The 72089-nt window shown below is 38.6% G+C and overlaps 1 long non-coding RNA gene across 1 annotated transcript; it reads right to left on the bottom strand.

The window, feature by feature from the left end:
• Positions 1-14733: 14733 nt before the first annotated feature.
• On the bottom strand, positions 14734-52275 carry LOC311515573. The gene is made up of 3 exons (XR_014710181.1): positions 52191-52275; positions 15436-15468; positions 14734-15300 (listed from the first exon to the last, which is right to left on the bottom strand). It is a non-coding gene; the product is annotated as an uncharacterized lncRNA (long non-coding RNA).
• Positions 52276-72089: the final 19814 nt, after the last annotated feature.

Here is a 72089-nt window from a genome sequence, read left to right as displayed (position 1 = left end):
AGGCATCCCTAAGGTCCTTTGGGATTCTAACCCTCTGTCCCTTAGCCCCACATCTGTAAAATGGGGTTAATAGTACTTCTCTACCTCAGAGGGATGTTGTGAGGATAAATACATTAAAGATTGTGTGGTGCTCAGATACTATGGTGATCGGGCCATACAAAAGTGCAGGGGACTGGACTAGATGACCTCTTGAGGTCCCTTCCAGTTCTATGATTCTATGTTTCTATGAAAAGTACCTTAGACAGAACTTGATGACTAATTTATCTTGCTCTATACCAAGCCTGCCTCTGTCACCACCTAGACCAGGCAATCCCCCACCCTCCAAAATGTGATAAAAACCCCCAGCAGACAGTGCAAAAGAAAAGAAAATTACCATGAATGACCCCCCCAATGTGAGCCAGTAAAAAGAAGTGAGGCATACAGGTGAAGTTGAGTCCCACAAAAATTTATACATTTATTTTGTCAAGCTGGTGCATATTAAAATTTAAGCCAAGTGCCTAAATTTAAGCACATGAGTAGTCCCATTGACTACAGTGAAACTAGTCACATGCTTAAATTTACACACAGTCTTAATTACCTTGCTGAACTGGGGCCCAAAAGAAGTCTTAAATATGCTAAGAAATTATTCCAATTAGCTAAATCTCAGTTATCTGGAATTCTTTGTAATCCAAAACAGAGTCATCATTAAAAGTGGTATAAGTGAGAAAAAAAAGTGGGCCTGATATGTCTTTATTCCAGTCAATGAAATATCTATGGTAGCCCCAGGGCCCAGAATCAAAGGTAGTCTGTATTTAATGCTCTGAGCTTAGAGCAACATGCTCTATTTATAACTCCTGGCTGGCACTTCACGCTGCAGGCAGTGTATGTTCTGGATGAATTGTTGTCCTTTTTCTGGATCCTGCAAGGCAATGAGCACCTTTTGAGAGGTGCAAAGTGCCCCCCCTCCAATTGGTATCTCTCAGGATGGAATCTTCAATGGGAAGAAAAGACACTCATCAGCATCTTCCAGGTTTTTTCTTCTTTGCACTCCTATGCTACTCAGGGAAGGATTCTGTTTCATTAGATCACTGATGTCTTTCCCTTCCTTTCAATGGCTAACATAGTCACTGTCAGACATTCTCTCCTGGGATATGTTGGAATGACCCCGGATTTCATGACTTTGGAAACAAACCACAAACCCCATCTATTTACATTTTCTTTCCCACACAGACAAAGAAGAAATGGCAAAGACAGTTACCACACTCACTAAGTAAAAGATGAAAAAAGAAAAAAATCATTTTGTTTAGTCGTAAATCCCAAATTTTTGCTTCAGTTTTTAGATTTCAGGTTTTGGGTCCCTCCTCCTCGCTTTTTTTACTTTTCCTGATCCTCCCAGTGGTGGTTGGGGACAGAAGGGAGGTGAAGAGGAGATTTTTCAACCTTACCTGTGAAATAGGGGAACCCAGAAAAAAAAAAGTTATTTTTTTGAAAACTTAAATAAAATAAAAATGTTATATTAATCAAAAAATCCACAACAAATTGATAGGAAACAAAAAGTATTTCCTTTGACATTTGTCTTGGAAATTATTTTTTAATTTTCAACCAGCTGTAGCAATAAATGATGTCTTCATCTTTTTGGTTTATTAACCAGGGAATAAGGCCACATTATGTTTCACGGGTGTATATTAATCTTCCACTTTAAAAAGGACTGATCCAGCTCCCATTAAAGTCTATGAAAAGACTCATTGTGCATTCAGCCCTTAAATTACTTCAAGTGAGTGGAACTACAGTTCATGCCTAGAAGAAATTTGTATGAGTCCATAATAAATATGGTTTACTTTCTCCCCTTCAGCGATACTTTCACCTGATGCTCACAATGCATGTCTGCATGGAGTAGTTCTTTGCATGTATTATTATTATTATTATTAATAATAATAATAATAAAAACAATATTTTCCTTATGCTGTGATACAAGGATGTAGAAGTGCAACAGCCAGGTAATAGATAAGGGTAGCCTGTCTTGGGAAATCCAGAAGGGTTGCATCAAATATTATGGAATATTATGGAATAAGGTGCTGTAAACCAGTGGTTCTCAACCAGGGGTACATCTACCCTTGAGAGTACGCAGAGGTCTTCCAAGGAGTACATCAACTCATCTAGATATTTGCCTAGTTTTACAACAAGCTACAAAAAAAAAGCACTAGCGAAGTCAGTACAAACTAAAATTTTGTACAGCCAATGACTTGTTTATACTACTCTATATACTGTACACTGAAATGTAAGTACAATATTTATATTCCAATTGATTTTTTAGTAATTATATGGTAAAATGAGAAAGTAAGCAAATTTGAAGTAATAGTGTGGCTGTGACACTTGTATTTTTATGTCTGATTTTGTAATTTTATGTCTGATTTTGTAAGCAACTAGTTTTTAAGTGAGGTGAAATTTGGGGGTATGCAACACAAACCAGACTCCTGAAAGGGGTATAGTAGTCTGAAAAGGTTGAGAGCCACTGCTGTAGACCAACAGTATCTAGGATAAGGAAAATTCTGATTCCAAACAGCAGAAAAAGCACACTTGTCCTCTTCAGGCAAGTTTGTATAGGAGAACTCTGATTTCTCTAACCAGAGGAATAAAGACAACCCAGGGAATTACAGACCAGACAGTTTAACATCAGTGCCAAGAAAGACAATGGAACAAATAAATGGAAGTGCTCATGGATTTGGGATAATAACTGAACATATTACATACAATGCGAGCTGTAAAGTTAGAACCCTGTTCTCTCTAGGCCAGAATGAGCTAAAAGCAGAGTTGTTTGGGAAGCTACAAGTTTCCCTTACTGACATGCAGGAGATACGTTGGCTAGGTATAGAAATTTGACAGTTGAAAATTACACGTTTCTTTATTTCAGACATTCAAGCAGACAAGTGAAGCATAGAGATGGGTTGCTAAAGAGGTGGACAAGAGAAGAGTTATTTTAATGAACAATGGGAAACCACTGTCTAAGCAGGTTGCCATACCAAGGTTTACTACTACTTACACTATGCATAACTGTGATTTGCTGTTATGCATCAGTGGAAGCAGTAGAAGAGGAAGAGAAGGAAAGATTTTATCAACAGCTGGATAGCATCATAGATGAGATTTCTGAACCTGGTCCTGATAATAGGAGATATGAATGCAAAGGTTGGTAATGGACATGGTAAGCAAATGAATAATGTTGGACTCCTTAGCATTGGGACTGCAAACAATAATAGGGAAAGAATTTGCTGTGAGAGGCACAATCTGGTTATTGGTAGTACTTGGTTTCATTACAAAGACATGCATAAAGTTGCAAGGAATTCACCAGGCAGTCAAACTAAACCCCTTATTGAGCACATTGTTATAATTAAAAGGCATAGATAGTTACTGTTGCATGTCCGAATCTATAGAAGTGCCAAGTGTGGCAGTGATCATGAATTACTAATGGAAAAGATTAAATTTAAGGTCAAGAAAAAGGTGGGTGTAACTAGAGTCAAAAGTGATATTGATAGGTTAAAATATAGCTCTGTGAGGAAAACATACAAGGTGGCATTTGGAGGAAGATTCAGGCCTTTAATTTGTGATTATGAAGAAAACTCATTACAGACCGATGGAGAATATTCAAGAAAGCAAAACACAATGGACAAAGTTATTTGAAGGTGTAAGCAAACAGACAAAAGCTGGACAAGCAACTAAACAAGACTATTACAGGAAAAGTGTAAACAAGCTAAGACTGGGGGGAAAGTTGAAGAATCATAGAAATGTAGGGCTAGAAGGCAACTTGAGATGTCATCAAGCCCAGCCCTTTGCACTGAGGCAGGACCAAGTAAACCTAGACCATCAGTGGCAGGTATTTGTCCATCCTGTTCTTAAAAACCTCCCCTGATGGGGATTCCACAACCTCCTTGGACATCTGTTCCAGGGAATACCTACCCTTATAGCTGGAGTTTGACCTAGTATCTAACCTAAATCTCCCTTGCTGCAGATTGTGCCAATTCCTTCTTGTCCTACCTTAAGTGCACATGGAGAACAATTCATCATCATCCTCTTTATAACAGCCCCTATTATATTTGAAGACTGTTATCTGGTCCCCACTCAGTCTTCTTTTCTTAAGACTCAACATGCCTCATTTTTTTAACCTTTCCTTATAGGTCAGATTTTCTAAACCTGTTATAATTTTTGTTGCTGTCCTCTGGACTCTCTCCAATTTATCCACATCTTTCCTAAAGTGTGACACCCAGAACTGGACTGCTGAATACAGAAGGATAATTACCTCCTGTATCTTACATATGACACTCCTTCAACTCTACCCATGAATGATATTAGCCTTTTTTCACAATTGCATCACATTGTTAACTCCCAGTTTAACTCCCATTGTTAAGTTCCAGTCAACCATTGATAAGTAGTCTCTGAGTACTGTCTTTCAAACAGTTGTGCATGCACCTGATAGTAATTTCATGTTGTCCACATTTTCCTAGTTTGCTTATGAGACTGTCATGAGGAACTGTGTGAAAAGCCTTACTAAAATCAAGGTATATCATGTCAACTTCTTCCCCACATCCATTAGGCCAATAACCATTTCAAAGAAGTAAAAGCACTGCAAAAAGCAGTGAAGAAATCACAAAGAGTAGACAAACAAAAGTTTTGGAAAGGAAATGCTCAGCGACTAGAAGAGGTGTCAATCAAACAAGATATGAAAACAATATGCAAAAAGGTTAAGTCATATGAAACCACAATCAGGCCAATAAAGGAAGCAGTGAGAAAGGCTACTGGTGAACTGAAAACAAAAGCTGAAGACATGTTGAAAGTACGGAAAGAGCATTTTAACAAAATGATTAACCCTGTAGTTTGTCCAGACACAAGCATTCTAGACATGCTAGATTAATAGAGCAGCTTGCAAGGCAGAATGTATATCAGCACTGAAACACCATCAGAATAACATATAGAAAGAGCAATGAAGCAGTTAAAAAAGGGAAAGCTGTAAAAATAGGCAATATAACAGCTGAGCTGCTAAAAACTGGAAGGATTCATGCTCTCAAAGCATTAGAAAAATACACAAGAAGGTATGGGAGCAGATTTCTAGCTAAAGGCTATAGCTATACCAATCTTGACAAAAGGAGATCCTGCTGATCAGAATAATGATAGAGGTATAAGCTTATTGTCAGTACTTGGAAAAAACCATTATGAAAGTAATTGTTAACAGATTAAGGCCAATTTTTGAGTAAGTAGCAGGTGAAGACCAGTGTGGCTTTAAACCAGGCCAAAGTTGCATTGGTCAGATATTCATGTTCCAACAATTGATGGAAAAAAGTAAAAATGGTGTTTAAAGATGTTTGCTGTTTTCAGCGACTTCAAAGAGGCATTTGATTCAAGTTGAAGTCTGGTGTAAGACGAGGAGTGTCGGACTCACCATCATTTTTCATCATAGTTTTAAACTGGACATTAAGAATTGTAGACAAATTGGAGGGTGTAACATTGGTTGATCTAGAGTTAAGCTCCTTAGTTAATGCAGATGACATTGTACAATTGGCAAGCACATTTTAATTAATTATGATATTTTTCACTACCATGGAAAATTTGTGTAGTTGACTTTGATTTACAGAAAATGCCAAGAATATGAAGGCACAGGAATGGCGCTGGAAGGGGGGAGCCCTGCTGAAGGAGCCCAGGTTGTGGTGTATGGCACCGACACTAAGTTTGAAGTGCACATCTAGGGATGGGGAGTAAAGGGAACATACTGTTGGCAGTATTAACTTTTGATTTCCTTGCTTTTTAGGAGTTGTGTTAGGTATGAGAGAGAGCAACAGGATCTGACATAGCTCCATGTTTGTATGTTCGTTTGCTGGGGAACTAAGGTTGTTGCGTTTTTAAATTGACTAAATTACTAAGTAACAATTTACACCCAGACCAAGATCCCACAGAACGCAGCTGGCTTGGAAGAAGATGAACAAAGCTGGTGTCAAAAATTGTTTTCTAAACATGAACTTCTTTCTGAACAAGTTCTCAACAGGATTTTTTGGAAGGAGAGAGTTTTTCCACACATGAAAAATGTTTTTTCAAAAACACCTGCCTTTCAGCTGATTCGAGAATAGAACTCTTAAGCCATTCAATGGCTCGATGAGAGCACAGAAAATTAGATAAATAAAAAAAGCATTCTTCGGTGTAACAAAATTACGTAATCCAGGCAAGCACTGAACTTGCACTGGTCAGTCCCTTTACTTTCTATAGTGTGTAGTTTAGCCAAAGGAGCTTGGGAAAAAATGAAAACTAAGCTGTGAGGTTAATTTTTATTCAATGGAACTGAGAAGCCAATAGGCTTCTTGAAACTCTTCAGAAAATTCAAGAGTTAGCCCCAAGTATTGGTGCACTTGCAGTGAGTTTTTCTACTAAAAACTACACACTCACAGCGGAGCAACTCCCCTTGAGTGTGCAAAACAGTATGGAGCTTTAACGACACCATCCCACTGGCTCTACCAGAATTTCTGTCACTTAAAGAGACTCTTGACTTTTTCATCCTCTTCAAACAGATGTGTTTCTGTTCCTCCAATCACTTGTCAACTCTGGACCCCTTTTATTTTTTATCCTTTAGATAGTGGCATAGAGAATATACTTATAAAGTTTGCAGATGATACCAAGCTGGGAGGGGTTGCAAGTGCTTTGGACGATAGGATTAAAATTCAAAATGATCTGGACGAACTGGAGAAATGGTCTGAAGTCAATAGATTGAAATTCAATACGGACAAATGCAAGATTTTGTACTTAGGAAGTAACAATCAGTTGCAGACATACAAAATGGGAAATGACTGCCTCGCAAAAAGTACTGGGGAAATGGATCTGGGGGTCACAGAGGACCACAAGCTAAATATGAGTCAGCAGTGTAACACTGTTGCAAAAAAGCGAACATAATTCTGGGATGTATTAGCAGGAACGTTGTAAGCAAGACATGAGAAGTAATTCTTCCACTCTACTCCACGATAATTAGGTCTCAACTGGAGTATTGTAACCAGTTCTGGGTGCCACATTTCAGGAAAGATGTGGACAAATTGGAGAAAGTCCATACAAGAGCAACAAAAATTATTCAAGGTCTAGAAAACATGAGCTATGAGGGAATATTGAAAAAATTGGGTTTGTTTAGTCTGGAGAAGAGAAGACTGAGAGAGGACATGGTAACAGTTTTGAAGTACATATAAGGTTGTTACAAGGAGGAGGGAGAAAAATTGTTCTTAACCTCTGAGGGTAGGACAAGAAGCAATGGGTTTAAATTGCTTCAAGGGAGGTTTAGGTTGGCATTAGAAAAAACCACCCTGACGGGGAGGAAGTTAAGCACTGTAATAAATTGCCTAGGGAGGTTGTGGAATCTCCATCATTGGAGGTTTTTAAGAGCAGGTTAGACAAACACCCGTCAGAGATGGTCTAGCTCAGGGGTTCTCAAACTGGGGGTTGGGGGATCAAGGGGGTCACAAGGTTATTACATGGGGGACCGTGAGCTGTCAACCTCCACCCCAAGCCCCGCTTAGCCTCCAGCAGTTACAATTGTGTTAAATATATTAAAAAGTGTTTTTAATTTATAGGGGGGGGTTGCACTATGTGAAATGGGTCACCAGTACAAAAGTTTGAGAACCACTGGTCTAGCTAATACTTAGTCCTGCCATGCATGCAGAGGATGGGACTAGATGACCTCTCGAGGTCTCTTCCAGTCTTATGAGTTGATGGGGTGACTAGATTTGAATACTGTAACCCAGGTGAGGGCAGACCATGGATTTTATAACACCTCAGTATTTCCTATTCCATTCTTTACACATCTGAATGTCGTTTTTGATTGCTGCTGCACACTGAGCAGAGGTGCTGATAGAACAATGAGTAATGATCTCAAGTTGCAGTGGGGGAGGTTTAGGTTGGATATTAGGAAAAACTTTTTCACTAGGAGGGTGGTGAAGCACTGGAATGGGTTACCTAGGGAGGTGGTGGAATCTCTTTCCTTAAAGGTTTTTAAGGTCAGGCTTGACAAAGCCCTGGCTGGGATGATTTAGTTGGGGATTAGGTCCTGCTTTGAGCAGGGGGTTGGACAAAATGACCTCCTGAGGTCCCTTCCAATCTTATATTCTATGATCCTATGATCTATAAGTTGTTGCTTCTTGAAAAAGGGCCAATAGATAAAGAGTTGAAATGCAGCAGTGGTGAAGTCATAGAACAAGTAGCATCTTTTGTGACCCCAGGAAGCTTGATCAGTGCAGATGGCTCTGTCAAGGATGAGATGAAAAGGAGATGTGCCTTAGCTACTAGTATTTCACAAAAAGAAAAGGAGTACTTGTGGCACCTTAGAGACTAACAAATGTATCTGAGCATAAGCTTTTGTGAGTTACAGCTCACTTCATTGGGTGCATTCAGTGGAAAATACAGTGGGGAGAGTTATATACACAGAGAACATGAAACAATGGGTGTTACCATACACACTGTAACGAGAGTGATCAGGTAAGGTGAGCTATTACCAGCAGGAGAGCAGGGGAGAAAAACCTTTTGTAGTGATAATCAAGGTGGGCCATTTCCAGCAGTTGACAAGAACGTCTGAGGAACAGTGGAGGGGAGGGGAATAAACATGGAGAAATAGTTTTACTTTGTGTAATGACCCATCCACTCCCAGTCTTTATTCAAACCTAAGCTACTGTATTTTCAAGCCACGGTATTTTCCACTGAATGTATCCGATGAAATGAGCTGTAGCTCACGAAAGCTTATGCTCAAATAAATTTGTTAGTCTCTAAGGTGCCACAAGTATTCCTCGTTCTTTTTAATAAATTGTTTGTTGATCTCCAGGTTACATGAAAAGGGAGGTAAATGGTATAGAGTGAAAGTGGCTACACCTTTAACTGAAGAACCAACAGACACAAATCAGATTAATCTAATCCAGCTCGGACGTCCTGGCCAAAATGGACCCTCATAACCTGATGTTTCTGTAGGCTTTACTGTCAGAGTAAACTTGTCTCAGACTTGCATCAAGCTCCTCACTGGCTCACTAATCTGGACTTGGTTATTTGAGTGTTATTAATCACCTCTCTTGACATATGAAAGAAAAAGAGAGGTAAACAGGGGGGATTTCCAGCACTTTACAAGAACAGCAGGAGGGGAAATAAACAAGGGGAAATAGTTTTACTTTGTGTAATGACACATTCACTCCCAGTCTTTATTCAAGCCTAAGTTAATTGTATACAGTTTGCAAATTAATTCCAGTTCAGCAGTCTCTCGTTGGAGTCTGTTTTTGAAGTTTTTTTGTTGAAGAATTGCCACTTTTAGGTCTGTAATCGAGTGACCAAAAAGACTGAAGTGTTCTCCAACTGGTTTTTGAATGTTACAATTCTTGACATCTGATTTTTGTCCATTTAGTAAAATGCTGGAAATGGTCCACCACGACAAAAGGTTCGTCCCCCCCACACCCCGCTCTCCTTCTGGTAATAGCTCACCTTTCCTGATCACTCTTGTTACAGTCTGTATGGTAACACCCATTGTTTCATGTTCTCTGTGTATATAAAATCTCCCCACTATATTTTCCACTGTATGCATCCGATGAAGTGAGCTGTAGCTCATGAAAGCTTATGCTCAAATAAATTTGTTAGTCTCTAAGGTGCCCCAAGTACTCTTTTCTTTTTATGGATACAGACTAACACGACTGCTACTCTGAAACCTAATTTAAACAAACTACTCATTATCTCAAAATATTTCTAGTATTCCTAGTCATAACAAGAAAATGTCAGGGGAACTTAAAACCCAGGTTGCTATTCACTCACTCTCTTCCACAACTGTCTATCCCATCCTCCCTTCAGATTAACAAACTGCAAGTATGCAGCTGTCTGACCTTGCCTCACAAAGGCCTAAGATTTTCCTAGCTAGCTAGTTATGTCAGCTGACAGTGGTTGAAGATACAAAATGGCTGTCTGCAGCACTGTCAAGTTCTGAGGCACATGCAGGAGTGTCAAATTCTGTGGTAACAGTACTGCTTCCTGTGCTTACAAAGATGCTCTGTGATGAATGAGAGATTATTTTATTTGTATTATCGCAGCGTATTGTGGTAGGTGCTGTACAAATGAAGAACAAAAAGTAATTCTTGGTCAGTTCTGGTCACTCCATCTCAAGAAAAATATATTAGAATTGGAAAATGTACACAGACGGGCAACAACATGATTAAGGGTATGGAACAGCTTCCATATGAGGAGAGATTAAAAAGACTGTGACTTTTCAGCTTGGAAAATAAATGACTAAGAGATTATATGATAGAGGTCGATAAAATCATGACTGGTGGGGAGAAAGTGAATAGGGAAGTGTTATTTATTCCTTCAGATAACACAAGAACTAGGGGTCACTGAAATTGATAGGCAACAGGTTTAAAACAAAAAAAGGAAGTACTTCTTCACACAGTGCACAATCAAGCTGTGGAATTTATTGTCGGGGATATTGTGAAGGCCAAAACTATAACAGGGTTCAAAAAAGAATGAGAGAAATTCATAAGTTGGTCAGTAATGCAAGCCCATGCTCTGAGTGTCTCTAGCCTCTGATTCCCAGAAGCTGGGATGGATGACAGCAGATGGATCACTGAATAGTTACCTGTCTGTTCATTCCCTCTGAAACACCTGGCATTTGGTCACTGTCAGAAGACAGGATACTGGGCTAGATGGACCACTGGTCTGAGCCAGTATGGCCATTCGTATGTTCTTATAATCCCTTCCCCCAAACCGTTTACAATTTAATATCATAATCATGGCATCCACCACATTTTTGACACTATTGGGCCCTGCCTCATCTCAATTACAAGTACACAGTAAAAGAAACACTATATATATAGTATGTGGGTGGATGTAGTTTGATTGCACTTTTTTCCAGGACATCACTTAATCAAAGGAACTACTTTAAGTGAAAAACTGTTTCTTTAACTGTATAATGCTACCTTCATAAACCATAAATTGAAGTGAGAATCTCTAAAGTCTGAAACCTTAATGTAATGATTTATCAGAAACCCATTATACAATATAAATGTGATCACTGCAAGCAAAACCATTGTGAGGAGTGTTCAATCATTCCTGTGAAGACCTGATGCTTATACTTTAATAATTGGTTGAGGGCAACATAACATCCTTGAGATATAACTTAACACATTACTTCCAGTGTTGTAGTTGCATTTGACCCTATACAAATACTGATAATGGTTCTGTTTACTCGGATTTATTGCTTCCAGAGACAGAGTGCAAGAAGTAGGTAAAATATGTAACCTCAAGTCACATAAGAAGATGACACATTGAAATAATTAAAATGCAGATGAGGATTAAACTGAAGATTGATTTCATGAATTGATTGTTATAAGGGTACACAATAGCTCTTAAAATAACCTCAATATTATTTAATATTTATATAGTGTGTTTCATAGATGCATTCAACAAGGCAAAGAGACAAATGAATATTTTTCTAGTTATTCAGAGTTGTAGACCAGTGTTGTTATAAAATATATAAAATGATCCCTCTTCTAATAATTTTCACTGTTATCATTTAGAGCCAATGTTATAAATCAGCCTCAGCCTGGGCGTGGCTATAGTCTCTTTGAGTCTCTTGCCCCTGGGTTCGCTATGGAACCTCCCACTCTTGGGAAATCTCTCTGTTCTCAGTGGAGTTCAGCTCAATCTTGGGGTCCTTTCTGAGTCCAATTACTTCTAGTCCGTGGTCCCACCACAGGTTGGTCCCACCACAGGTTGCTGGCTGGAAGCAACCCTGCAGGGTCCCTCACCTAAATAAGCTTGTAGTGTCAGTCTGTCCCCAAACAAGTGGGGGAAAGGAAGGGCTCATCACTGCCTCAGGCTGGGCTCCTCTTGTTACTGGAACTCACTGGCAGTCCGTAGAAGTCTCTCCTCCTGAGTAAACTTCCCCCATTCTCTGGGGCATGTTTCACCTCTTTAAGCTCCTCTTCTCTAGATGGTGCATGTTCTGCAGGGGCATCTAATTGGCACTGCCTGAGCGCAGGAATGTTTGTTAGCCCATCAGTGGGATGGGGGCATGTCCCATCACAGTCACTCGTGCTGACATGTTAGATAACAACATTGTGGTTAACCTTTCCTGTTAAGAACAAGACTGTAAAGCTTCTATGGCCACTGGAACTTTGCTGGCACTAAAACAGATCTTGGTTATTGCTAAAGGCAGTTAACTTAACAAAGTTTAATTGGAAATATGTGGAAGAATAACAAGATTCCAGAAAGGAAGACATCTTTTAAAGATGCTTCACAGTAAGTATTGTGCTCTAAAGAGTTTTGCATCTTATGGGATTCTGCACCACCACTCCCATATTTTTCTTTCATTTCGCAGTGTTATTAAATAAAAAGTGAGGCTCAACAATTTATCTTTGCAGAGGATTTTTTTCTGCACAGCAACCTGTTAAATTGAATTTAAATTTAAAAAGCACAATAAATGTAAAGCTTTTTATCAAATCAGCCAGTAAGATTAAAACTCCTATGTTTTGCAGTGGCCTACAGAATATTTGGCTGTTTTTCTAAGAAGGACATTTTTTCCCTGCATTGTTTACTGTTGCATAACTTTTCTTAACATAAAAGTGAGAACTGAATATACCAAAATATAAAAACAACAACAAATAATCTATACACTTTGTTCACAAGACAACCAATATGCTCTATATATTCTCAGCACATTGAATTGAATAACATTTCTTCAATTAATGACATAAAGTCATATGGTACTGTTTTTTCCTCCTTACTCTTTAGTCTTCTGTAAGGCCAGATATATAAAAGGGTAAGTATGTATGACTAAAGTGTTTAGAAACCCACCAACAGCCATGATCTCATTTAGTACTGGGTTGGTTAAAGAGACACTGAATATCACTATTTCAGATTCACATAACTGAATGTAAAATGTCTTTTGTAAAACAAGAATAGGTTGATACATATCAGATAACTCTCTGAACAACAAAAGCAAAAACATTGTCATTCAATGTGCACAATTATCAACACAATAAATATAAAAGTAATAATCATGGAAAAATAAGCAAAGGATTTTCTGCGACTATTTCTTTGACTTTTTAAATGAATTTTGTTCTGCCACATATGCATTCTTTTTGTGTTCCGTGTCACATACATTAAAGTGATGTGCTCTGCTGAATATGTTTATTTTTTAAAGCAAATTTCAAAAAGTTGTGAACATTTGTGGAAACTGAATTTCAAATGTAAAAGTGCAAACATTTTGCCCCAGAAATGCTTGCACACTCATCCATCCAATCAGGAAAAGGAATAAGGCACTTTAGTTATATGACCTATCACAGCTAAGCCACAAAGCTTTACAATCATCACACACAGTAAAACATTTAAAATATTTAATATATTCACAGAATAAATGCAAGGAAATTATGTTCTGCTCACTGATATCCATGAAAACAAAGAAAGAGGCTAAAGTTATTGAAAAAGTGATTAACCAGGAATAATTTATCTCTTTTTTTAAAGGCCAAACTATAGGTTGTTAGATTTAACAACTATTACTTTTAGCATATTTATCTATTGTATAGATAATAGTTCTTCATGAAAAAATAGAAAGCATTCTCTTAAATGGACACAGAGAAAAAGAAAATTTCTCAGGCTTCTTTTCTTTTGCTTTGCTTTCTTTTGCTGCTTCTTGCTTTTAATGTTTTTCCAGAAGTCAATAAATCATGTTGTCCTAGAAAATATATGATTTGTCTTTATACCTCACCTGTTGTTTGGCTGAGAACAATATTATCACGGTAACAGTTTCTTCTCAAAAAGCTTTTATAAACACCACAAGATCTCTTTTTTGTTGTTATTTTTTATTTTGGTACAATAAGACTGAAATTTGTATGAAAACAACATCAGTTGAGAGCTTTTAAACATTTCTTTCTTTTTTCTTTCTTATTTTATTGAGAATTTTCTCTCAGTCCTGAAGATCATAAAGAACTGAAATGGTGGGAAGGTATGTCACAGTTTCAAGGAAAGTCTGTACAACAGTATTCACTTCCTTATATTAAAAAGTTCCAGGGGAAGTTCCAAAAGACTGGAAGAAAGCAGATGTGACACTATTTAGAAAGGGTATATGGGATGACCTATGTAATTATAGGCCTATGCGTCTGACATTGATCCCAGGCAAGATAATGGAATGGCTGATACGGGACTCAATTAACAAAGAATAAAAGGAGGGAAATAGAATTGGTATCAATCAACATTGGTCTATTGCAGTGGTTCTCAAACTTTTGTACCGGTGACCCCTTTCACATAACAAGACGCTGAGTGTGACCCCCCTTATAAATTAAAAACACTTTTAAATATATTTAACACCAATATAAATGCTGGAGGCAAAGCGGGGTTTTGGGTGGAGGCTGACAGCTGTAAACCTCTCATGTATTAACCTCGCAACCCCCTGAGGGGTCCCGACCCCCAGTTTGAGAACCCCTGGTCTATTGAAAATAGATCCTGTCAAATTAGATTTCTATTTTTTTGTTCATGAGACTACAGGTTTCATTGATAAAGGTAATAGCATTGATGTAATATACTTAGACCTCTGTAAAGCATTTGCTTTAGTACCACATGACATTTTCATTAAAAAAATTGGAACATTATAAAATTAACATGGCACACATTACATGGATTAAAAGCCATCTAACTGATAGGTCTCAAAATGTAATTGTAAACAGGGAATCATCAACAAATAGGTGTATTTCTAGTAGGGTCTTGAAGGGATTGGTTCTTAGCCCCAGTCTACTTAATATTTGTATTAATGACCTGGAAGAAAACAAAATCATAAGAAATAAAGATTGCAGATAACACAAAAATTGTAGGAATGGCTGTTAGTAACCAGGACATGTGTGGTTGTACCAGGTGGTTGGATCTGGAGAAAGGTATAGTGGTCAGAGCAGAAGTCGAGAGTCAGGTGTCAGAACCAAGGGTCACAGCCAGAATCAGGTACCGGAAGTTGGAGCCCAGAGTAAGAACTGAAGTCAGACGTCATTGCCAAAGTCAGTGCCAAAGTCAGAACTGGGTTACCTGGAGTGAGGAAAGATGGAAGCAGGTCAGGGCCTAAGGCAGGAGCAGGACAGAAGCAAGTCTGGAAACAAGGACTTACAGGAGTTATTGCTGACATGGATAAATACTTTGAGCAACCAGTGCCCTACTTCTGATCTTCAGAGCAGATCTGCTAACCGCCTCAGCCAATAGGTTGGTTTGGCCAATTAGGCATCTCAAATGGGGCCCAGCTGCACTTATAAGACTTCCTGGGGTTAAGTCAGCAGGTAAGCAGGTTGATGCAGGTCCTTAAATCTGATAGTGGTAAATAATAAAGGGAACAAACATCACTGATACAGAGTGATCAGAATCACTTGGTAAACAATATGTTTTAATATGGCTAAATGTAAATATATAGATATAGAAACAAAGAATGTAGGCCATACTTACAGTTTGAGGGACTCTATCCTGGGAAGCACTGTCCTGAAAAAGATTTTAGGTCATGATGGATAATCAGCATCACATGAGCTCCCTGTGCAATGCTGTGGCCACAAGGACTAATGTGATCCTTGGACTATTAAACAGAGGAATATAAAGTAGGAGTAAGTTAGTTGACGTCTATATGTGGCACTGGTGTGATTGCTGCTGGAATACTGTATCTAGTTCTGGTGTCCATCATTAAAGAAGGATGTTGAGAAATTAAAGAGGTTCAGAGAAGAGCTAAGAGAATGATTAGAAAACATGCCTTATGGTGAAAAATGTAAGGAGCTTAATCTATTTAGCTGAACAAAGGGAAAGTTTTAAGGGGTGACTTGATTATAGTCTATAAGTACCTATATGGAGAACAAATATGTAATAAAAAAAATCAATGTAGTTGAGAAAGGTATAACACAATCCAATGTCTGGAAATTGAAGCTAAACAAATTCAGACTGTAAATAAAGCATAACATTTTTAAGAGAGAGTAATTAACTGTTGGAACAACTTACCAAGGTTTATGGTGGATTCTTCATCAATGACAATTTTAATTAATGTTTGGATGTTTTCCTAAAATATATGCATTAGGAATTATTTTGGGGAAGTTCTATGGCCTGTTTTATGCAGAGGTCAGTCTAGATCAGGGGTCAGCAACCTTTGGCATGCGGCCCATCAGGGTAATCTGCTGGTGGGCTGTGAGACATTTTGTTTACATTGACGTGCCTATGGATGGTAAATGTAAACAAAATGTCTCGCGGCCTGCCAGCTGATTTCCCTGATGGGCTGCATGCCGAAAGTTGCAGACCCCGGTCTAGATGATCACAATGGTCCCTTCTGGCCTTGGAATCTACTAATCTATAAAAATCAACAGAAAGGATTACTTTCTTTTACTTACTTTTAATAGTTACTTCAGAATATTTCAAAGCAGTTATTTCTCCACTGAAACAGATCATTACTTGGGATATACACTCATGGAAAGATTTATAAAAAGAGGTTATTTACTTAAGTGTCTTAATTATGTGTCTTATAGAGAGGCAATGACTTGCTACTTTGAACTCTGAATTCCTAAAACCAAGACCAATACTAATGACATACTTATTTTTAGGCCACTGCAGCTGGAAGAATTAATTACTCTAGTAATACTTAGAAGTGTCATTTTCTTGCTTCCACAGAAGCAAATTTGCCCTGAATCCCTTTAATCTCTCTTCCAGATGTTATAACTGGATACATTTCTCCAAATTTATCTCTCCCATCTGTGCATTCCCACTGACTTGAAATTCTTTGGGCCTCATCCAAAGCCCCTTGAAATGAATGAGAAGACTTCCATTAACTCCAATGTAATAGGATCAGGTCTACTTCAAATTTTTAGGACTGAATGCAACTGGGACTTGAATTCACTCATATAAAGTATATTGTTAATTATTATATTGATGTTTATTTTATTGAGGAGACTATATACTATTCCATATGCATTCATGATACTGGAGTCAAGTGTTTTTTTTTTTTTCAACTTTCATAAATATGCATGGTAAGTTAATGGCTTTATATGGTGTTTGCTTTGATGTCTATACCCACATCCCAGAGAGATTTTATCTTTTTGTCCTTAAATTACATGAAAAATTACTTGAAGTCTTTAAGTCATGATATGAGGACTTCAATAATTCAGCCACAGGTTATGGGTCTATCACAGGAGGGGATGGATGAGATTTTGTGGCCCGTGATATGCAGGAGGTCAGGCTAGATGATTGTGATGTTCCCTTCTGGCCTTAAAGTCCATGAGTCTGAGACTAAAGTAGTTGCCCTTCATAGTTTTGGTAGCCAAAGCACCCATATCCATTACTCCATTACCACTCAATTTGTGTAATCATCAGGTTCACATAATCTGATTTCACAAAGGCTTCATCTCTGTATCTCTGACACTTTCAGTCTACTGGTATAAAAGAAAATCAATCATCCCAAATAACAGTATATTTCTCTTTTATATAGAGATGGGACAAAAGAAAAGCCCTGGATCCCAACATCCTGAAAATGTATGGCTGTTCAAAATTCAGTCTCCTCTCTTGAATATTGTGGCTGATGCTCACCCTTTATTTTCACTGGTAGTTACTAGTGTTTACCTGACTTCTCTGGGGGTCAGCGCTTACCTCCCAAAAGTGACTGGCACATCCCTCTGGCAGTGGCTTTTAGGTGAGGGACCCAGGGGTTCTCCACGTGCTGCTGCCCACAGCCCCTTGCCCCCCGCCCCCTGCAGCTCCCATTGGCTGCAGTTCCCAGTGAATGGGAACTGCAGAGTTGTCACTGGGGGTGGGGTCAATGAGTGCAGACCCCCTGCCCTGGGACATAGGGCCGTTCCAGCCGCTTCTGGGAGTGGTGCGGAGTGAGGGCGGGCAGGAAACCTGCCTTAGCTCTGCTGCACTGCTGGCGATGGTGGGTGGGGGCCCCCGAGACCTTTTAAATCACCTGGACAATTGCCCCTTTTACCCGGCCCCCATTGGCTGGCATGGCTCAAAGGATATAGATTTTTACATGGATCCTCCACATGGTCATTCAAATCAGGGGAATGGGGTTTTCAAGGGGGAAACCAACTGATGTGTTTGTGTTTTTTTAATAAAAAAGGTAGACAACTCCAGCAGCTGAAGATCACCCCAGTGCATCACACTGCCTTTTTGCAGGTTCTTAGAAGGAATAAGGAGCAAACAAGATTTCAGAAATAGAAGTATGGCATTTTTAGCTGCCAGTAGGTTTGCTTTTCTGACTTTTACTAACTCCATGACTGTATCAAACACACACACACACACACACATATATTTCATCGTCAGATCTGGTACATTCTTTACAGTTTTATCTAGTTAAGCCAGATCTGCCAAATTGTGAAAGACCATTCCCTACGAAACCATTAATGTTAAGCACAAGTAAATGCCATTGCTTTTTATACTGAACCACAGGCATACTAACTACTGTTAACTACAGTTTTTTAATGTTACATAATTTTTTCCTATTGTTAAATTACCAAATCTTCATTCTACATTTCTTCTCAAATTATAGACACTGCACCATCTATCTACATTATTTATATTTATGTTAGCCCAATATGGAGAAGGTGTGTCAAAGTTATCCTGAAGTAGAAACCATTCTGAGAAGTTTCAGAGTAACAGCCGTGTTAGTCTGTATCCGCAAAAAGAAAAGGAAGACTTGTGGCACCTTAGAGACTAACACATTTATTAGAGCATAAGCTTTCGTGGGCTACAGCTCACTTCATCGGATGCATTGAATGTTCCATTATTATATGTTCCATCCCAATGAAGTGAGCTGTAGCCCACAAAAGCTTATGCTCTAATAAATTTGTTAGTCTCTAAGGTGCCACAAGTACTCCTCTTCTTTTTATTGAAATAAGGTGCTCTGGTTGATATGATCCCCTCTAGCTTGCTGGTGTCTTTGTGGCCACAGAGATTCTTGTCATTGTTCTTGCCTTCATGTGACAGGTAGGCAGAGAAACTCCTCAAAATGTAGGTTGTGTCTATTGGTATAGTCAAATATCAGTGTGATTTCCACCTCTTCTTCCAGGTATAAGTTTTAGCATGAGGTACAAGTATGCTACACTATAAAACAGTATCTCACTGTATGTTCCCAATGTTTTAAAATCAGTCCCAGTGACATAATGATCATAGGAATTGCCACAGAATTGGCCCCTTGCCAAATATCTAACATTACAAGGCAGAAGCAGTGGAATCAAGCTGATTAGTGCTGCAGATATTGGACCACAACATCTCCTGATGGAGACTGAATTAGGAATTCAAAGGAGGAGCCAGTAGTGTAGGAGTAGCTGGGACAAATGTATCCCTCGTGTGAATTAAGTTCAATTGAACTGATGTCAGAGATCAATCTAGCCTACCAAATAAGTGAAGTGATTTAGTAATCTGTCCCATCCCGAATCAGGAGACCTCCATGAAGTTGCAGGGAAGGAGAAGTTGAGGGAGGAGAAAGTGAGGAAATTACATGTGCTTTTCTCACACTATGGGATGTGAGAGGAAATGAATATATATTTTAATCTCTCATTAAAGGTATTGTATTAGATCACAGAAATATTAGGGCTGTCAAGTGATTAAAAAACTAATCATGATTAATCATGTGATTAATTGCAATGTTAACAATAGAATACCATTTAAATATTTTTTGATGTTTTCTACATTTTCAAATATATTTATCTCAATTACAGCATAGAATGCAAAGTGTACAGTGCTCACTTTTTATTTATTTTTGATTACAGATATTTGCACTGTAAAAAACAAAAGAAATCGTATTTTTCAATTTACCTAATACAAGTACTGTAGTGCTATCTCTTTGTCATGAAAGCTGAACTTACAAATGTAGAATTATGTACAAAAAACCTCTGCATTCAAAAATAAAACAATGTAAAACTTTAGAGCCTACTGTCCTATTTCTTGTTCAGCCAATTGCTCAGACAAACAAGTTTGTTTACATTTTCAGGAGATAATGCTACCCGCACCTTGTTCACAATGTGACCTCAAAGTGAGAACAGGCATTCACATGGCATTGTTATAGCTGGCATCGCAAGATATTTACATGCCAGATGTGCTAAACATTCATACGTCCCTTCATGCTTCAACCATCATTCCAGAGGACATACATCTATGCTGCTGACAGGTCCTGCTTGATAATGATCCAAAGCAGTGCAGACTGATGCATGTCATTTTCATCATCTGAGTCAGATACCACTAGCAGAAGGTTGATTTTCTTTTTTTGGTGATTCGGTTTCAGTAGTTTCCGCATCAGAGTGTTGCTCTTTTAAGACTTCTGAAAGCATGCTCAACACCTAGTCCCTCACAGATTTTGGAAGGTACTTCAGATTCTTAAACCTTGGGTCAAGTGCTGTAACTATCTTTAGAAATCTCACATTGGTACCTTCTTTGCATTTTGTCAAATCTGCAGCGAAAGTGTTCTTAAAATGAACAACATTTGCTGAGGCATCATCCGAGACTACTATAATATGATATATGGCAGAAAGAGGGTAAAACAGAGCTGGAGACATACAATTCTCCCCCAAGGAGTTCAGTCACAAATTTAATTAATGCATTATTTTTTTAACGAGCGTCATTAGCATGGAAGCATGTCCTCTGGAATAGTGGCCAAAGCATGAAGGGACATACAAATGTTTAGCATATCTGGCACATAAATACCTTACAATGCCAGCTACAAAAGTGCCATGTGAATGCCTGTTCTCACTTTCAGGTGACATAGTAAATAAGAAGTGGGCAAAATTATCTCCCATAAATGTAAACAAACTTGTTTGTCTTAGCAATTTGCTGAACAAGAAGTAGGACTGAGTGGACTTGTAGGCTCTAAAGTTTTACATTGTTTTGTTTTTGAGAGCAGCTATGTAACATGAGTTAATTGTGATTAACCAACAGCCCTAAAAATATTATAGAGTACAAATTGTGAAAAAGTCAAAAATGCCAACCTTTACCTCAATAGCTCCTATTTTAGGTATTGAGAAAAACTATTATAATTTCAGATACCATTGTACAGTAACAGATGAAAACACTTTAATGGCAACCACTGTGGTTGGGCATTTACCAGACATCTTGCCTGTAGCCCTGTGACTTTGATATGTACACAATACAATTTTCATAGCATTATAGCCAAGGAAATATAGACGGGTCATAGGCATTTACACCCTTTCAAAAGGAAATCCAACAAACATGAATACTCAGGTAGATTTTCCACATCCAGTGCATAAATAGTGAAAATAGATCTCACATTCCGGCTTCTTTTCATTGGCCAGTAGTCACAAGATGATTCACAATAACTGCTTTCAGATACTACAAGTATTAATTTAATTTTTTCATTCATATTCTGGATCAGAATGTTCATATACTCAGAGGTTTCTTTTTGTAAGCTAATAGACTTCTTGTGATTTGAACTCTGATAAAAAGCAAGATTTCTTTCTTTCTTCTCTCTTGTAATTTTTTTATATAAATGTTTTTCCATATGTCCTGGTACTCTGTGATTGAATGTTTGACTTTTGCAAAGAAGTGATATAGAATTTCTTGCTATCAAGGTAACACTTGTACACTTGGTGAAGGCTATGTCAAAAATGTTTATATTGGCAGCCAGTATAAGAGAAACAATGTTTTGTAACTGGTGTGAATACTGTAGGCTAATATTATTTTATTTTGAGAAGCAAGTATTTTAAGAAAAATCTCTTTTGCAATCTTCAAAGGAAGTAGACTTTATGGAAATTTAAAAAATAGAACTGAATCCATATTCTATAATTATTCATTATGTGCTCCACCAGAACAATATTTAACAGAACAAAGAACAGAACAATCGCTCATGAAAATGAGTAGTTGCTTATGATCCCTGCACTGATCTCTCCCTTTTCATTTAATTTATTAGACAATAGAGGACAATGGCCTAGGCCTGGGGCCTAATTCTCCATTTCCCTGGACTATGTGCTATAATTTACATCAGTACAATGTGGGTGTAAAGCGCCACTGATGCAGTGGTTTTCAGCCACTTTTTACCAGTGTAAATAACTATACAAAGTACAGGGCAATAGAGATTCTGACCCCTAAATTGTTCATGAGGAAGATTCCCATGAGTCATGCTCCACTTACACATGCAAAGTGGGCCATTTCCAGCACAAATCCAGGTTTTCTCTCCCCCCCCCGACCTCAAACCACTCTCCTGTTGGTAATAGCTTATCTAAAGTGATCACTCTCCTTACAATGTGACTCCAACGAGAGACTGCTGAATTGGAATTAATTTGCAAATTGGATACAATTAACTTAGGCTTGAATAGAGACTGGGAATGGTTGATTCATTATAAAAAAGTAACCTATTTCCCCTTGTTTATTCCTCCCCCCCCCCACTGTTCCTCAGACGTTCTTGTTAAACCCTGGATTTGTGCTGGAAATGGCCCACCTTGATTATCATACACATTGTAAGGAGAGTGATCACTTTAGATAAGCTATTACCAGCAGGAGAGTGGGGTGGAGGGAGAGAAAACCTTTTGTAGTGATAAACACCCATTTTTTCATGGTCTGTGTGTATAAAAACATCTTCTGTATTTTCCACAGTATGCATCCGATGAAGTGAGCTGAAGCTCATGAAAGCTTATGCTCAAATAAATTGGTTGGTCCCTAAGGTGCCACAGGTACTCCTTTTCTTTTTGCGAATACAGATTAACACGGCTGTTACTCTGAAACCTGTCATATATGTTAGACTGTACATAATAATCTTGGGTGCCTCTATGTCCATAGAATTCCAGATAGTCTGGGAAACCATTCCCTTAACATATATAATGCCTACATAAGCATATATAAACCTGGGAAACTGATAAGGGATAATTGTCATAGTAGCTAGAGAAGAATAATTAGGGGGAAGAAAGACCCATTTAAATATATTATCTTGTGAGTCCTCTCAGATGTAAATAATCATACCTTCATACATAAATCAGGTAAACTGAGAATGTATAGAAATAATGTCAGAACACATGTTTCTTTTGACAAAAGACATGTTCTTTGTTTGCAAACCCTATCTAATGACATTGGTGTGGGAAATTAGTTGGGAATAAATCTGCCCCATCCCTCCAGATGCAGTAAAGAAGAGACACAGAGCTAAGTCTTGCTCTGATAACAGAGGGTGGTAATGTCTCTATTCTCTTTCAAAAGAAAAGGAGTACTTGTGGCACCTTATAGACTAACAAATTTATTTGAGCATAAGCTTTCGTGAGTTACAGCTCACTACATCGGATGCATGCAGTGGAAAATACAGTGGGGAGATTTTATATACATAGAGAACATGAAACAATGGGTGTTACCATGCACACTGTAATGAGAGTGATCAGGTAAGGTGAGCTATTACCAGCAGGAAAGAAAAAAACGTTTGTAGTGATAATCAAGGTGGGCCATTTCCAGCAGTTGACAAAAACATCAGAGGAACAGTAGGGCTGGGGGGGGGGGGGATAAACATGGGGAAATAGTTTTACTTTGTGTAATGGCACATCCACTCTCAGTCTTTATTCAAGCCTAATGTATTGGTGTCCAGTTTGCAAATTAATTCCAATTCAACAGTCTCTTGTTGGAGTCTGTTTTTGAAGGTTTTTTTTTAAGAATTGCCACTTTTAGGTTTGTAATCGAGTGACCAAAGAGATTGAAGTGTTCTCTGACTGGTTGTTGAATGTTATAATTCTTGATGTCTGATTTGTGTCCATTTACTCTTTTACGTAGAGACTGTCCAGTCTGGCCAATGTACATGGCAGAGGGGCATTGCTGGCACATGATGGCATATATCACATTGGTAGATGTGCAGGTGAACGAGCCTCTGATAGTGTGGCTGATGTGATTAGGCCCTATGATGGTGTCCCCTGAATAGATATGTGGACACAGTTGGCAACGGGCTTTGTTGCAAGAATAGGTTCCTGGGTTAGTGTTTTTGTTGTGTGGTCCAGGTAATTTTGAATTCTAATCCTATCCTCCAAAGTGCTTGCAACCACTCCCAATTTAGTATCATCTGCAAATTTTATAAGCATATTCTACACTCTATTTTCCAAGTCATCACTGAAAATATTGAAGTACTGGATCCAGGATAGACCTCTGCAGGACCCCATTAGGTAAATCCTTCCAGTTTGACAGTGAACCATTGAAAACTACTCTTTGTGTATGGTTTGTCAGCCGGTTATACACTTATTTTAGAGTTATTTCTTCTAGACCACAATTTCCTATTTTGCCTATGAGAATATCATGTGGAACTGTGTTAAAAGCCTTACAAAACTTAAGCTATATCACATCTACAGCTTCCTCCCAACCCTAGGCCAGTAATCATATAAAAGAAGGAAATTAGGTTAGTTTGCCATGATTTGGTCTTGACAAATCCCTGTTGGCTGTTATTTATTATCATCTTATGCTCTAAATGCTTAAAAATTGATTGTTTATAATTTGTTCCAGTATTTCTCCAGGTTCTGAAGTTAGGCAGACTGGTCTATAATTCTCTGTGTCCACTTTGTTTCACCTTTTAAAGATAGGTATTATGTTCACCATGCTACAGTCCTCTTGGACCTCACCTGTCCATGAGTTTTCAGAAATAATTGCTAATGGTTCTGAGATTGCTTCAGCTAATTCCATAAATACCCTAAGATTAATTTCATTAGGCCCTGCTGACTTGAATACATCTAATTTAGTTAAATATTATTTAACCTGTTCTTTCCCTATTTTGGCTTATGTTCCTTCTTCCTTCTTGTTAATATTATCTGTGTTAAGTGTCTGGTCACAATTAACATTTTTAGTGAAGAGTGAAGCAAAACACCTCAGCTTTCTTGATGTCATCTGTTATCAGCTCCTCTACCCCGTCAAGTAGCAGACATACATTGGTCTTTCTCTCCCTCCTAATATATTTATAGAATCTTTTCTTACTGCCTTTTCTGTCCCTTTCTAGGTCTAACCATTTTGTGCCTTAGCCTTTCTGATTTTGTCCCTGTGTGCTTATAATGTCACCATCCGCATAGTACACTTTCCTCTAACCTGGAGAACAGTTACTCCAGCTGTGCTCCCACTCACTGTACAGACAGGTGACAAGGCCAGATGGCACCCTCAGCAAATGGTCCTAAATCTCTTATCTCCCATTTAGTGCATAGCCCTAAAGTGAACCATACAAGAATAGGGATATTCACAAAAAAGTTAAGCAGAATCTGGCCTTGTGTTGGTAAATTGGAAGTTTAAGGACAGCTACAATATTTGTCATACATGAAAATAGCTTTTAATAATTTTATGTTTTATTTTACCATCTTATAGAAATACGGGACAAATCTTGTTCTCCTTACTCTCAGAGTAACTACACACCTGAGTAAGGTAACAAGGACATAGTCCTATTCAGTCTATCTATAAGCCCCCTTTTCAAAATGTTATCAGAATCTACAAGTTTAAAAAACATTCAGTTGCCTACTCATCAGTGTAATGATTTCCAATATTTGATCCTAAAGTCCTGGTTCATTTCATGCGTTATAGCCCATGGGAACTGTTAATATGAGTTGACGGGGATGTGCCGCTGTGTACCTTGGGGGAACACCCTACACCCCCATGTTTATCTTTATAAAATGATTGTGTGGTATCCAATGCAAAGTTTGTCATGTTGGGTGTCTTTGGAAGGCTCATAATGCACTGGGCATGGTTGTTATAGTGATGTTTTAGTAATTGTTACAGTAATGTTATAGATTATAATTTAATGTATATAGCTATGAGGCTGAAAATGTATCCTCGTGGCTTAAAGCAAGCCCAGGTAAAAACTCTCCAAGAGCAGACAGGCAGTTCACACCTCATTAGGGCATGGATGGGACAGACCCAGCCCAGCCTCACAGGAACAATGAACATTGGTTTAGTCAGCAACAAAATAATCTGTTAGACCCTCCAGGGAGTCACGCCCCTTCCTTTGGCCATTTTGGAACTGCCATGAGGTAATGCTAACCTGACTCTGAAGGGGGGAGGAGGGGGAGGGGCAAAGCCAAGAGGAAAGAAAGGACATGATAAAAGGGAGAGACATTTTGCAATGCTCTCTCTCTTCCACCTACATTTACAGACACCACCACCACCAAGCAGCTTAACTACTGATTAAAGGGCAGAGCCTGGCTGAAGAGCCAGCCTGTGGTGAGGAGCATCTAAGTTTGTAAGGACACTGAAAGTGTTAAGTTCAGCTTAGAATGATTTTTGCTTTTATTTCGTCTGACCAAGTCTGACTTGTTATGCTTTGACTTATAATCACTTAAATCTACCTTTATAGTTAATAAATCTGTTTGTTTATTCTACCTGAAGCAGTGCATTTGATTTACAGTGTGTCAGAGACTCCCCTTGGGAGAACAAGCCTGGTACATATCAATTTCTTTGTTAAATTGACGAACTTATATAAGCTTGTAGTGCGCAGCAGGCATAACTGGACACTGCAAGATGGAGGTTCCTAGGCTTGCGTCTAGGACTGGAGATATTGGCTAGTGTAATTTGCTTGCAAGTAGCTGGGAGCAACTTACATGCCAGAGGCTGTGCGTAAACAGCCCAGGATTGGGGGTTCTCACAGCAGAACAGGGTAAGGCTGGTTCCCAGAGTCAGGGATTGCAGTGGTCTAGCAGATCACCAATCCAGATACCACCAGAGGGGAACATCACAGGGGATGTATCTGGTTTTCATATTACCATAAACGTTTCCTGATTCATGATGAAACTCTAATGACAATAAAAGCTGCATGGACAGACAGATTCAAGGCAATATGTGGAGTTAGACTGGATGACCGTTGTGTTCCTGTCTAACCCTACGGTTCTGTGATGCCATGTTACAAAATTAGTTTTAATTACCATATTAGAAACTAATATCTATCCCACTTAGACTGGCAGCTCACAAGAGCTCCTAAAATATGTCAATGAAGTTTGTTAACTTTGTTACAATGGCTGTTACTATTTGCTACTGTTTTGGTCTTTTGACAGTTAATTTTTCTGAGTTTAATAAAGCATAAAACTACATCTGCAAGGATGGCAAACAAATCCAATTTAATTTTGGTTAGAGGTAAATAATAATCTAAAATTTATTAAAATATAATTGAATAATAATTTAAAAGATGTATGGAAGAGCTTTCCTATTTAGTATAATTATAAGATATATTAGCATATCTGAAGTTTCTTGGCTATCTGCAAATCTGGGCGAAATTTTGGTTTCATTTACTACTGCTACAGCAATTTAGCTTGCGTTTGCTTTCCATATTCTTATATTCTAAGATCTGCCCTTAGATTTGTGAGATTCTGAACATGTAAACCTATAAATCTTCCGGGGTTCTTGAATTCCCAACTTTGTACAACTTTCTGGGTTGGGCTCCTTTTAGACGTTTTAGTCTCCTTGTAAATATTGGCTTTCAAAAACATTCTTGTGGTTTTGTGGAACCACAAAAATTCTCTGGATTTCCCATCAGTAATCCATACTTGTGAGTAGTTCCGCTCTCAGTGTTGTGCAAAAGAGGAAACACTGAACTTACTAAGTCCCCAAAAGTGGTTATCTGAAGAACATTATAGTTTAGTGGTAAATGTCTTCCTGTTTCTAAAAACATATATATAAAAGTATAATCCTATTTCATTAAGAAATAACTTTTTAAAAAGAACCGTGAGCATGTTTATATGAGCCATCAAACCCCATGATCTCTCCCCCTTTTTGGCATGCCCTTCATTAACATTCACTAACATTCATCTCAAAGCTGTGTGCATTCCTTTGACTATTTTTGATATTGCTAATGTATAGGCAAAAGTGTAAACAAAAGGAAGCTGGGTTGGTTTCTGCTTCATTAGAAATACAGGGAGAAAAGAAATCAATGTTAGCTAAATGGAGGACAAAACCACTAAGGGAAAATACATCCGGAAGTTTCTCAGTGGGTGTTACTAAAAGAAAAACTATGCACAAATGGTTGCCAATTAAAGTGAAGCCTACCCCATAACTTAAACAGTATGGTATAACTGCACATAAAACTTATTGAAAATCACTGTTTTCCTACAGACAATATAAAAAAGGATATTTTAGTGCTGATGTGACATACATCAATGTTAATAAGTGTGCCACTCAGATTTACCAGGGTGAGGCTTTAGCAGGACCAGCCGTGGAAGAGAAGACCTGCTTCATGACCTGATCCCACTCTGTCCCTGTGGTACCCTGCCATGGGAATTGGCCATTTCAAAGGCCAGCAGGTGCTTCCATTGAGACTTTCCCCTCCTTATTCTGATAGTTGATGATGAGTATAATTGTTCAATGGGACCAGAAGCACCATTATGTCTAGATGATTATAAGATATCTTAATATGTCTGAAGAAGGAAAAGGGGTAACCCCTGAGGATCAGAAAGAAAATTTATCCCCACTGACAAATGACATAGATAGCTGGGTTTTTTAGAGCTGGCCAGAAAACGGAATTCAAGTTCCATGAGAAATTTTGGGTCAAAAAGCCAAAAACTTGAATTTTCTGGCATAAGTTGAAAGCTGCAATATTTTGTTCAAGGCATTAGGAATGGTTTGGTGGTCCACAAGAAAATATGCTCCCTGGGATCCCCGTCTGTCCACTCAGTAGTGCTGTGGGGAGCCTGAAAACCCTTTTTCTCCCAAGCTCCTCAGCAGCTCACCTGTTGGGGAGCTAGAGAAACGGCCAACCTGGCAGGTTTCCATCATAAAGCTGCCTTGTTTCTGTCCTGAAGAATAGATCAATTTTCATGAACCAGCATTTTCCAAATGTCCTGCTGGAAAATTTCTGACCAGCTCTAGGTTTTTTGTTTGTTTGTTTTAGTTTCTCTGAAGAATTTGTTAGGCTTGCCTAGAAATAACACTAGTGAGGAAAGTATGGGAATCACTATACGTGGTAACTGCTAGAAAGTTCAGACTTTTTAATATTGACTTTAAAGAAGATTTGCCAGCCCATAGCAAAATATCTCCAAAATAGTTCTCCCCATTTTCTGCATTGCAGTGCAAATTAGATCCACAGAGGATGTTTTCAAGATAGCCTCTCTGTTCAAAAAAGCATATTTTTGAAATGGTGTGTTTTCCTTAGACAATAAGTAGGATCTTCCTCAAATTCATGACCAAGTTTGTATTCCCTTAGAGTCTAGATACTGAGCTTGTGTGAATCAGTGAATCTACAGCAGCTCTGGAACTGGCTCATGTTGTCTAGGTGGGTGCTTAATAAAGCTGAGCTAGAGATATTTTCTCCACACTGGAAGCTCTACAGGGTATCATTAAAAAATTACAACCCATACTTGACGGGTGATATTCTGAAAGAAATTTTTCCTGACCCGCCCTCTTCTGGCCTTCAAATACTCTCCCCCTTCCCTCTAAGCTCATAATCAGAAGCAAACTCCCCACAGGCCAGAACAGACCAAATCAAAGCTGCATCAGACACTGCCAGAACAACAGATGCAAAACCTGCAGGCATTTCTCCATTGCCGAGATAATCAATACTCTCCTCAACGCACCTTACACATGCCTATCACAACATGTGGTGCCTGCCATCCAGTGCACTAAATGCTTCTATAACAACTATGTGAATTAAACATGTCTTAATATAAAGGGAAGGGTAAACCCCTTTGAAATCCTTCCTGGCCAGGGGAAAGCTCCTCTCACCTGTAAAGGGTTAAGAAGCTAAAGGTAACCTCGCTGGCACCTGACCAAAATGACCAATGAGGAGACAAGATACTTTCAAAAGCTGGGAGGAGGGAGAGAAACAAAGGGTCTGTGTGTCTGTCTATATGCTGGTCTTTGTCAGGGATAGACCAGGAATGGAGTCTTAGAACTTTTAGTAAGTAATCTAGCTAGGTATGTGTTAGATTATGATTTCTTTAAATGGCTGAGAAAAGAATTGTGCTGAATAGAATAACTATTTCTGTCTGTGTATCTTTTTTGTAACTTAAGGTTTTGCGTAGAGGGGTTCTCTATGTTTTTGAAGCTAATTACCCTGTAAGATATCTACCATCCTGATTTTACAGGGGGGATTTCTTCATTTCTATTTACTTCTATTTTTATTAAAAGTCTTCTTGTAAGAAACTGAATGCTTTTTCATTGTTCTTAGATCCAAGGGTTTGGGTCTGTGGTCACCTATGCAAATTGGTGAGGCTTTTTATCCAACATTTCCCAGGAAAGGAGGGGTACAAGTGTTGGGAGGATTGTTCATTGTTCTTAAGATCCAAGGGTCTGGGTCTGTAGTCACCGAGGCAAATTGGTGAGACTTTTTACCAAACCTTGTCCAGGAAGTGGGGTGCAAGGTTTTGGGAAGTATTTTGGGGGGAAGGACGCGTCCAAACAGCTCTTCCCCAGTAACCAGTATTAGTTTGGTGGTGGTAGCGGCCAGTCCAAGGACAACGGGTGTAATATTTTGTACCTTGGGGAAGTTTTGACCTAAGCTGGTAAAGATAAGCTTAGGAGGTTTTTCATGCAGGTCCCCACATCTGTACCCTAGAGTTCAGAGTGGGGGAGGAACCTTGACAAAACAAAACAATCATATTCTGTTGAATTAACTTGCACACAAAAAAGACAAAAACACCGTTTCACCCATAGGTGAACACTTTTCACAAACCAATCACTCCATAGCTGATCTCTCAGTCCTCATCCTCAGAAGAAACCTGCACACCTTCCAAAGATGAGCCTGGAAGTTTAAATTCATAATTTTGCTAGGCACTAAAAGTGATGGATTTAACAAAGACACTGTATTTATAGCTTATTGCAAAAATCAGTAACCCTTTTTTTTGTCCATGACTGCAAAGGCGTTAACTGGCTTTTTTGCCTTGAATAGTCTCTTATAGTATCTGCTAATTACTTATGCTAAACAATCTGCTCCACCTTATATTTAGCTGGTTTCAGAGTAACACTCTGAGTATCTTTCCAGACCTGAAGAAGAGCTTGAAACCTTGTATTTTTCACCAACAGACATTGGTCCAATAAAAGATATTACCTCACAGCTTGTCTTTCTAACATTTTAAGAGTAATTTTAGAAAGGTACTCTCTCCCTACAATTAGTTGATAATGCATCTATATTCTCCTCCTAATTATCAGAGTGGCATGGTTCTGTATTGGCTAGGGCAGAAATTCCAACCACACACTGTCATTTGAAGGGTGAAAAGATTGAGCACCAGAGAGCAGCTATAGCAGAGTATTTCTATAATACCTAGCAGACTATTGGAGTGAATTATTTTATTATTTCTCTTTCCCTCTAGTTTCCAGCAGCAATAAAATAATAAGCCAAGGGGCAAACCAAGGTACACATTTCTCTTCAGGATACTGAAGACTTGATAAATAAGGTGACATTATATGCTCAGTATGCTGAGAGAAAGAAAACCTGTTTTCCCTTTACTATGCTGAAGAAACAGGAAGTTCACATGAAACAGGAGTCATTAGAGCTAAATGGATTTCAGTTTTAATGCCCGCTACCGCTGAGAATTTTACTTTTAAATAGCTATACTTAAAACAAAACTAGCTGTTTCTGGATAACTATAACACACTTCTAAATAATGTCTTTTTTTCAAGTAATTTATTGTAATTACATTCATAACAAGTTTGGAGAGACACATGAGGTGACAAGCTTGAACAATTAAAAAAAGGATTGGAATAGCTAAAAAGAAATTTATGAAACAGATTCTCAATTTGAATTACTATTAAAAAAACCTTAATAGCTCTTGCTCCATACATTTTTAGGGCAAATCCACAGTAGTTGATAGATACAGGGAGGAAATAAGTATTTAATGTGATGAAAGGGAGGAATATTCCTAACAGAAGACTCTAGAACAGAGATCAGTGTTATATATAGGACAACTTAAAAATGAAATATATTTTCCCTTTGTTTACAGTATTAGTGTGTGTGAAGTTTATCATCTATTTTACAGTAGGTTGCCAAATTAAGAAAATAAACAATTCTATTTCATTTTTGAGCCTCTGTCTGAGCAGGCTTCCTTGTGTTATTTCTTTCTCTGTTGTTCATTTCTTTTACATCCATTTTCATTAACTACTGGACAGTTGTTATCAGTTTGCTTTATTCTCAACAGTGCGTCTTCTGTTTCATGCTGATTCTGATTTGCTTTTAACATTGGTAGATCACATTCATTCTCAAGACGTGAAACATATGCCAGAGCCTCTACTGCACATACAAAACAAAACAAAACAAAACACCACCCCTATTTTTCCAATTTTCTATCTGTTGCAGTCACCCCTTGTATCCCTATTCAATCAAGCTGAGAAAATATGCCATAAAATACTGTGGATTTAGAATTGTGCGTAAAATTAAAAGCAAAAATATTTGACAGACAGTATGAATTGTCAAATAAAATACATGTGTGTTTTCTAAATTTTCAAAATTGTCAGCAGTAGCACTTTGAACCTTTTAATAATGTCCTGATTGAAATATTAGGACAATCTATACAATATTTATAAAGCAATCACTGACCAATAGTGTGTATTTATGGAGGATAGTTTGCATACAGCACTGGAGTGGGACTCAGGAGACCTGGGTTCTATTTCTGGCTCTGCCATTATCCTGCTGCATGACTCTGGACAAACCGCATTGCCACTCTTGTCTCAATTTCTCCATCTGTAAAATGGGGATAGTGATACTAGCCTCTCTTGTAAAACACTTTCAGATCTATGGATAAAAGGTGCTGGATAAGCGCTAAATATAAGATCTTATGTAGATACAAAGATCCAAATACTACTTGCCTTATACTCACAAATAGTCCTATCGACTTCATGGAAACTACTCATGAAACTAAGATTTGGCCTTTTCAGTGTGAATGCTGTTCTTATGACAAGAATAATTGTTAGAGCTCTTATGTATTAAGTGACTGTTTGGTACTTTCTCTGAGTCTGCAGTAATTTCATCATGATAACATATGGCCTCTGGATGCATAATGAAATAAGTCTGAGGAATGAGTTCCAGCCAAGATTACCATGCTAACATGAATGATTGTGGCAGCTGCATCTCTTGTACTCCTCTCCAGATACCAGAAAGGACACTCAGTATGCAGATCTGTATTTTAGTGGGTGAACAATTGAAACATTTAGAAAATTACAAGAAAATTCTGAAATCAACATTTAAATTAGAGTCCTAACTAACTCCATGTATCAGTTTTCAGTGGTAGCCGTGTTAGTCTGTATCAGCAAAAAAAACGAGGAGTCCTTGTGGCACCTTAGGGTATTGTGTGTGTGTGTGTGTGTGTGAGCACGCACACATGTGTTAAACAATTGCTCTTTCCTCAGTTTTGAGATCAATAATCAATATGTAAATCTTTAAAGTGAACAAAAAAATATAAATCTTTAAAGTGAACAAAAAAATCACTTCATTATCCTTTTACAGCATTTGTACTAACTGTATCTGTTTAGGAATCCAGTGCCCAAGGCAACATTTTGGTAGATAAAGACGCCCACTAATAGCTCCAATCTATAAATATTAATTGCTGGAAATGACTGGCTCAATCAGTACCATTGTAGATGATCACTGTCATTGCCAGAAGCCTTATTTGTTTTCTCAATGCAATAGGTTGGCATGACATGAACTTCAGGCATTGCCATGATCTTTAAGAGTGCCTCCACATCCTACGTGTGTAACAAGGGTATCTATAAAGCATATACTTCCTGTTTTTTTAAATTATAAATGTGATGATATAATTATGACCCAACAGTTACCTTTTGTTTAATCATTAGTTTTTATTCCTATGTTCCCCAAGAATAAAGTAACTTCATGAAACTTTTCATAGTCCTTGACATTCAGATTTGGGAAACATTTCTGTAATCATATATTTGGCAACATTAATTGACATATATTGTTATACCCCCAAATGTCCCTTCTTTCATTTTAAACCCAAGGTAACTACGTTCCACACACATTTGTGATCCCACTCATGCCCCCAAGTCTCATTGCTGAAAATAATGTACATCAGAAATTCAAAATCATTAAACTGGGATTATAGAAAGAAACAAGGTGGGTGAGGTAATTTTTTTTATTGGATCAACTTCTGTTGGTATTATAAGAAGAGTCATTTACACTAACAGAGTGAATCCCACAACACTTTAAGTTTCCTATATGAATGGCATTTTTGTGCCCTTCTTTTTGGTTCTTTATCATGCTGTGTTTTCCCACATTTAGGCCCTGCAGGTTGAGAGAGATTATTATAATAATAATTAATAAAAATAAATGAATGTGAGAATGATGAAAACACTATACTATAAAGAAGAACCATTTTTTTTTTAGATTAAATGAAGTGAAATATCTGCTCTTCATTTGGACTGCAGGCATATTAAATGAGCTGAATTGATTGCTCCAGATGGTAACAGTCGAAATGCATTGCAGTGCTCACAAGCTACAAAGTATGTTTTCCTTTCTGAAGCTATGATTCTAACTGATTTTTGAGTAGTTAAAAAAATCCATCTCTCAATTATTGTTGTACTGGAAATGATCATACAGCAAATTATTCTTTTGTAAATGTTCCACAAAAGATAAATAGGTTACTTATCCCTCCTGGATGCAGCAAACAACCTGAAGATTTGGCTTGAATGAAACCTAAATGTTCAAAAAACAAATAAAACTCCCACACATATTTTTTTTCTCAAATTCTCATGATTTTTAAGCAAATCTCATGATTTTTTGGGTCTGACTCATGGCAATACTGCTCATCTCTAACTGCTACATCCGCCTGGAGGTAATCAGTGTGTACAATGCACTTCTCCACTCCAAGGTCATGGAGTCAGGCCCATCATAAAAAGCCTTCACAACTTACCACTTTCACTCTGCACAATTCGTTCATTGCAAAATTATTTATTTTTCATGTAATTTCCTACATATTTTAACTGGTGGAATTTTTCAACATTTACTGTATGATGAGGATTTGCAGAATTATGAAGAAATGTTGAGCTGATAAATGTTTATTCAACTGATCCTTAACTCTTGGATGACAGCATCTGGGCGGGATGAATCAGACTTTGAGATAGGTGCTTTAGACCAAATTCCAATCTCTGTCAGATACACTACAGTGTGTATGGTAACACCCATTGTTTCATGTTCTCGATGTATATAAATCTCCCCACTGTATTTTCTACTGAATGCATCTGATGAAGTTAGCTGTAGCTCATGAAAGCTTATGCTCAAATAAATGTGTTAGTCTCTAAGGTGCCACTAGTACTCCTTTTCATTTTGCGAATACAGATTAACACGGCTGCTACTCTGAAACCATACATGAGATTGTGACCATATTGAAGTCAATGGGAGTTCTGCCATTGGGGCAAAGATTCATGCACAAGGGCAGTTTGTGTACAATCACAGAAGACCTCTTTAATGATGTGAAGTGCTTACCTCTATGGTGATAGGTTCAATATAAAAATCTCTTATAGATAAACACAATGACAGTAAAACTTACACCTATTTCTCCTGCATCAGAGATTCATCCATGTAATGGAATCATACCTTTCCAGCTCAGATCACATGTCTCTGCCTCAGTTTTCATATGCTCCACAGTCTCTCCCTGATGAGAAGGGAGTTCATCACTCCTGTTGACAAAGAGTTGCTTAATAATAGAAGTAGTTTTCACTCTCCAGGCTGCACAGTTCAGGAATCCTTTCTCCACTAGGGTCAGCGCTGGCCTTTCCTGTACTGACGCAGGAGTGAAAAGGGGGCTCTCTTTCACACTGACCATGGGTGCTGGAACAACTTTTTTTGGGGGGGGGAGGTGCTGAGAACCATTGAATCAAACTGTAAACCCTGTTTTTAATGGAAACCACTTCATGCCAGGGGGTGCAGCAGCACCCTCCACACCCCTAGTTCCAGCACCTATGACACTGATGTGAGATCCAGCCGTGGGCCCCAAACTTGAAGTGTGTGCCTGGTTCCCATCACAAACTCTTTATTCTTTTTGCCCACAGCCTCCTCCTGCACTCATTTCCCTGGGCCTTTTAAGAAGTGCATGGAGAATCCACTTGCAGTATTCAGCACAAACTGTTTTATTGGTCCTTCAAAATCTAGTTGAAATGCTGCATATTCTCAAACACCAGCTAATGGCACCTCACTTATTAACTCTTAACTTTTACATCCATAATTCACAGCCCTTCCCCAGGCTATTTACTCAGCTCTCTTGCCTGATTACTTCATTGTAGGTATTGTCTTTCCACTCTTTTCTCCAGACTAACCCAGAAACCTCCCTTATAGTCTGAGCTCACAGTCATATGGTTCCTGGATGACATGTCCCAGAATATCCATATTCAAGTTGAGCAAAGACAGGATCCCCACCTGGCCTGTTGCCTCCCTGCAAGCATCAGTGTGCGCAACATAAGAATCCTGATCATGTCTTCAGTTATCCTTATGATACGTCGGTCGTAATTTTTTGCCCTGTCAGAATTTAAGTCTATGACATGCATGAAATTTGAAAATGATGTGCTACCATGTTATATTTTCAATGGAAGAAGTTATACATATCTTTCATGATATATATCCCAGAGAACACAGGCACAGAAGAGGAAATAAAAGACTGTTTTTTGCCCTGTGAACAAATGCTATGGTTTTGTTTATGGTTGTTAAGGGAGAAAAATATGTTTTATGGCTAAGATGGTACTATATTTTTTCTGGCACAATCTAAGAAAAATGAAGATGTGAATAAAGATGTGAATAAAAATGAAGATGTGATTTGTTTGATGATAAATTAGAAAACTACTGTCCCTGATTTTGAATAATGTTTGAATTTTCATGAGATGATATAAACTTTGATAGCTGTATCTATCTGACTTTTCTTTCATTTGTAAGTTTCATCTATTATATGTCAGTGAGTAGTATTTAATGTAATTATGATGAAGGCCTTTTAACTTTTTGTTCATTCAATTCTATTATGACTATATTAATTATTAGTATTATTATATTATTGTAAAATTGCTCTTGTCTATCTCTAGAACTACTTCTCAGTAGTACCTTTGGGTCTCTCTCTCTTCTGAATCTCGCTTTTGGATTAAAAACGGAGCTGGCCAAATAGTGGGATACATTATTCACACCTTAGCCATTGTTTGGTCTGATCATGTTCATTCTGTTTTAGTCACTTTTTCTAGAATGTTAGTATAAATGGGTTTTGTTCACACAACTGTTTGGGGAATTTTGTTTATGCCTAAATAGATAGGTGTGTGTGAATTTCTGCATTCATGTACAGATAGGCATGTTTGAGTTATGTGCTGTCAACTGACCCTCTCTGTAGATGCAGTACTTGACAGTAGAAAAGGAAATGTCTGCTAATCAGCCGGATAGCCTTTATTTTTCTGTCTCCATCAGTCAGGATGAAATGCAGGTCTTTTAAAATATGGGATGGGATCCACCTATGCCATGCAGCTAAATATATACTCTTCACTGAGCTAAAGGTGACAGGTAAATATTTAAAATGTCCTTACATTTCAGAGGCTTGCTTAACTCTGGCTCTATTTCACATACCAAAGTTCTCCCTGCTCTCTCCCAGAGAGAGTCAATGCCCAGACGATTACTTCAGGCATACTTCCTGTTTATAAAGGGTTAAATAAGCCAAGAACTGAGCAGAAATCATACCGTGTGACTTTGGTGACTAATCATACAGCTTGAAGATCACATTCTTAATATAGACTTTTTGATAGATTCTTTGGTTGGTGAGTGTATGAAAAATCGATTCCTCAACCATATTCATTAAAAGAATTATCAACAAAAACATGTTTATAAAAGTTGTGAGATGTTCTTGAGCAATTAGTGCACGGGGGGGGGGCGGCAAATCCAAGTAATAAATTGTTTGCCGCAAGAAAGTAATTAGCTAAGGTTAATAATTGATTTATGGGAGGCAGGTAAGTTTTCTAAGTTTTCATTTTTCCTTTCTCTTGTTTTGTTGCTCTTTACTTGTTAGTTGCTATATCCAGTTTACTTTACACTAGCAGACAGACACCGTGTCTAATCTACTTTACAGTCTGATTTAAACACCAGCTAATTATGAGCCATGGGAATCGGAGTATCTTTTCCATCCCCTTGGTTATCACTTTCCACAACATCTTGGAAAAGCACTTATTATTAAGTATTTTAATGAGTCTTGACATAAAAAAGAATTAAAGAAAATGTCTTTCCCTGATGGGTACAACTACAATCTACTTTGGATTGCAACTCACTTTGAGCAGTATTATTTCTGCAATGCCATAGCTGTACATTGTGTTTATGGATAAATAAGAGTTTGTGCTGCTATGTGGTGCTTACAAGCTAAGGGTCTGCACGTTTATCCACAACTTCAAAATCTTGCCAGTTGTTCCACTTGTGCCTGCCCAGAGCCTTATTAAAATCAGTGGAAGTCTGTCTGCCTGGGACAACTCAAAGGACCAGAGCCGAAGATAGATAAGGTGCAGTAACAAAAGACAGCCAAAAGGAAGGGCACACAGGTAGGATGGATGCGTAAGAACAAAGCAATAGGAAGTATGAACTGCTGAACCAATGGGAAAGAAGAACAGTAATAAAGTATCAATATTTAAATAACCATAGAGATTATGAAGGTGACCCACAAAATTGTGCAGGCATCAACCTTGTGTTCTTATTAATATCATAAGATGATATGAAAAAAAACAATATGAATGAATGGTACTTTTACAGTGTTCACAAAAGGAGAAATGAACAGCAAAAAAGAAGTGAGGAAAGAGGAAGCAGCAGCTGCTGCTGCTGTTAAAAAGGCACAGCTGTTTAGGACAAGCAGGTGAACAACTGCACCTAAAGGGGTACATTGGGTAGTCTCATATCATCAACCATATTTCTACACAGAAAGTGCATGGCAGTAAATGGTTTCAATAGTGAGGTTATAAAAGAAACTAACCAATAATGGAAATCAACTTGATTTCAAAAGAGAGAAACCCAGACTTTCCAAAGGGGGAGTGGACTACTGGGCTTCTTTCATCCAGTGCCAGCAATTTGAAAAATCAAATTAGAGCTTGAAAATTAATAATATTAAATAATTAACAATACTTGCATCTTGCAGCTAATCTTGCATCTTGCAGCTAATGTTCTCTAAATTCTCACACGAGACCCATATCAACACAAATGGAAATGATTCCAATTGCGATATGTTAGTCATCAAATACAGAATAATCCGTTAGTTTTTTCATGCAGAGATGGGCTCTTGCTGAGTAATTTTCTCTGTCTCCCTTTTCCAAGTACTTAACTTACATCAGACCACAGCTGAGATGTCCTGGGGAATGGCTCTGTCCAAGAAAATTATTATTTTGTCCTACTGGAGATCTGTGGGTGAAATCCTAGTTCCATTCCCATCAATGATAAAATTCCTATCGACTCCAGTGGAGCTAGGATTACACTCCATGCCATCCATATCATAAAGAAATAAACCAGCTTGTTTTCATTTCCACAGATCCTTCAGAATATCTTGTTTACAAGCACAATATTATTATTCTCTAGGACGTCCCTAGTAAAATTAAAAGGAGGACTTGTGGCACTTTAGAGACTAACAAATTTATTTGCGCATAAGCTTTCATGAGCTACAGCTCACTTCATCGGATGCATTCAGTGGAAAATACAGTGGGGAGATTTTATATACACGGAGAATATGAAACAATGGGTGTTACCATACGTACTGTAAAGAGAGTGATCACTTAAGGTGAGCTATTACCAGCAGGAGAGCGGGGATGGGGGGGAAACCTTTTGTAGTGATAATCAAGGTGGGCCATTTCCAGCAGTTGACAAGAAAGTCTGAGGAACAGTGGGGGCGGGAATAAACATGGGAAAATAATTTTACTTTGTGTAATGACCCATCCACTCCCAGTCTCTATTCAAGCCTAAGTTAATGGTGTCCAATTTGCAAATTAATTCCAGTTCAGCAGTTACTCATTGGAGTCTGGTTTTGAAGTTTTTTTGTTGTAATATTGTGACTTTTAGGTCTGTAATGGAGTGACCAAAGAGACTGAAGTGTTCTCCAACTGGTTTTTGAATGTTATAATTCTTGACGTCTGATTTGTGTCCATTTATTCTTTTACGTAGAGACTGTCCAGTTTGACCAATGTACATGGCAGAGGGGCATTGCTGGCACATATCACATTGGTAGATGTGCAGGTGAACGAGCTTCTGACAGTGTGGCTGATGTGATTAGGCCCTATGATGGTGTCCCCTGAATAGATATGTGGACACAGTTAGCAACGGGCTTTGTTGCAAGGATAGGTTCCTGGGTTAGAGGTTGTGGTGTGTGGTTGCTGGTGAGTATTTGCTTCAGGTTGCTGGGCTGTCTGTAAGCAAGGACTGGCCTGTCTCCCAAGATCTGTGAGTGTGATGGGTTGTCCTTCAGGATAGGTTGTAGATCCTTGATGATGCATTGGAGAAGTTTTAGTTGGGGGCTGAAGGTGATGGCTAGTGGGGTTCTGTTATTTTCTTTGTTGGGCCTGTCCTGTAGTAGGTGACTTCTGGGTACTCTTCTGGCTCTGTCAATCACCTGCACATCTACCAATGTGATATATGCCATCATGTGCCAGCATGAGTTGTGTGCATGTATCTACAGACAGAAATGATGCATCATTTATCAATAAGCTTCAGGCAATTAAAAATAAACATCCTTCCTGCGTCAATGTTGGTGCACATGGCAGAACACAGTCTCTTCCATTCCATTTTGTCATTTGCTGCTGTTTCTATTTGCTCTATGGTAATGAGATCAACTATTGTGCTCTTCTTGCTAAGGGTTCTTCTTGTTTACTCAGACCAGTTGGTTTCCACTTCACAGCTTCATGTGGGAGTCTGTGTGTTGGTATCTGAGCACATGCGCCAAATACGTCCAATGCTTCCTTCTGATTTTGGTGCTGGTTGGTGACCTTAAATCTCTTCATTTGTGATGAAGTCTTTTCCAAACAAATACTGTATCAAAAGAGATCTTGTAAGAAAAAACTTTAATTTCTTACACAATCAGAATATTATGGACATATTCCTACATTCAGTTATCTCAAATAGTCTAGATACAGGAGTTTTCCCAGTAATATCTGTGAAACATGTTACATGATAATGATTGGACAACAATGTACTCAAGCCTCCATTGACTGGTAGAAAATTTAAAATAATTCAAAAATAATTTACGATGGTATTGATTACATTATAGTGTATGTCTACTGGAATGCCCTTGTTTTATGTTTTATGTCAGGGAGCTGACCGAATCTCTTAAGATAAGAATTGGGGATATAAAAACTGTTTTAAGAGAAAAGTAATAGCAAAACATTTTGACCAGTGGACATTCAATACTCTCATAAAAGGTTAGATTGTGATACCCTTTCTCACATTAAGTAGTATCTTATTTCTTGAGTAGGCCAAATGAAAATACAGCAACTGCAATTTTAAGAGAAATCCAAAAGATCATGTTATGTTTAAGTCATTTTGAAATATCGTGGTTAACATAAGTGTTTTATTTTTAATTTTTTTGCACTGTTTTATTTCAGAAATAAATATGCATTAGATTGAAACATGAATGCATGGAACTGTTGGGAGAAGTCTAGAGGAATTAATTGCCAGTTGAAATTAGATAAACAAGAAATGTCTGAAGCAACATCTGGTAGAAGCAGAGATCACATCAGTTAGTGCTAACTAGGGTCAACATTATCTTACATGATAGGGATGTTGTTGCTGTAGTCTAACTGTTTGCAAGATTTGCTCTGTTTAAGAGGCTCTTTTGGTTTATTTGTTCAATTTTTTGCTAGTCTATGGTTTTGTTGGATCAGAAAAATGCTTTTTCAATTGCTGAGGTTTCCAAAATACATCTATGATAAACTAATTACTTTAAGAAGAACTGTGAGACCCCCCAAGTTCACCCACTCTTCATCTACAACTCAGTCTTTCAATAGGATTGGAATTAATCCCCTTGGTTGTTGGGGTTTTTTTCAGTTAAAAGGAATATTAATTTCAGGAAGCTATAGTTGAAATATAACGTGAAACAGAACTTTACATTCATACCTAACATTTTAATGCAGTTTGAGAACATACAACTATTAGCATCACCTTCAGAAGATCCAATTGTAAGTTAAAATGGTGATTCTCTAGCAGGCTGCTATACAATGAATGATAGAAATTCTATGTGTTAGATTTCAGAAGGAGTTCTAGGATCACAACCTCTGCAGCAAGCAAAAAGGATTCTTCACCATTGCCACAAACTTATATTACTTCGGGCCCAATTCTCGAACCAATTCTAGATGGTTCATGCCATTTCACCAGCTCCCTGAAGACTTCCTTGTGTAATGGAAATCTCCAGGGGATATAAGGAACAGTGCCTCTGTGCAGGCCTCTCATTGGCCGCTGGCACAGGGAACATTACAGGGAGAATGACCCGGGCATCAATCCTTACCAAACTCTGGCTACTAGATCAACCCTTTGGGACTGTGGGAAGCTGAGCATAATTTAGTGTACTTCTGAGGCTGATTTAAAGTACCTCGGAGAGGTCCAGGACTGGAGTAATGAAAAGATAGATGATAATAATCTGTGTTGTCTTCTCACACTTTATCTGTGTTAAGCATATCTCAGCTGAAGCTAAAGATCCAGCCCTTTGACATGAACTTCTGTGTGGCCCTGATCACCTTATAAAATAATTGAAATAGTTGTACATAACTTCCTGTTTGCACACATTTTACATGCAATGGGATAAGTATGATGTCTACACAGCAATGTTCAAAGCAATGCGTCACTTTAGCTGACTTTAAGTTTCCTCATAATGATGAATTAGCTAAGTAGAGTGATTTGACTGAATCTACTTACATGATAATTAGCAATGTAAGAAGCAAGCTTTCTTTGAGTGTAGATTGCACTGACTGGTTGTTGTCTTCATATCAGGAAGGGAGCGTTGTCTCAGCACAGTCTGACTACCTCCTTTAAACTGATTTCCTATATCCTGTTGTGCTGACATCCTTTACTGTTAGCATCAGTGCCCACCTTTAGGGGTTGGCTCAAAAGGCACCATTTGCATCTTCATATGTCAAGATGCGGCAAATCGTGTTTCGTCCACAAAGAGGGAACTGCTTTTGCATAAGATCTTTTAACCTGAGATGTCAAAACGCAATGTGATATGTTGTGATCACATTTGATAAATGTGGGACACAAGAGTCTTAAAAACATTCTTGTAAGCTCAAAAGCTTTTCTCTGTCACCAACAGAAGTTGGTCCAATAAAAGATATTACCTCACCCACCTTCTCTCTCTCTCTTTCAAAAAAAAAAAAGAAAAAGAAAAAAAAGAAAAAGAAAAATTGTTTCTAATCCTTTCTCCTAAAATACAATATGAAGGACAGGTGAAAAGTAAAATACAAATGGAGATGTGGATTTTAATTGTCCTGATCACATAATGCAAATATTTGTTCAAGATTTTTAAAAGTATGTATGTCTAATGTTAATTAAACTGATTGTGGGGTGTGATCTTCTGACTATAATATGTAGGAATATAAAAAGTCATTGTCAAATTTAAAGATGGGAAAACTGGTTTAGCCAGAATTGAACATTTTAGGGTCGGGATTAGAACAGAACTCAAAACATATTAGTAGTGATAGGCCTGAACTAAAACTCTGACCCCAAACATCTGCAGACACTGGGATGTTCAAAATCTGGATCCAGGCCAAGGTTTGAATTTTTTTACTTGAACCATCTACTCTTCTGAGGTTTCAGTGTCATTTGGCTTTGGCAAAATATGTGCATTTTATATATTTATTTCATGGATAGTCTTACAAGAATAAATGTAAGTGGAGAATCTTTATAATATGCATAGGACAGGCAACTGTTTACTTAGAAACATATTTTTAAATTAGTCATCCCTTAAAAATCAGTGTTTAAAATTATGAGAAAAAAAGGTTTATGAATCTTGAAAAATTGCGCAAACTCCCAAATTCCACCAGGTTCTCTCATGCCTATAAATATTATTATTAAGCTAGGAATGATTAGATTTTTATTTGTACATGTTGATAAACGTTGATTTCACTGCACACACACTATCAAAAAATATTCCCATCAATAATAATTGAAACTTACAGGTAGGTAAAGTAAATAAAATGCTACTTGAAAACTTATTAGAGTTTGATTTAAGGATATTTACTTTGTGTATTTTGACATGATGTTGGCAATTTGTGTTTCAACAGTTATAGAGCTTTAATCTCATGAATCTCAATGTCTACTATTAAATGTTGTCTGACTGCCCCCATAATTTCCCACAACTGTGAAAATTTAAATCAATACAAATCTAAAAAATGCTTTAAATAAATATGGATATTATCTGTCAAAATTATAAAAAAATAAAAATCAAATTCTTCCAAGCCTAATTAGTACTTGTATAAAGCCTTATCAAAAGCCTCATTCACTTCAGTGGGACTCTTTTCTTTGAGCTCAGTGGGCTTTGCTTAGGGTTCATAATGCTGCTTCCATCAATGAAGCACATCTTGGATTAATTTTGATGGCAAAAGCTGAATTGCCTACATCTGACTTTTTAAAAATTAGAGGTGGTCAAACAGCATTCTTTGAACCTACAAGTCGAGAAATATTTATTCTTGCCCCACAACTCATTTGTGATTCAGTCCTGTTCAGTAAAAACAACAAGGACTCCTTGTGGCAATTTAGAGACTAGCAAATTTATTTGGGCATAAGCTTTCGTGGGCTAGAACACTTCATCAGATGCATGTTCAGTGTGAATGCATTCATTAGAGGTAAGTAGTGGGTGAATAGTTTGGTTGAATAATTTTCAGACTATGGATTGTTTGAAAATAGGCCACTATTCATTATTTGTTATATTGTTCCTGCTTTTGAGGTATTGTTCTTGCTCCCTAGCTGCACAGATGAACTTTTTAAATTGGATAATAATGAATAGCAAATGATGAAAAAAAGAGAGAAAAAAATAATTTGCTTCTTGTATAAAGTTGCATAACTTCCAACAATCATAATTAGTTTCATGTGTACCAGCACAACCCTGAATATTCAATAATAATGAACAGTGTGAATCTCCTGAATAGCAACAAATATAATTTGAGTTGTTTTTTCTGGAACGTATATTTTCATTGTTTGACCTATTATTTCATATTTTTCATTAAATTTTTAAAAATTTATTCTTAGAAATTAAGCATTTTTTCACATTCATCATGAATGGATCCTCCATTTCCCCCATCTCTCTCTCTTTTGGTTACGCTTATCTTCTCACTTACCGACTCCATACTTCACTGTTTTATCTCATTGTGGCAGTGATGACAAATACATATCAATGGGCTCTGACTGAAGGCATATTACATGCAACAGTCATGTTGTGTGAGTTTGTTGGGTGCAGTTTTGCCTTCAGTTAAACCCAGGCATCGCCTGTAGCAATCAGGCTGTAATTGGACTTTTTTGCATACTCAAAAATCAGCCTCAGTCTTTGGAGGAGATTAATGCCCTGATTGTCTACAAGGGGAAGAAACCATTACAGAAAATTTCCTATTTGATTAATGCATCCTTACTCTCTCTCACAAAGATCTCTCAAGACAGCAGCAAATGTTGTTGATGCTATAACTCCTGGTTTATTCAATTGAGCAAACAATAAAATATGTGTGTGGTTCCTAGCCACCAGTATAAAAGCAAGGCTGCTGAGAAAAATGTCCTTCAGTGACCTGCATGTCCGAGCAAAAATTGAAATAGACAGACAGCATTAGGGGATCAGAACAGTCTGAACGAATAAATGTTATTCTTCACAATCAAGGTCTGAAAAGGCAGGTGATCTTCCAAAAATTTATTTGTGCCAAAACACTTTGGAAATAACACAGAAAAGCTAAATAAATACCTTCTCCTGGCACCAAGGGGAGCTTCAAAGCTTTGATTGCAAGGTTCATTTTTCTGTGTATCGGCCCATATGTCAGTGCCTTATATTCAACATGAGCTCTATGAACTCATCCAATCCATTCTGATAAATGGCTGTGCACTGAAGACACTCACTATGTATAGGTGTCATCATATAATTCATCTGTGTCATCTCACCCAGCATTTCACTTCCATTTTATTTCCTATCAGCTAGTTTGTTGTTTGCGCTCCTTGGTGAAGTGTGATGCCTGAGTGTCAGAATGTCTTTTCCCTCCTTTTGCAGTTTAGTACTTAGGTTGCTTATATCTTTACAAAGTATGGCTGTAGCTGCAATGAGAAATTTTGGCATGATTCATTAATAGAAAGACAAAGGTAAAGTTGTATTTGAAAATCAAGAAGTTTTCTAATGTAATATATAACAATATTCTCAACTAATTAGAATGAACTGAACTTATTAATAAAGAATGATCTTGCCAAAAGCGGGATATTCATGAAAATGTGACTAGAAGCCAGGGCCGGCTCTAGGTTTTTTGCTGCCCTGAGCAAAAAAAAAAGAGTGGCCCAGAATGCCACCCCTGTGCCGTCCCCAGCACGTGCTTGCTTTGCTGGTGCATAGAGCCAGTCCTGCTAGCAGCATTACTGTATTACTGACATCCACTGGTGAGCTACCTTTTTTGCTACTAAATAAGCAAAATCTAAATACTTACTGGGCCAAATTTTACAAGCAGTCTCTAAACTTGTGATTGTAATATTTCATGCCTGTAGCAGTTCACACCAAACTTTTTGCCTGTCCAAAACCTTTGTGCACAGTCTACATTTGTTTACTCAAACCGTGCTGTTGGATTTTGTGTGGGCAAATGCAGTGTAGATAGTTAAATCAATGGTTTTTGCACACACAAACACTTGACTGTGAAAAGTTATGCATACCTCTTGGCAATGCTGGGTACATTTTCATGACTTGGTACTTAACAGATACAAATACACCAGTGCAACTTTAAAAGTAATTTCAATATGTGTCCTCCAATAACAATCCCTTTTAAGTTGCAGGATACACTTTTATCTGTTTTTGAGATTCTCTAATTTGGATGATTGCATTTTGGAAACCAGAATAACTCATGCTGAAATAAATGACCTATACTAATTGGCAGAAAATGGGTTAATTAATATAAGGTGTTGAGAGGGAAAGTCATATAGTAGGATAAAATGTATCTATTGGTTAGAACATCATACTGGAATCTAGACTTCTCCTACATTCTATTTCTGGCTCTGCCATTAACTCAGTGGTAAACACTGGGGAAGTAATTTACCATTTCTGTTCCTCAGTGTACCCATCAATAAAATGGGTATAATAGTATCTACATCAAAGGCGAAGTAGGATTTAATGTTTGTAAAATCCCTTTGAGATGAAAGGTTATATATGAGTACAAAGTATTATTAGTATCTATTAGTAATAATAATAAATGATAATGTCCAAGAGATCAAGTGGTGGCAATCCATGACAACTTTCAAAGAATATAAATTAAATATGCCACTTCCCATCTGGAAATCAAGGAAGTTCGGTTACAATATTATTGTAAAACAGATTATTTGATCTTTCATGTGTATATAATTAATGTCTAGCCTCTTTGCATATTCTATTATCTAAGTTCAGTGTTTGCTCTGTAATTAATTAGAAGTTCATCCAAAATGGCAATGAGGGTCTGAATCAAGTGATTAAATTAACTTTCTATTAACAAGAAAGGAAATTAAGAAAAACTAATTGTTTTAATCCAAATGGTGTCATATTTTGATGAAAGCGAGGTTATGTTATGGTATCTGAGCATCAGGTCAGGCAGTTACTAAAGAATTTGCCTCCAGGGGAACGGAAAGTAACAAATAATTAATCATCCCACCCTTATCCATATTTCAAGGCTTTGTTACTGGTGATATCTATCTTTAGCTGGAAAATAAGCTGCCTCGGCTAATGTCTACTGAAGTCAATAAAAAGACTCCAATTGACTATAATGCATTTTGGATTAGGCCTTAAATGTGTAAGCAACTCGGATCAGAACATACCTGGTCCTTATGCAGGCACGCAAGGGAGCAGGTGAAAGTAACATTTCTCCCTGCCTTACATAGTCTGCAAAAGGGCTTGTCCCAATTGTACCCCTGCACTGAAGGAAATACATAGATTGCATCCTTCCTGCTTCCCTGAGGGTGTGAGATATCTCAAAGTATGTGCAGGGAGGTGAGGATAATGTGAGGCCTTGGTTCCACCCACCCATGTAATGACCAATGGAGCTGGTCAGCCATGTGGAGTGGAGTATTCTGCTTCTTATAAATGGGCACAAGGACGAGTGTCTTGCTTTTGCAGGTCCAGGAGCACTGGGATGAATTCTAGAAAATGGGTCCTAATGCTTCCCCTGTAACACTGTACTTCTGTACCATCCCTAATGCAAAGTTCTGTCTCATAGACACTGTGGAACACTTTGTTTAAAAGCTGTTTATTTTCTTTGGGACAAATTCTAAGGCCCTTACTGAATTTTTACTCATTCTAACTCAAACTCTCACTGAAGTCAGTGCCAGCTTGACTGAGTAAAGACTGAGTAAGTACTTGGCACATAAGATATGGGCCTGTGTGTTTTCCTGTGTTCAATATTGAGCACGGTCTGTACATCCACTAAAGAGCATTGTCCTAAATAAACCTTTACTGATGCCGATCAAAGAATGAGAACTGTGTATGTTTCATTGCTATGAGTTTGATAAGAGATTGGAATTGTCAAATACAATTTCTGTGCATCTGCGGATAGCAAGATTATACAAGTATGTGAGTGCAAATACTGGCAGGTGAGCATGTTATACACAGAATGGAAAATGCCTTACCCAATAGTTTCCATTCTGCTAGCAGACTCTCTCACAATTATGTGGTGCTTGGGTTGTTCCCCCCCTTTCTGCAGTTTCTGGAAATGGTTCGCCATTGTGGTGTAGACCCTGCTGGCCACATTCCCTTCTCCAGCTGCCCACCAGAAGAGTCATTCTATAGCTGTGCAGAAACTTTTTGAATATGATTGGGATTGAAGTTATTGTTACCAATCAGTGAATTATGTAGTATAGGCTTTCTGGTCCATAAACTTATAAACACATACAAAAATAAATGTTGTCCCCTACAGAGGAAACTAGGATTGTGGGAGATGCTGCTAGCACAAAGGAAAGTATTGTGTAAGAAATCTGACATTCTACAGCCCAGCATTTCCTACAATTCTGTGATTTGCGGGACACAGCAAGTAGTGAACTTTAGGAAAGGAGAGTTAAAGAATTCCACCTGAAATGAAAGTACATGTCTGAATGGCAAGTTTGGATCACCACATACAGCATCTTCCTTCTGAACCCTCAGCAGATGATAGAAAGTCTGTTTTACAGTGCTTGAGAAAGGTACTGATAGAAGACCATGTTGCTGGGCTGCAAATTTCCGCAGTTGAATCATGAGCTTTTCCTGCCTCTGATGCTGCTAAAGCTCTTGTGAGTGGGCTTTGACTCCTTCAGAAATAGATTCACCTGCTGCCTTGTATGTCTCTGTAATACATAATTTAATCCATTTTGTCAGTGATAGTTTGGATGCCTGAAGACCGTGACACTTTGGAGAAAATGATATAGATAAGGATCCTGATCTTCTTGTCAATTCAGAGTGCCTGAGGTAGGTATTTAATGCATTGCATACATCCAGATTATGCTACAACTTTTCTGTAAAATGCTGAGTTTTTCAGACGAAGAGCCTGAACACACTGCATACAACACATGCATGCAACACACTACTTATGGCTGAAACTTGATGATGTATGGTTCTGGGCTGAAGTACCTTGTCCCATACGGGTCCTGAAAAAAATCCAGAATAACTAGCATTCCAGGGCCTTGGGGTTTCTATTGTTTTCTTGACACCATGAGATAAACCATAACCAGATGGAGGAGTAGGCCTTTAGCACTGAAATCTGTCTGGAGAACAATCAAGTCCCAATCACTTTGGAGGATGTTACAAGTGCAATTAATGCTTCCTTCTCAATGGCCATGCTATCAATTAGACATATCCTGGGTCTGGATGGTGGATACCTCCTCTTGTCTTATCGTCGGAATCACCTTCCTTAAAAGTGGAGGTGGTGGGAACGCTAAACCAAATCCTTTGGCAACCTGCATGCTAGTACATCCATCCATCCTTAGTGACCTGGAATCTACTTCCATGGTAAAGTATTATGCCAGTTTTCTCTTCTCGTGACCGACAAATAGATTTACTTCCAGGAGGATGAATTTCTGTGATATCAGTTTGAAGGCTTCCTGATTTTGACAATATTCTGAGTGTCCACTGAGCCAATCTGTCTCCTGGTTTGGTGTTCCCTTTATAAGTATGACACTCATGAAAGCCAGATTCTCCTCTGCCAATTCTATTATTTCCATTGTTTCAGAATATAGCATCAAGCTTCGAGTTCTCCATTGCTTCGTGAGGTATGCCAGTGTGGCAAGTGGTCTGACTAGACCAGGATATGGTTGCTCTTGTGGTAGCTCAGGGGACTAGATTCACCATTCTGAGCTCTTGCTTCTCTGTAGCAAGCTCTAAATGTCCTGTGCTGTTCTGTGCTCCAGATTTTCTCCCCACCCTAATACTCTGACATCTGTCATGAGTACCTGAAGGGCTGGATGGCAGATAGGAAGACCCCTGTAGATGTTCCCTAGAACTGTCCACCACCTGAGGGACTCCAGAACGTGGTTTGGTTTGGAATCAGCATTCTATCTTATATGTGTTCCATATCTTCAGTAGAAACTTCTGGTGACACCCAATGTGGAATCTCTTCCATGGTGTAATTCCTATATATGACACCATAAGTTCTATATATGACACTCTGAGCTAGGCACTGTCTTCTTTTCCTTGTGAATATGGATATCAGGTTCTGGATTTGCTTGAATCTGGCTAGGGAGGGGTAGACCTTGGCCACAAATGTGTCTATATCCACTCCAAGATGAACTATCTCTGTGGAAGGAATCAGGGAGCATTTCCTAGTGTTTATCACAAATCCATGGGCTTGAAGCAAGGACAGTGTCTGAGTTGTAGTACTGTAAGCTTCTCCTCTGGGCCCCAGGCCAACTGCCTGAAGAATGAGGTCATTTTTCAAGAACCCCCTAATTTATCATGGGGAGCTGGTTCTTTCCCCAGGGAACTGAGACCCCCACTTTAGTATATGGGGGGACGGACGGACTCTGAACCCCTTAAGGGGCTTTATGTTCCATCCCAGGTCTTTTGCAGAATTTACCCTGTGAACTGGCCTCATGGTATCCTTCTTTTCCTTAAATTACCTTTCTGAAATGCTCAAGAAAGCCATGTTGCTCAGATTCTTTACCTAATTTGCAATATGCAAAGACAAGATATTCTTACCTGTTTTGTTTTATTATTCATTTATCATTCATAATGTTTACTGGAAATAATTATGCTTCAAATGTAACATTATAGTTTTCAGAGTAACAGCCGTGTTAGTCTGTATTCGCAAAAAGAAAAGGAGTACTTGTGGCACCTTAGAGACTAACCAATTTATTTGAGCATGAGCTTTATTATTATAGATAGTTACTATTCCATCTCCTTTCAAATTACTTCATTTTTGTCATTTTTCTAATTTTTCATAGCATCATATAATCAATCGGTAGCAATAAAACAACCAGCTCTTTAAATAAGGAAAATAATTCAGTAAAGTTGGGTTAGTAATCAGTTGTAGATTTTAGTCCAAACCCAGGAGATTGCAACAGATTATATGGACCAAATAGAAGGGGATATCTGGAAAAATCCATCCTAAAGGAAAGGAGCAGATGGTTTTAGGAAGCCAATTAATTGTAACCTGAATGTATTAAAGTGTAAGGAAGTTAAATAAAAAGTCCCTTTTTCCTTTGGGCTGATAGTCTGTGATTTACAAGATATATGCAGAGGAAGAACAATTTGTCAAATTGTCATTGAGGAATCTATACTTTCCATATGTGAACACAACACTAAAATCTGCCTTTCACTATATGATGATGGAACTTGAAGATACTGATTGATGCAGCACTCTTTGCCCTGGTATGTTTCGGCATTTAATCAGTTACTCCTAGCTAATTAGTGTTTCACTCATGGTATTTTAGAGCATTTCTGATTTACAATGTTATGAGCCAAATTTTCCAAAGCATTAAACACTTTCCTTTTCCCATGACTTCTCTAGGAGATACTAGTGCTCAGAACGATTTAGAAGCCAGACAAATAGAGATAGGCTGACTGCTTCCTGTTTCCAAAGGAGCTCTAACAGTGGGATTGGCATGAGGTACACTGTGCCCACAAGGGAGGGAGTGGGGTGGGGAGATACCAGCAAAAGGAGGACACTCAGGCCTAAGAATAGTAAACTACACTTTATTGAAGGAAGGAAGGAAGACAGGAAGAACTTACGTTTCAATCTGTGCGGGGAGCCCCTAGGACGCGCAGAGGGGTTGCAGGGGACTCTGGCCGTTTGGGACAGCTGACCAGGCAGGACTTCATCTGGGGAGGTGGGGGGGCGGGGAAGTCTTCTGCGGAGCTATATTCTTCGTGCTTATCTCGGGGTTACATGGGGTCAACAGCTGGTTACATTCTTATATGTATGATTTATGATTATTACATAAACTAACTTGTTTACAGGCAAAAATATGCTGAGCTATGCTACAATATCTTTTGGCAGGGTCTGTTGGACAAAGTTCATTGAAACTGCCTGCATCCTCCGCTTACATCTAGTCATGTACTCAGTCCACCACTTAGCTCCTTGCCAATCTTCTGCAACCTTACCCCTACATACACTCAGCCAGCACATGGATTCCTCTCACAAGAGCCTGTTAAAGTAACTCATTTTGATAACATTTCCCAGCTGAAAAGTGATGTGTATTGCTTTAGATTAACTGGTAGTTGGCATTTCATTACTTAGGAGTTACCAAGTGTGATGGATATGGCAGAATGACCAAGAAATGGTTCTCAATTAAGGATTATTTTAAGGTAGGCCTGCCATAATTTTTCTCTGGCAATTGTTGTGAATGTTTAAGTCCTCTGACTGGCAGTGAGAAAAACAACATTTAGCTGATTCTGTGTGCTGTATATTTGCAACATGCTCCTAACAATGTGAGAAATATATGGCCCTTTGCATGTACAACATACCATATGCCCTGACACTGCTTTTAATTGTATTTTTTTCTTATAAAAATGGGGACTTTGATGTGGTGTATAGACCCCACGCTGATGAGAAAGGTACCAGAGAGGCCCTGAGGACAGGGCTAGCTGCACCCCTACAGCCCTGTCAATCATGTATTGTAGGGAGGAGCACTTTAAAAGGGAGGAAACCACAGTCATATGGGCAGGGTTGCAGGATCAATATTGCCCTCAGCAGGAGACCGCTAGAATGATCCCTGAAGCCACAGAGAGAACTCCCAGCCAGATGTTCACCCAGACCCTATGGGGAGTTCAGTGAATGGCCAAGGTAAGTCAGACAGAGTAAGTGTGATTCAGCATCCCAGAGAGATTTCTCAAAACACTACATGGTGCTGCATCATTGGCAGCACTGTGAACCTTTCCCCACCTGACTTTGAGGGATCTGGGGAAGGGGAGACCCTTGAATTCATTGGGGCATTTAACTTTCCTTTCCATCCCCAATCGGAAGAGACTTAAGAAGGCCTGCAAAGGGCAGGGCTTCCTTGCAAGTAGTAAAGAACTGGGGTCCATGCTGGAGCTACCCCCTGTAAATAACTGACCATGCCCAGGTTCTCCCACCCCCTGGGAGAAAAACCTCAGGATGCTCCTTTACCGGGACACGAAGATGTCATCAAATCTCAGCTCTTAAGTGAGAATTTAAAACTCACCATGAAAAAACTGGAAACTGTATTCTTACCTGACCATTTCCTTTGTCCTAATACTCAGATCCACGAAGTGTGTTTGTCCTCTTCCATCTCCTGTACACGGGGACAGCAATCAGATTTCCTCATTGGGTGGTGCAGGATCCAAGTCCCACCTCCAGTCAGGCAACTGGTAGAAGAATGGTTACAAAACTTCTGACGGAACATTTCTTCCTCCCTCCCTCCTATGGAGCAGGGTGAAATTGCTTGCTTGCTAAGGACAGACAGGGAGAGTGAAAGTGGCCAGGCAGGAAGCATACTACCTTATGAACTATAAAAGGAGAGACTCCCTTAAGACATGTGAATTACTTTGGAGGGACTTTTTAGAGGCTTGTGTTTTGACTCCCTCACTCCTCACCCCATATTTATTGTGTGAGGGGATACAGCAGGGCTTAGGACACATCTCTGTGGGGGATGGAATGGGTTGGAAAGGCGTGTCTTCACAGCAGCTTAATGAAGGAGAATTAGGAGGTCAGGCAGGGTATCAGACAGACTTTATATTTAAAAAAATGTAATCATGGGACTAAGACGTATAACTAATATCACCTCACTTGTTTTGCTTACTTGCACCTTACCCTTTTCCTACACATCCTCTTTGTGTTGTGTCTATGGATTCTAAGCTTACTGCAGCAGGGACTGCTTCTTCTCGCCATTCTGTGGAGCACTCACCACACTTTTGGGTTCTGGGTAAAAGAGAGCTTACATAAAAATAATAGTGTAAAACATCCTAAGCCAAATTCATCCCTATTATAATTCCACTGATGTTAGCAGAGTGACACCAGGGATTGATTAAACTGAATGCATCAGTGAATCAACATGAGAAGATGATTGTATGTAATGCAACCCTTTATTTCCTCAAAGCAGGATAAATTTAATTTTCTTGATTAAAAGAATTTCAGGAAAGGATCAAAACTTACTGAAATTCACCTTTGCTTGCACAAATATTCTCAGAAAGTGAACCAAAAAAAAAAAGAGGACAAATATGGCTGAATCCGCTTAGAAATTTGTACAGGAACAAAAAGCCTTATTGATTATGGAAATGGCTTAAAGGACAACTGTGAGAAATTAGCCTCTCAATCTCAGAAATGTATAGGGAAGAACTGCAAAAAGAGTCTTAGGTGTTCCAGTGCATCTCCTAGCCCTGCTAGGATTGCTCCTTTCGGTAAGCTCTTTGGGAACGAGGACCATTTCTTTGTTATTAGCTTGTGTAGTGCTCACCTAATGTAATAGTGTCCTGATTCATAGATTCATAGATATTTAGGCCAGAAGGGACCATTATGATCATCCAGTCTGACCTCCTGCACAATGCAGGCCACAGAATTTCACCCACCACTCCTAAAAAAGACCTCACACCTATATCTGTGCTATTGAAGTCCTCAAATTGTAGTTTGAAGACCTCAAGGAGCAGAGAATCCTCCAGCAAGTGACCCGTGCCCCATGCTACAGAGGAAGGCGAAAAACCTCCAGGGCCTTCCAATCTGCCCTGGAGGAAAATTCCTTCCCGACCCCAAATATGGCGATCAGCTAAACCCTGAGCATATGGGCAAGATTCATCAGCCAGATACTACAGAAAATTCTTTCCCGGTAACTTGGATCTTACCCCATCTAAAAACCCATCACAGGCCATTGGGCCTATTTACCATGAATATTTAATTACCAAAACCATGTTATCCCATCATACCATCTCCTCCATAAACTTATCGAGTTTAATCTTAAAGCAAGATAGATCTTTTGCCCCCACTACTTCCCTCGGAAGGCTATTCCAAAACTTCACTCCTCTGATGGTTAGAAACCTTCATCTAATTTCTAATCTAAATTTCCTAGTGGCCAGTTTATATCCATTTGTTCTTGTGTCCACATTGGTACTGAGTTTAAATAATTCCTCTCCCTCTCTGGTATTTATCTCTCTGATATATTTATAGAGAGCAATCATATCTCCCCTCAACCTTCTTTTAGTTAGGCTAAACAAGCCAAGCTCCCTGAGTCTCCTTTCATAAGACAAGTTTTCCATTCCTCAGATCATCCTAGTAGCCCTTCTCTGTACCTGTTCCAGTTTGAATTCATCCTTCTTAAACATGGGAGACCAGAACTGCACACAGTATTCCAGATGAGGTCTCACCAGTGCCTTATATAACGGTACTAAAACCTCCTTATCCCTACTGGAAATACCTCTCCTGATGCATCCCAAGACGACATTAGCTTTTTTCACAGCCATATCACATTGGCAGCTCATAGTCATCCTATGATCAACCAATACTCCAAGGTCCTTTTCCTCCTCCGTTACTTCTAGTTGATGCGTCCCTAGCTTATAACTAAAATTCTTGTTATTAATCCCTAAATGCATGACCTTACACTTCTCACTATTAAATTTCATCCTATTCCTATTACTCCAGTTTACAAGGTCATCCAGATCCTCCTGTAGGGTATCCCTGTCCTGATCTATGACCAGGCTCTGCTACGATACAAATAAAGATGATTATTATTAATGCTTGGTGAGAGGTTTCCCCTGCCACTTTTTCCTTAATAAAATAAGGAGCTGCTCCCAGATGCATTATTTTGCTCCTTTTGAAGGCAGACATCGCTTTGGTTTTCCAGACAGAAGTTAGTCCGGGTGCCAGTCACTAACAGGGTTGATTTCTTTCCTTTACATATCTAGGAGATAAAAATAAGTCCCTTAATGATGCCTAGAAGACATGACTATGACAGAAACAGGCAATTACTTTTGTGCATCTATTATTACTCTGATGCAAAATTGACCTATAAAACATATACAAAGTAAGACAAAGAAGTTTCTCAAAATTTTGTATAAATGCAGAAGTGAAGTAGAAACTTTATTGCACTATTAGTTTCTATTCACACCTCATTCAATGGCTACCAATATATGTCAGGCCTCAGCCTGTATTGTCTATCTTTTTGGTCATTCTTCTAATAGTCAGATGCATCCACTGGTAATGACAGTAAGTCACAATTGGAGTCAGTATAATGCAGAGGCAAGATACAGTATCTTAATGCCACAGCTATCTTTGTACAGAAATCCCCTGAATTAAAATTCTAGTGCAAAAATGTATTACTGGAGAAGTAATAAAAGAAAATAAAATTCCTCAGCTTTTCTTCAAGAAAGCATTTCTGTTACTACCTGATAAAAGACACTCTTACAGGGAACATTCAGGTATTTCTGTGATGCATATCCTACCATATGCTAGGTTTCAGAGTAGAAACAGTGTTAGTCTGTATCCGTAAAAAGAAAAGGAGTACTTGTGGCACCTTAGAGACTAACAACTTTATTAGAGCATAAGCTTTCGTGAGCCAGAGCTCACTTCATCGGATGCTGTCAAATATAAAGGGAAGGGTAAACACCTTTAAATCCCTCCTGGCCAGAGGAAAAACCCTTTCACCTATAGAGGGTTAAGAAGCTAAGACAACCTTGCTGGTACCTGACCAAAATGACCAATGAGGAGACAAGATACTTTCAAAGCTGGAGGGGGGGAACAAAGGCTTCTGTCAGTCTGTGTTGTTTTTGCCAGGACCAGAGCAGGAATGCAGGTCAGAACTCCTGTAAAAAGTCAGTAAGCAATCTAGTTAGATGTGTTAGATTTGGTTTTGTTTAAATGGCTGATAAAATAAGTTGTGCTGAATGGAATGTATATTCCTGTTTGTGTCTTTTTGTAACTTAAGGTTTTGCCTAGGGGGATTATCTATGTTTTGAATCTGATTACCCTGTAAGGTATTTACCATCCTGATTTTACAGAGGTGATTCTTTTACTTTTTCTTTAATTAAAATTCTTTTTAAGATTGCTTTTTTCTTGTTCTTAAGATCCAAAGGTTTGGGTCTGTGTTCACCTATGCAAATTGGTAAGGATTTTTATCAAGCCTTCCCCAGGAAAGGGGGTGTAGGGCTTGTGGGGAAAGACGTTTCCAAGTGGGCTTTTTCCCCAGTTATATTTGTTAGACACTTGGTGGTGGCAGAGATAAAGTCCAGGGACAAAAGATAAAATAGTTTGTACCTTGGGGAAGTTTTAACCTAAGCTGGTAAAAATAAGCTTAGGGTTTTTTTCCATGCAGGTTCCCATATCTGTACCCTAGAGTTCAGAGTGGGAAAGGAACCTTGACAGATGCACACAGTGAAAAATATAGTGGGGAGATTTCATATACACAGAACAAGAAACAATATGTGTTACCATACGCACCGTAAGGAGAGTAATCAGGAAAGGTGAGCTATTACCAGCAGGAGAGTTGAGGCGGGGGGGGTGCGGGGGGAAGACCTTTTGTAGTGATAATCAAGGTGGGCCATTTCTAGCACTTTACAAAAATAGCGGGAGGGGAAATAAATAAGGGGAAATAGTTTTACTTTGTGTAATGACACATCCACTCCCAGTCTCCACCTGTCTATTCAGGGGACAGCATCATAGGGTCTAATCACATCAGCCACACTATCAGAGGCTCGTTCACCTGCACATCTACCAATGTGATATATGTCATCATGTGCCAGCAATGCCCCTCTGCCATGTACATTGGCCAAACTGGACAGTCTCTACGCAAAAGAATAAATGGACACAAATCAGACGTCAAGAATTATAACATTCAAAAACCAGTCGGAGAACATTTCAATCTCTTTGGTCACTCTATTACAGATCTAAAAGTGGCAATTCTTCAACAAAAAAACTTCAAAAACAGACTCCAACGAGAGACTGCTGAATTGGAATTCATTTGCAAACTGGATACCATTAACTTAGGCTTGAATAAAGACTGGGAGTGGATGGGTCATTACACAAAGTAAAACTATTTCCCCTCCTACTGTTCTTGTAAAGTGCTGGAAATGGCCCACTTTGATCATCACTGCAAAAGGTCCCCCCCCCCCAGCCCCTTGCTGGTAATAGCTCACCTTTCCTGATCACTCTCCTTACAGTGTGTGCGGTAACACCCATTGCTTCATGTTCTCTGTGTATATACAATCTCCCCACTGTATTTTCCACTGTATGCATCCGATGAAGTGAGCTGTAGCTCACGAAAGCTTATGCTCTAATAAATGGGTTAGTCTCTAAGGTGGCACAAGTCCTCCTCTTCTTTCTACCATATGCTAGTTGGGAATTCAAGAAGGATGAGCAGGTAACACCTGATCAGAATGTGTTATTTCCGGGCAGCTCAGCTGGAACAGACGTTCGAATGTGCTATTAGTGGTACAATTAATTGTTCTCTGACTTCAGAGGGGAAAACACACCTCCCTGGTTAAAGTGACAATAGGATTTTTCTCAGTACTATTTAGACAACTGGTCTCAAGATGGTTGATCTATAGAATTAAGTAAAATAAAATGGAAATATACAGTAGGGTTGTAGGAACATTTTGATTTTAAAATACCTCTTTAAAATGACAAATAAGTACAAAATGATTGTCAGTTTTACAAAAGACAGTTCATTATGGAAATTAATCTTTTGTGTTTGATATGTGAGAAGTAGAGCATTGTATTATTGCAAGAAGAGAGCAATGTTTTTGTTTAACTGACTGTTTGATAACAGCTTTGTCCAAACCTGCCTTTGGTAATCTAGAATTCAAAAGTTTCTCTCTCCTAGCAAAGCACAGAAAAAAAAAGCACCATTATTAAGAAGAGTCCATGCCTTTGTGTGTGACTATTATACAGCATATTTTGAAGATGAACAACAAGAAAGAAAGAATTTAGGTACCTGAAAAAGAAATTGAAAGTTGTACTATGTGGTTTGTGTCTATCTTCTCTTTTTATAGATCACCACAAGTACTCATTTAAACTATTGTACAAATGGCTTATTTCTTATTACCTCAAAAATATTAGCGTGTTATTAGTTATTTTTAAATGCATTCTAGTCACTCAGCCAAGTAGACTTTTTTTTAGTGTTACAACTTTCAGTGAATGTAGTTCGTATAAATCTAATCAACATTTTATTCACTTATATTTTAGTGAATTGAGTCATGAATAAGCAGCACTTGCATTTCCCTCAGCAAGTTTGCAGATGACACTAAACTGGGAGGAGAGGTAGATACGCTGGAGGGTAGGGATAGGATACAGAGCGCCCTAGACAAATTACAGAGGATAGGGCCAAAAGAAATCTGATGAGGTTCAACAAGGACAAGTGCAGAGTGCTGCACTTAGGATGGAAGAATCCCATGCACTGCTACAGACTAGGGACTGAATGGCTAGGCAGTAATTCTGCAGAAAAGGACCTAGGCGTTACAGTGGACGAGAAGCTGGATATGAGTCAGCAGTGTGCCCTTTTTGCCAAGAAGACCAATGGCATTTTGGGATGTATAAGTAGGGTCATTGCCAGCAGATCGAGGGACGTGATCGTTCCCCTCTATTCGACATTGGTGAGGCCTCATCTGGAGTACTGTGTCCAGTTTTGGGTCCCATACTACAAGAAGGATGTGGAAAAATTGGAAGATGTCCAGCAGAGGGCAACGAAAATGATTAGGGGACTGGAACACATGAGTTATGAGGAGAGGCTGAGGGAACTGGGATTGTTTAGTCTACAGAAGAAAAGAATGAGGGGGGATTTGATAGCTGCTTTCAACTACCTGAATTTTCCAGTTAGATCATTGTTAGCCTTCCAGTTGGTGTATATATACACCCTAGATTTGGTGTTATTTTTGTGCCATATTTCTTCCAAAGTCTGTGAAGGGTTAGCACCTGCAAAGAAAAACATTTTTTTAAGATTGGATGAGACAATTTTATACAAATTTCCAGACTATAAAAAATGTAAGCTTTCAATTCCTGAATGTTTTAAAAACTATGGATCTTAAGAACAAAATGGTTGATGTCTGCAGAAATTAATCTTAGCAAGAGATGATGAATGTTTCCTGACTCTGAGGCTTTGCTGTTTCTTTCTAACTTTGTCTAAGCTCCATGACATATATACAAGGTATGGCATCAATGTGCCTGTATCAGCACACTTTTGGAGAAAAGTGTAAGTAATGTTAGCTACTAAAACAGCTCATTTAAAAAAAAGAAAGACATTGAGAAGAAAATAAAGGAAAGTAAAGGCACATGTTGCAATTTCTGATTTTGGTCCAATTTTTACTACTAAACTGCTAGCTGCATAGGGGTACAAAGAGCAGGAACCTCTGGAATAAGTCTGATCAGTTTATTCAGGGGGCTCAGGAGAAGTTCAAGCTGGAGTGGCGTGGGTGTGGTGTGTGCTCTGCACTAAGGGTACGAGTCACAGGAGAGCTGACAGGAAACTAATTTTTTTTTCTGGACATAGTTCATATGAATTAAATAATGTCAGTGATACTGTTACACTTTTCCTTAATCTCCTACCTGCCCAACACAATATCAGATAAAAGCAACCACCACAAACAGCCAAAAGATAAAATGCACAAACAGTGACTTCCCTGGTGGAGGTCAGGAGAGATGACCTGAAGGCCTCAAACAATGAGAGAATTATTCTGCCTCTTTGTGGACATTTGTGAAGTACTTTCTCTGAGCCTCAAGGGATTTCTGATCACATGTCCACTTCTTGTCTTCAGAACTGGTCCTTCTGCAGTGGCCTGGTAAGCCATTGAAGGGTCCAGTGTATGGCTATTATTTTGACAGATTGTCATTCACTTTTTGTTTGGGACCTGCTATACTTACTTCATAGACATGACATAGCATCTTACAGTAGTTCGTTAGGTTCACCAGTTCACATACTTTGGGCAGAGGGACTAAACCTTATTGCCAGTGTAGCAATGCAATGACTCACCGGTGTGGCACCTCCTGCTGGTTGTCTCAGGAATTAGCTCTTCCAGCCCAGAGCACCCTCTGCAGGCCAGTGTCTCACCTGCCACTGGCCCTTGTGTCCCACCTGCCACTGGCCCTTGTGTCCCTCCCAGACCCCGGTGTCTCTCTACATCAGGGTTCTACCCCCAGCAGAAACCCACAATCTGGGTCTCGCCACCCAGGAGAACCCTCACCCCTCTATCCCCACCTTGCCTCAGTGGCTACTGCCACTCACCATCTAGTCCCCACTCACTGGGGCAGACTGCAATCTGTAAACCATTCATCATCAGCAAGGAGGGTTTGGACCTGCTGCCTTTGCCTAACATTGGGCTGCCCCTCTGCAACCCCAGTACCTGTTTTGGGCATTCAGCAAGGCCTGCAGCCTGGGTGTTCTCCAGGCTAGAGCTCCCCAGCTCCTCTGGCCTCTCCCCAGCTTTACTCTAGGTACCCTGCTCAGCTCCCATGCAGCCAGGTCCATCTCTCTCCACAGCTAGAGAGACTCTGCCTGAGCTCCTGGCTCACAGACCCTTTTACAGGGCCAGCTGTGGCCCGATTGGGGCGTGACCCCAGCTGCGGCTGCTTCCCAATCAGCCTAGCCTATTGGCTCCCAGGGGCAGACCTTTCCTAGGACTGTTTTAACCCCTTCAGGGCCAGAGAAGGGTGACCGCCCTGCTACAGCCAGCATCTAGTAAACTGTCCCAAAGTCATTCATCCCAGAAGTTGTTCTGAAAAACCTATAACATCAGAAAATTAGAACAGAAGAAAAACTATTGAAAGAATATGAGCTTGAGGAGCCAGAGCAGAGAGCAAAGATTTGACCTTGACATTTATTCCCTGGCCTCAGCCACCTGACACAGGTGAAAGTTTCAAAAGGTTGATCACTTTTTAACATGACAGGGTCAACATCCATTTACTGCTGTTGCTACAGTTATAACCTCCAGTCCTGACCCATCACCACCTTATGGGAAAGCCCTATAGTGTCAGGGCAGCCAAACAACTGCGTATGGCTGGAGCCGGAGCAGGCACAGGCTGGGGTGGGGCAGGGGAAGTCAGTAGCAGTCTGTCAGAACCACCAGGTAGTAGGGAGCACCCCAAACAAGTTAGTGACGATGAACAGACTGGAGTGGCTCTTTACATTAGAACCTATACACCTTCCTGGGGATCACTTGGTTATACCTGTGCTTGTGGATTGATTGTATCCTTAGAACTTACAGGTAATTTCTTTTAAATGACTCATCAGGCTGAAGGGCCGAAATCCATATGCTGTTTATGTAACAACCTGATATATAGACTGTGTCAGCTCTTTTTACAGGCCCAAAATTCAGAGTTTGGTCAAGAGGCCACAGCCTAGCAAATAGTGAACAATATTAGCTAAGAAGCAGAACAAACAAAAGACAACATTGCTTATTGCTGAGATAAGCTTGGTGAGCAAGATGCCAGGTGGAGAATTATAATTGGTGGCTTTATCTAAAAGTTGTAAACAGACCTAAGGAATGAAAGGGGCCCTGTTTCTTCTGTAGAAGAGGTGCCTTCCTACACACTAACCTTGAGTTTATGGAAGAGGTTCAAACGTGTCAGTATGAGATACGATATCCTCCCTCTCATAGAGGTACACCTCTCCTCCAAGCCATTACCAGTGCCTGCCTTAGAAACACAAATGAGCAACTAAAAAGCAATCTTTATTGCCATGTACCTTTTATTTGTCTCTTTACTTTAACCCCAGGTATGTACCTGTGGACAATCAGAGGAGCTACTTCATTCCTATGGATCTCAAATCAGAATTCAACATAGATATTTTATACTAACACAGTTTATTTATTGTTTAAAGGAAAACACCTGTGTACTAATTGTACGTTACTTGTTAACCTGAAACCATGGGTGGAGACATTATGTAATCTTTCACTATTGGCTACTGTGCTTATCTTGTCTTGCTGCTAGACCTATCCAGGGGTCTGGGACTGCCTACCCTGTCATTTCCCTCCACCCATGGAAAATCCATATAATGCACTGTAATCAATTGTTTGGCAGTGTCTCTGAACCTAATAAGCAAGGTGACACTCCGCCAGCACTGTGCATAATAAACCCACATGCTTGATTCTACATGGTGTCCATTTTGGTCCTTCAAGGCTCAGAACACTCAGGGTCAGGGATGACTCATCAGGCTCAGGTTCATCACATATAGGATGTAATAGAGATGAAATCAGTAGGCTTCTGAATACATTTATTAAGGCCCTATAGAAATTACTCTAAAATATGTAGAATTTAAATATTGCCTTTCAATTTTTTTTTTAAACATCCCATGGAATTCTATAATAGGAGTGTAAAACGAATGGCTTAAAAAAGGGTATTAAAGATTTCCCACATTTTCCATAATCTTCTCCACTTTTGGCAAATCTAAATAATTTTTGTCATCTACAGATATTGCCATCTCACTATTCTTCCCCTTTCCAGACCATTTATAAATATATTTAAACACCAGTGGCACATCTGTTAACCTTTTGTCATAATGGAAACTGCAGAGTTATTCTTCGTCATTGTTTTCTGTCATTTAACCATTTTCTGATCCATTATTTTACTTTGCCTCTCACACCAAGACTATTTGGTTTTTTTCAGTAGTCTTATGAGAGTGAATTTCTCAAAGGACTTTTGAAAGTATAGGGATGAGGGAAGAGGGATGGCAAAATGGCTATCAGTTTTGCAGACTGACAGATTTGCATTAAACCTGAAATAGTTCTACATTCTAAAAGCCACTCTGTTCCATTATGGTAGCTTATAAGATCATAAGAACAGCCATACTGGGTTAGATCACAGGTCCATTTAGCCCAGTATCCGGTGTTCTGACAGTGGCCAATGCCAGATGCCCCAGAGGGAATGAACAGAATAGGTAATTATCAAGTGATCATCCCCTGTCGCCCATTCCAAGCTAGTAGCAAACACCATCCCTGCCTCTTCTAGCTAATAGCCATTGACTGATCTATCCTCCATGAATTTATCTCAATCTCTTTTGAATCCTGTTATAGTCTTGGCCTTCACAACATCTTCTAGCAAAGAGTTCCACAGGTTGACTGTGTGTTGTGTGAAGAAATACTTCCTTTTGCTTGTTTAAAACCTCTTGCCTATTAATTTCATTTGGTGACCCCTAGTTCTTGTGTTATGAGAAAAAGTAAATAACACTTCCTTATTTAGTTTCTCCACATCAGTCACGATTTTATAGACCTCTATCATAGCCTCCTTTAATCATCTCTTTTCCAAGCTGAAAAGTCCCAGTCTTATTATTCTCTCCTCATTCAGAAGCCATTCCATACCCCTAATCATTTTTTTGCCTTTTCTGAACTTTTTCATATATATATTAGATAGGGTGACCAGATCTGCATGCAGTATTCACGATGAGTGCATACCATGGATTTATATAGAGGCAATATGATATTTATGTTTTATTATCTATCCGTTTCTTAATGATTCCCAGCATTCTGTTTGCTTTTTCAGACTGCGGCTGCACATTGCATGGATGTTTTCAGAAAGCTATCCACAATGACTCCAATTTGTCTTTCTTGAGTGGTAACAACTAATTTAGACCCCATCATTTTATATGTATAGCTGTGATTATGTTTTCCAATGTGCATTACTTTGTATTTATCAACATTGAATTTCATCTGCCATTTTGTTGCCCAGTCACCCAGTTTTGTGAGATCCCTTTGAAGTCTGTTTTGGACTTAATCTCTCCTCTAGTATTTAGCTCATAATGGTCCATTCCTGGTCATTTCAAAAAAGATTTAGATCTTAGTTTCACATAGTAAATAAATAGTAACAGCTGTACATTACAAAAATATCCAATATCTCTAATCCCAAATATATACAATATAGCATTGGGAGAGTTTATGCTAATGTGCTTGTGCGGTTATGTGAGATTTTTGCACCATAATGAATTATAACAAAGTTTGACTGTTGGCTGTAGTAATGACCTATTCTCCAGCATTCAGTCCACAGGGAAGGTGTGTGAAGATGTAATTGTTTGAATTAGTGATAACTAAACTTTCTCCATAAAGGCCTGTATGAACAGTGGATATAGGGTTGATTTGCTTATGCAAAATATGCAATTACAATATCAAATGCAAACTGAACTATTGGATTCAGTGAAGCTGCTCATTCAAACTGGTGTTTAAATATATAATATTTATATTAAAATAATGCACAAAAATAGCTGTGTAAAAGAGTTTATTCAATGTTATTAGCACTAAAGATGCGTGAAATTGTTCAACCAAAACTATCTTCACCAAAAAAATGCAAATTCAGCAACACCAAAACATTTTATGAATTCATGTTGCTTTCACCAAATTGTTTTGGCCAGAAGGGGGTAGGGACCCTAAAAGACAAAACATTAAAAAAAAAATACCCTGAAAAAATCAAAATGACATTTTGAAACAGTTTTTCAAATATCTTTCATCCATGCATATCCAAGATTTGACACTTTCTCTGAGAAGTTAGAGAGGGGCTGGAAAATAAAAGGCTTTGCCTACAATATTGGAGGATGTATTAACTCATTTTCCCCACTGTGACTATGTTTCTGACTCTCCCCAGACTAACTGTGGCTAGCTACTGCACCGAGGCAAAAACAGAAGGAAAGGCTGCTGGCCCTTTCTCCATCAGTTGTGTACTCATACAGAGACAGTCACAATCTGGCTATTTGTGTTTAGTTATAAAGACACACACTGAATCTATATTATAGATTGAAACAGAGAATCATAGACTATTAATTGATCTTCCCTCAGATTTACACATTTAGGTAGATTTCAGAGTAGCAGCCATGTTAGTCTGTATCCACGAAGAGAAAAGGAGTACTTGTGGCAGTTTAGAGACTAACAAATTTATTTGAGCATAAACTTTCATGAGCTACAGCTCACTTCATCAGATGCATTCAGTGGAAAATACAGTGGGCAGATTTTATATACACAGAGAACATGAAACAACGGGTGTTACCATACACACTGTAACGAGAGTGATCAGGTAAGGTGAGCTATTACCATCAGGAGAGAAAAAAAACCTTTTCTAGTGATAATCAAGGTTGGCCATTTCCAGCAGTGGACAAGAACGTCTGAGGAACAGTGTGTGTGTGTGTGGGGGGGGAATAAACATGGGGAAGTAATTTTACGTTGTGTAATGACACGTCCACTCCCAGTCTTTCGTCAAGCCTAATGTAATGGTGCCCAGTTTGCAAATTAATTCCAATTCAGCAGTCTCTCGTTGGAGTCTGTTTTTGAAGTTTTTTTGTTGAAGAATTGCCACCTTTTAGGTCTGTAATCGAGTGACCAAAGAGATTGAAGTGTTCTCCGACTGGTTTTTGAATGTTATATTTCTTGACGTCTGATTTGTGTCCATTTATTCTTTTACGTAGAGACTGTCCAGTTTGGCCAATGTACATGGCAGAGGGGCATTGCTGGCACATGATAGCATATATCACATTGGTGGATGTGCAGGTGAACGAGCCTCTGGTAGTGTGGCTGATGTGATCAGGCCCTATGATGGTGTCCCCTGAATAGATATGTGGACACAGTTGGCAACGGGCTTTGTTGCAAGAATAGGGGTCCTGGGTTAGTGGTTTTGTAGTAGTGCTAAAGGGTGTGATGGGTTTTTTGTATTTGCTTTTGTTTTGTGGAAGGTAATTCAGAGAGCTCTAGACAAAAAACTTGTATTCTCAGAGTAGTATTATGCTTGACGGAAAACACTTTGTAATCTAGGGAAGAAAAGCATGGAATCTATGTAAGAGATTATTATTAGTGGTATTATTATTTTATTCCTACTTTTTGCCCAGTGGAACTTTTAACCCTTCTGGCCCAATATGCAAGACTATTCAGCATCTGAACTCGATTTTGGTCCTAATGAATGATTTCCTATTGAATAAGACTCAGACTGGATAGTTATAGTATATAATGTAAAATGATAAACAATACAGTTCTTAGTTAATTTTTTGTTTTTTCCAATAAGTAACTCTCACTAGGCATGAGGGCCCTGAGTCAGCAAATCTTTTAACAATGTGCTTAATGGTAAGCATGTGAGTAATCCCATTGCTATTCAGTAAAGCACAGGTTTAACTCCATTCAAGTTGAGATTTAAGTGTAGAGTTAAGTGCATGCTTAAATGATTTGCTGAATTGGGGCCTAGAAAAGTATGATATGACTAGAATCATAACTCTGGTATTAGTTGTATGGACGTATGCACTGGCAACATTCAAGAAATCCACTAATATTATGCCAGGAAAATCATATTTAGTAGACCAAAAAGGGGAATTGGGGTAACAGAAATAAAAACTGCTTGAATAATGAGAAAATATATTTGAAGACAGATGAGAAGTTTTTTGAGTCAATTCTCGCCAAATATTTTTCAAGCGTGTATATGGCAGGTTGATTTTTTTAAAAGAATAATTTGCAATTAATTTACATGACACAAAAGAATACTAGCTTTTGTCAGCTAAATTATTCTCAGATAATAATTCAACTAGATTTAGCAGGAAAAAAAAACTGTTTCCCATTACTATTATAATGATTGTCAAAAGACTAAGACATCCGAATTGTGGTGCCCTGTAATAGCATTGACAAATGTATATATATTGAATAGACTTATGAACTGGGATGTCAAACTTTTCAATATTCTCTCATCTGATCACTAGCCCATTTTACCCCTTCCATGCCGGTTATTTTTGCTGTAAAGCAGGGAGACAGGAAATGCCCAGTGAATGAAATTATTCAGCATCAAAACAATCAGAGCAGTGTAGTTTAGAATAGCTGATGTGAGGCATTGACATTCTGATACTGTACCTCTCTGACAAATTGTCTTGAGAACATGAAACAGAACATGAGTTTATTGTCATGATAATTAGTGTAATGAAAATGGAAAATACTACAAATGTAACTGACTCCCATTATAATTTTAAGGTTGAATTTATAATTTGTAATCTTGTTGTCCTCATTGAACATTATAAGGTCTCTAGGGAGAGAAAAAAATAACCCACTGCTATATTTGCTAGTGGTTGGGTGGATTGGCATGAAATACAGAAACTCTTTATTATCTCAGTTTGGCTCCAAGAAATTACATTTACCAAGCTTGTTGTTAATGCTAAATACTGGTGTGAAATGGTGTGTAACTAAATTAATCTACAATTATAGGGAGTGTCCTTGGTAAAGTTGCTGTAGCCTTAATAATTAAAGGTTTCAGAGTAGCAGCCATGTTAGTCTGTGATCCGCAAAAAGAAAAGGAGTACTTGTGGCACCTTAATAATTAAGTAGAGTAATAATTCTGAAGATAATATTTCAATACCAGAAAGTCAGCTAGTTTGAAGCTGAGATATTACTTACATAGTTCTGCAAATACTGCCTGTAGAATTGATAGGATAAAAGGATAAAAGTGTTGTGAAATCTCTCATGACTTCCACCATTCTGAGCCAAAATTTTGTCTGCATTTTAACGAGAGCTAGAAAATAGGCTTCTTCTGATATGGATTTGACTCATGGCAAGTTTAGGGGGTTAAGTCCCTACCTCTCAAAACTCAAAGCCATATTTTTGCATCCAATTTTGGCCCATTTCTCAATGCAACACTCATAAGAATCATAGATAAAAGCATCACATTTTTACAGTATTAATAGATCCAAATTAATTCAAACCGTAGTTGGTAAAAATATTTTTAAAAATTACTTGAGGCAAGATTCCAAGTTTCTGTTCAGAGTTGGGCTGCTTGGGTAAGTTATAAAGTCCTGGATAAAGAGGTTTTGAATGAAAACACTGAGCGAATTAAGGAATAGCAGGGCACCACAATGTTACCAAAATCCCAAAGCTCGTTAGAGCTAAAATAGTTGGTATTATGCAAAATGAGAACCTCTGCAACTCTAGATTTAAGGTTACTAAAGCATGAGCCTGCTGTTTCTGTTCTCTTTTGCTAAGTCCCGACTCATCTGCTCTGGTTCTTTGTAACTAAACTATACTCAAAGATCCATGGGACAGTGGATCTCATCTGTGAAACAAAAACATAGTGACAGAATAAGTAACCCCAAGTAGCCACTATAAACCCAGCAAACAATGCCCATCACTGTAACCAATGTCACAATTAAGCTCTTCAAACCAGTGTAAAGAGCTCTACACAGCAGATCTAGTAGCTCATTCCTCTGGGATTGCATCTGATTGTCACCTGACTAATTGAGATTCCACTGCATTGCTGGCTGCTGTTAGGCAACAGTGGAGCCTGCCATCATGTATTTCTATCAGTCTCGCAGACACTGTATAGGTCAGTCAAAATGCGACTGAAATAAGTTACCATAAGACACATCCCAATAATACCTGAAGGGTGCAGTGCACTGAAGTCACAAAGGATAGCAATCTTTTTTTCATTAGGGATTGCCTGTTTCACAGAGTGCTGTCTGTCTCCTGTGAGATTCAGAGGTTTACCTGTCATTGTGTTGCCTTTTTCTTAGCAGAAAATGCGTTACCTTGTTTATCCAAAGACGAATACTGCCAGCAATAATGTTTTATTTCAAAGGGCCCTGCATGTTTAGTTATAACTATTGCACAGTCCAGAATGCTTGAGAAGACCACCATGGAGTATAAAGTAAAAACTTGAAACAGGTTTTGAAAAATGAGGCACCATCAGAGACTAGGCATTTGCCTTGTGTTTGTTTTGATTTGGATTTTTTTATTTCTAATGTCTGCACTCTGCAATTTGATATGCTGTAATGAAAGCAGTCATGCATTTCACCTGTTGCAGGCTTTTGTACAATTGAACAATCACTAGATATTACAGCTCAGTGCTTTCCAAATATTAACTCTTCCTGTCAGTGGTGGGAGATAGGCAATACTGTTACCCCATTTTACAGATAAGAAAACGTAGAGAGAAGTTAAGACCCAAATTCTACCATACCTACTCATGCTGAGTTGCATCCTTGAAACATATAAAGGTTGAAAAACAAACACAGCTTTTTTGGTAGTATGCTTTCCTCTCATGGTTCAAAATGGATTTACAGATCTCTTGAGTTCCACAAGAGCAACCTTCTTACTATAAGAACTACCATATTCTGCCCTCCATACAGCCCCCAAAGTAGACCAACATCTTTCCTGGCACAATCCAGCCCTTTGTGAATACATGTGCATATTGGCTGTAATGGATAGATTAGGAGATTATGGTGATCACAGACGGTCACATCCTGATCCCTCAAAATCAAATGTTTACACATTTACCCAACATCCCTTCACAAAAGATGTGAGAGATTTGCGTTAGGAAAGGACATGATGTTGCAGGAGGATGGCAGAGTAAACCCCAAGGGGGAGCTGAGTGAAGATTTTCATTATTACCATAGAAACAGATTGGGGGGAAAGTATTTTCTTCTGCATTAGTGAAAGCCAAATAACGCAGGATTTTTTTATTCCTTACCATTAAAAGAATAACATTTTGCCACAGAACAAATTTGCTGACCTCACACTTTGTAAAGCAACCCCCATCCTTTCATGTATTTATACCTGCTCCTGTATTTTTACTCCATGCATCTGATGAAGTGGGTTCTAACCCATGAAAGCTTATGCCCAAATAAATTGGTTAGTCTCTAAGGTGCCACAAGGACTCATCGTTATTTTTTCAAAATCATCCATTTGCACATGTGACTGTGAACCAAGTTGATGGTAGAGGTGGTTAAATAGTACTAGTCAAGATTAGCTGAATAGTTGTTTTGCAGTGTATTTATCAGTGGAGAATGTATTTGGAATTTGTTATATTTGTTGAATAGCTTAGACTAAGTTTTCAAAGTATATATTTTTGATTAACTTTTACCTATTAACTATTGTGTTTTTTTTTAAATCATGTGACTAGATACAGGTTATTGTGTCTCTTCCCTTATTGGATAGCTGAAACTTTTCAGCTTTTCAGGAAGTAAATGAATAAAAAGCAAATAATGAATGGTGACATGACTGGAGAATAATAAAACAAGAGGTTTCAGAGTAACAGCCGTGTTAGTCTGTATTCGCAAAAAGAAAAGGAGTACTTGTGGCACCTTAGAGACTAACCAATTTATTAGAGCATAAGCTTTCGTGAGCTACAGCTCACTTCCTCAGATGCATATCGTGGAAACTGCAGCAGGCTTTATATATACACAGAGAATATGAAACAATACCTCCTCCCACCCCACTGTCCTGCTGGTAATAGCTTATCTAAAGTGATCATCAGGTGGGCCATTTCCAGCACAAATCCAGGTTTTCTCACCCTCCACCCCCCCACACAAATTCACTCTCCTGCTGGTGATAGCCCATCCAAAGTGACAACTCTTTACACAATGTGCATGACAATCAAGTTGGGCTATTTCCTGCACAAATCCAGGTTTTCTCACATCCCTCCCACCCCCATACACACACAAACTCACTCTCCTGCTGGTAATAGCTCATCCAAACTGACCACTCTTTAACTTGGATTTAAGCTGAGAAAACCTGGATTTGTGCAGGAAATAGCCCAACTTGATTGTCATGCACATTGTGTAAAGAGTTGTCACTTTGGATGGGCTATCACCAGCAGGAGAGTGAATTTGTGTGGGGGGTGGAGGGTGAGAAAACCTGGATTTGTGCTGGAAATGGCCCACCTGATGATCACTTTAGATAAGCTATTACCAGCAGGACAGTGGGGTGGGAGGAGGTATTGTTTCATATTCTCTGTGTATATATAAAGCCTGCTGCAGTTTCCAC

The sequence above is a fragment of the Lepidochelys olivacea genome (assembly GCF_965140295.1).
Source record: "Lepidochelys olivacea isolate rLepOli2 genome assembly, chromosome: 1".
Taxonomy (NCBI): Eukaryota; Metazoa; Chordata; order Testudines; family Cheloniidae; genus Lepidochelys; species Lepidochelys olivacea.
This window is presented reverse-complemented; position numbering and strand designations above follow the sequence as displayed.